Genomic DNA, 70,126 nt, shown 5'->3' with positions numbered 1-70,126 from the left:
AGAATTTTTCGGACCTTTTCGAGACTTTTTTCCTTTTTCCTAAAGCAAAAATCTAATTTTTGGATGCTCTAAAATTCTTTTTCATAGACACCAAAAACTTTATTTGGATTGATCAACTCTCAAAATATCTCCAAAAGTTTTCTTTTCATTTTTAGAATTTTAAAAATATTTTTTAGGGATTTAAAATGATTTCAGCTTTTTCTGGAATTATTTTTAAACTGAAAATGATTTTTATAAAATCTCGAAATTAAGAAATTTCGAAAAGTCTCCAAACCCTAGACCTATATATATATGCCGGCGTAGCCCTCGACGCGCTGAGTTCAGAACTATGACTGCTTTTGCGAGCCGCCACTCGTAGCGCCGTAGATCGGTCGCCGAAGTTTTAGATCTCGTTTCCGGCGAACTTTTCCGGTGAAAGTTCGGCGAGCTTTTCCGGTCAACTCCGGCGACCTCTGCGAAAACTGTCACCGCTGCGAGGTTCGTCTCGTCATCCTCTACGCCGGCACGCCATTCGTTTTGTAAATTCATGTCGGTTTGGCTAGTTCCCTTCCCCTTCTCTCTTCTCCGACGAACTTTACTATGATTTTCTCTGTTCCAGGCTATCTCCGGCCATGGCCGCGGCCCTCCTCGCCTCGGGCCTAGCGCCGCTCCCCGACCCTAACCACACCACCACGTCGAGCCCCGCGCTGTGCGTGCCTCCCTTGCGTGCTGCGCAAACAGCCGCCGGCGCCGCTCACGGCCGCATGGCCGGCTCTGTGTGGCCCGTGCAGGTCGTCGTGCGGGCCCTTGCCCCGACCCAACGCGTGGGTCATCCGGCCGCATGCCGCTGCGCCGCCGGCATGGCCAAGTCTCGGCCGAGCCCTCCCTTCCCGGTGCCCAGCAGCTACTGCTTCCGATCTTCTAATTGGCCACTGCGTTCACGAACAGGACCCAAGGTTGAAGATGATGGTATTTACAAGTTTGCCATTGTCCTTTAATTATTCATCATTTAATCATCCTAATTCCGATTCGAATCGTTCCAGTTGCGTTAGATTTGTGTCGTCGTGTTCTACGCAGCAGTGCAAATATTTATTATATGACTCGTTTATACATTTATTGATTTAAATATAATTTGTTTAATATTTATTTAATAACTTTATAATTAAAAGCCACCTAGGGTTGTAGTTCGGTTCTTGTTGCATAGCGACCGTGTCCGCGTGAAATATGTGTTCCCAACAATGTTTACCATGTCACATGTTTATCAAATTAATATTATTAATTTAATTAATAATTACACAAATTTGTTTCTAAATAAAAATAATATAGGATAATATCATTTTTTAATAACTGCTTGTCAACTTAAATATGTATTTATTAATTATAATTTTACTAGTTTAAGCATGATTTATATGAAGTCGGTCTAGATGCAATTTAGTTAATACTTATGCAATGCCTTTCTTTTTTATTAAAAGCAACTTAGGTCTATAATCTTGGCCTTCTGTAAATAATTGTTAGCTTGATTAATATTAACTTAAATGTTTCTTAATTATAATTGGTTTAGTGAAATATGAAACATGTAATTAATTTAGTTAATATCTAACTAATGCCTTTTGGATTAAAAGCAACTTAGTTATATAGTTTAGTCTTTAAATAAAGAATGTTAATATAATTAATATCAACCTAAATGATTTTTCAATTATGACTTGCTTAGATTAACTTTGAAAATAAATAGTGATTCTAATTAAGTTGCTCTCACTCGTTTTATATTCTCTAAGCTATGAATGCTAAAATAGTCTAAACAATTTCTATAACTATTTATAAATAGAATACGACTAGAACTATACTTTGTCTTTTATAATTATAGTTTGTTTAATTTCACTTTATGATTTTTCTCTTAAAAGTCTATCACCTCTTTTCATCAAATAAAATAGATCAAGCGAATAGTTGATCTTCTTCGTTGCACTTCGAACCTCGAAAGCCGTGTTCATTTAACGAATAGCTTCGTTCTCAATCGTTCTTGTGTGGTCACGATCATAGCAATAGGTCGTGTCCTTTATTGCGCTCTTCTTTTCAAAACTTTTCTTTTGATTGATGCTTGTTCTTAGTCGTGATTGTTGTTTGTCTGTTTGTGTTGCTTGGTTGCTACGAGTAGAAGAAGCGTGGTTCGTCAACGGTGAAGATCAGGAGCTAAGGACCGATAGTCGAAGCAGAAGTTGGAGATCAGAAGATAGAAGCCAAAGAATTCTGAGCAGTTATACACTGAAAATTAAGGCAAGTGCAGACACCCTTTGATCATATTTGTACCTATGAACTTTAAATACATTTACTTTCTTTGCATGTGTCTTAATACTGCAAACCCTAAGGACCTGACTAGTCTTCTACTATATTCCTTGTACTCCTGGGTTTTATACATGGTAGAATAGTGAACAGTAGTTATGCTTAGCTGCTCTACTCATCTAATCTATATGATAATAAAAGTAATAATCTTGCCTAATGAATTCTTCAATGATGATTAATGTTTAAATGATGAACAATGGTCACTTTGGTGACGGAGATGTTGCGGTGCTTGTGAGCATCGTGGTTTGTTGAGGAAAGGGGGAGCGGGTATTGTTGGTTGGCCCGGTTGCCGGGCGTACCCGTCTCTGCCCTCCGTAAGGACTTAGTCGTGGAGCGGCCCCCTGGGACATACAGTGCAGCTCCAAGCTATATGGCTCTGGCTTGACTAATTATCAGGACCTCCACTGGTAGGGTGTTACTTTCCGGGTAGGCGTAAGGAAGTAGCTTGGGTATTTATATTAAGAGGTCGGTCAGTTCGGGGTCCCATTGCTATGGGCACGGCTGCCGCGCGCCTCGGTAAAAACTTGCGAGTGGCATCCTATTAGTTGGACCCTGTGAAAGGTCTCGTAGTGACACCCTGCCTGCTCACCTTGGCAGTGTTTTGGGGAGTCATGACCCCGGACAAATAGGAATCACGACTTGGAGTGAACGTGCACACCTCTGCAGAGTGTAAAACTGATATATCAGCCGTGCTCATGGTCACGAGCGGCCCAGACCCTCACATGATGAGCAAATTGGAATCACATGGAACTTGGAGGCGAAACTTGGTTGAGGTTGCTAACTCGTGCTTTGGCGGAATGGTTATTCCGTGTTGGCAGGATTGCTATCCTGTGTTCTTAATCGGGATTGCTATCCCATGACCTTATTGGGGTTGCTACCCTGAGTTACTATCTGAGGTTGCTACCTCGGTAATAATAATAATAATAATGATGATGATTACTAAAATGGTTAATATACTTCCATCTAATTAAGGGTTGGGATATTCTACTCACCACTAGTAATAGGTTGTTTAATAAAAGAATAGTAATAAAAGTGTACCAACTTAAAAGCTCACCTGCAGTTAAACAGTGTCAACTTTTCCTTTGATTAAGCCTTGCATGTCATTATACTTTCCGTCTGTACTTGCTGAGTTTGACATGAACTCACCCTTGCTATTTTCCCCACACCCCAGTGTGTAGTAAAGTGCTGCTCAGAAGAAGGACATAGATGCTATGGAGTTTTCTAGAAGCTTATCAGAAGTGCTTGGCGTACGGAGCCCCGAGTCAACCGTCCCTGAGAAGAAAAGAGCCTACGAAGTTTAGCTACTCTTTCCGCGTACTCTGATGTTTGTAAGTGTTAATATAAATATGTTTTCTGCTATATATAACATTGTTTCTGATATTTCTATTATTTGTTGTATGTGTGGACTTCCTGGGCACACATATGACGACTCTGGTCTTATTTTAAAAGCCAGGGTGTGACAGGAATGGTATCAGAGCAATGTTGACTGTAGGACGTATGCCTAGATAGCACTGGTCGATTTCTAAAGCTTATTTTGATATAAAACTATTTTGTCATCCCTTGACTCTTTGACTCTGACTATTTTCTCATCCTTGTCATGTATCCCCTCCTTGAATAGCTACCTTTGAGCTATTTCTATTTATCTCCTTGGCTTTTGTTTAGTTGTTTCACTTAAGATTTCAAAACATGCTTTATTTCTAAATTCGATGGCCCTTCATCATATCGGACTTACCTTTTAGGATGACCACCACTGTTGAAGAAGTACGTGTAGTATCGTGATGTGATGTGTGCTTGTCTTGCTTGAATTGTGTTTTGTGTGTCGTCTCTGTTCTAGTGTTTTCAAGGAGGTTTTTTAGAAACCGTTTGAGGATTAGCTCGATCTCTGTTAAGTGGGGTGGTGTTCTCTCTTATCTGGCCTATTTTTTTATCAATCTCGGTCCTTATCATCCTTTATATTACACCATCCCTACCTACTCTAGTTTTTAATGCCTTCTTCTTTATCACAACCTAATGGAGGAATCAACACATAAAGGATGCCCCAATAGCAGCAAGCCCTAGAGAAAGTACTCACTTCAACAACAATTTCCAAGTGGAATAAAATTCCTGTTAAGTGGGGTGGATCCTCTACCACTCTTGATATCTTGAACAAAATGAGTTTGAAGTTTGAAGACTATCTCTTGCTTATCTTTCTTGTGTATCAAACTTTATCCTTTTGTCACAGAACTCCATCTTCTTGTCATCTTTGTTTGCCCTCGATTGTATCCCCATTAATATAAAGACCTAAAGATAAGTCTTCATCTATCTTGTCAATCCTTTTTGTCATCAATCTTAATCTTTTTGATCGTTGTGTGCCAACCTTTAGTCTTTGATCTTACATCTCATAGTCTTGGAATCAATGAAGCGTGAAGACTATAAATTCAATCTTTGTCTTCCTTCTTAATCTTTGACAATTCCTAATATTTTCATCATATATCTCCTAAATCTTGAATCAACGAGATTGTGAGCACTATAAGATTTATCTTTTATATTATCGATTGCTAACCTTCACTCCTTATCTTTACACCTTATAATGTGGAAACCTAGTGATCAACCTTTATCTATCTTTTCAACCTCCTTTTATCTTGCTTTTCAACCTATGCGGATCTTCAATCCTTTAACCTCATGCCATAAACTCTAAAACAATCTTGAGAATCGATCTTTGACTTCTTTGCCATTTTTTTAATCACTAATTCCTAAATCATATCTTGTCAAAAGTCTCAATACAATCTTGATGATCTGCTTTGACTATCTCTCTAGCCTCTTCAAATCTCGGGACGAGATTTATGTTAAGTGGGGTAGATCTATAACACCCCAAAATTCTTATTTTGGGTTGTTATTTAAAAACACTAAATAAAATGAATGGTTTTAATATGTGGATAAAATTTGCCAACAATAGTTTAGATTTCCATATATTTTTATCGAAGAAAAATGGTGTTTTTCAAATGTTTTGGAATTAATTAGACAGACTTTTGTTGATGTGATGCTTGTCTATTGCTTGAGTTTTTTTTGTGTGCTAAGATTTTAAAAACACGTTGACGTCATCCAATCCTTCCCGAGAATTTTTCGAGCCTTTTCGAGACTTTTTCCCTTTTTCCTAAAGCAAAAATCTAATTTTTGAATGCTCTAAAATTCTTTTTCATAGACACCAAAAACTTTATTTGGATTGATCAACTCTCAAAATACCTCCAAAAGTTTTCTTTTCATTTTTAGAATTTTAAAAATATTTTTTAGGGATTTAAAATGATTTCAACTTTTCTAGAATTATTTTTAAACTGAAAATGATTTTTATAAAATCTCGAAATTAAGAAATTTCGAAAAGTCTCCAAACCCTAGACCTATATATATGACGGCGTAGCCCTCGACGCGCTGAGTTCAGAAGTACGACCGCTTTTGCGAGCCGCCACTCGTAGCCCCGTAGATCGGTCGCCGAAGTTTTAGATCTCGTTTCCGGCGAACTTTTCCGGTGAAAGTTCGGCGAGCTTTTCCGGTCAACTCCGGCGACCTCTGCGAAAACTGTCACCGCTGCGAGGTTCGTCTCATCATCCTCTACACCGGCACGCCATTCGTTTTGTAAATCCATGTCGGTTTGGCCAGTTCCCTTCCCCTTCTCTCTTCTCCGACGAACTTTACTATGATTTTCTCTGTTCCAGGCTATCTCCGGCCATGGCCGCGGCCCTCCTCGCCTCGGGCCTAGCGCCGCTCCCCGACCCTAACCACACCACCACGTCGAGCCCCGCGCTGTGCGTGCCTCCCTTGCGTGCTGCGCAAACAGCCGCCGGCGCCGCTCACGGCCGCATGGCCGGCTCTGTGTGGCCCGTGCAGGTCGTCGTGCGGGCCCTTGCCCCGACCCAGCGCGTGGGTCATCTGGCCACATGCCGCTGCGCCGCCGGCCTGGCCAAGTCTCGGCCGAGCCCTCCCTTCCCGGTGCCCAGCAGCTGCTGCTTCCGATCTTCTAATTGGCCACTGCGTTCACGAACAGGACCCAAGGTTGAAGATGATGGTATTTACAAGTTTGCCATTGTCCTTTAATTATTCATCATTTAACCATCCTAATTCCGATTCGAATCGTTCCAGTTGCGTTAGATTTGTGTCGTCGTGTTCTACGCAGCAGTGCAAATATTTATTATATGACTCGTTTATACATTTATTGATTTAAATATAATTTGTTTAATATTTATTTAATAAATTTATAATTAAAAGCCACCTAGAGTTGTAGTTCGGTTCTTGTTGCATAGCGACCGTGTCCGCGTGAAATATGTGTTCCCAACAATGTTTACCATGTCACATGTTTATCAAATTAATATTATTAATTTAATTAATAATTACACAAATTTGTTTCTAAATAAAATTGTGGTGGTAAGTCTACCAAATTTCTAGTCCGAAGTAACCGTAGCCACTTGAGACACGAACCAAACACGATCTCACTTAAGTCGGGCTTGTCTGAACCAGTGATACAAACACGTGTTGTTGCACCATATGAGCCATGCTCGGACTGGCTAGGGTCATGCCAGGTAGCCGTGCTAGGCGGAGCCACCTTCACAAACACGCCCTACGTCTCTCACTAGGCACCCATCGTCACCATGTTGCCACCTAGCCCCACCTCACGCGACTCGCCTCACCCCTTGCCTGCATATGCGCCGCACCGCGGCTTCACAGCTCCGCCCGTGCTCGGTAGGTGTGGCCTTGGCTCGCACGCCCGCCCGCCACCTCCCGCTGCTCTATGGACCGACCGAACAGCTCCCTCCACATCCACGAGGCCCTTGGTGCCGCTCCTCCGCGCAGCCACCATAAGTGGGTTGACTCGATTTCTCCGAATTGGCTGGCTGGTCAGCCAGGGCCCGATCCAAATGGAAGAAGTGTGTGTGTGTTTGATTTCATATTTATGCAGAATCGTGTTCGGCTAAGAACGTGTTTGTTTATCTGTATAGAAGAGTATGATGACCCTGGCTTAGAACCAGTGGCGTAACCAGGCAGTGCCCCTCCCAAAGCCTAATCTTTCCTTAAATACCTATATAAATACTAATATTTATAGTATAATAAATATCAATTTCACATATTTTTTATTCAAATATGATAATTTTGGTAAAAAATAGTGTAATACTTTTTTAAAAGTTTATCAAACATATAATTATATATATTTTATCATACTAACAAAAATTGGTTCCGTCGCTGCCCTCAGAACATGGTAATGTTAACCCTTAGTCATTGTTATTGCCATTTCATCGAATATATGGAGGGTGCCGCATTCAGCAACTGCACATCACCGCCGCTCCCCTTCTCCTGCGCCACTGCGGTGGAAACTAACGTGATACACCTCGTGGCATACGCCCAGCCATCCGCGCACCACATGGATGCACTGCTCGCCGCGGCCTTCGTCGACAACTTGGGCGCCGCGCCTTCAGGTTCAGGGCCGGGCGTCGCCGCCGTGGCTCTCGTCGCGCTTAGGATCCCGATCCTCCATTCCTCCTCCCGTGGGGCACGTTCATCCTCCGTGACCTGCTCCTCGCGGTTCTAGTTCTCCGCGCCTCCTCAACCTCCTCCTCCTCCTGCTCCCAGACTCCTCTGCCGACGCCGAGTACCTCACCGCGTTCCCCAACCCGCACCTCATCAGTCACCACCGAGCTCGTCGCCTTCGTGTCCATCGCAGTCGTCGTCCGACTTATTGGGCCGTAATTTTTTTGGGTTTTTTTTATCTGAGCCATTACAATTCTTCGAAGTTGGAGAAATGTCATTACAATTCGGGTATTTCAAAACATGCCATTACAATTCTCAATCTTCCTGATGATTGCCATTTTCTATGTAGACAAGCTGTCTGGGCCTGGGATACGCATACGCAACCAGCCTATGGACACCGATGCCCCTGCCTACCCACGATAGAAGCAGTCGCGGCTCGGTCTTCTTCTCCCGTACGACTCCGTTCCTCACCGTGTTCCTCCTTCTCTGTTCCCCTTCTCCACGAACCCAATCCCTAGAATCCATCCAGCGTTGATTCCCCTCTTGAGCCGACATCACAGCCCACGATGGAGCAGCCTAGCACGGTGGCCTGAGGTCTACTGCTTCTAGTGCTCTGGAGGCTCAGTTCGATGGCGGCGTCCAACTCTGAAGCCATGGCCGGGAAGTGGAGTCGCGGCCCCATGAAGGCAACTTCCAGTGCCTCGAGCTCGACGGCTAGCGGTAGAAGGGAGTGCCCCTTTTGCCATGTTGCTTTGGTCCACATCCGGAGCAAGAAACCAGCGACCAGGGGTTTCTGTTCTAGCAGCTGTATTTGTAGGTTTTATAGGTGTGATGATTGGTGTGGTTGTTGCTGGTATCTGGAAGTGATTAGACTGTACCAAGTTATTTTAGGAAGTAATGTTTTGTGTGTCCTGAATGTTCCCAGAATTGAATTGAATGAATGTATGGTTCTGATTGGATGACTGAATGTTACCAGAATTATGCAATGCTATATAGGCAATCTGAAATATAATAGAATTGTTCCAAGAATTGTTCTTTTATGGAGCAATGTGCGTGTGTGCCTGTATGTTCCCAGAACACATGTATCATATATATAGGCAAGAAGAATGTTCCCAGAATTGTTCTAGGACACAAAAATAAGACCAAATCTGCAGCTGCATTGACACAGTTCAGAAACCGCAGGTTCAAATGCCATTTAGGCCATTACAGAGGTGCTGGTTCAAAGGCCATATAGGCCATTCACACAAGCAAGTTGCCATTTAGGCCATTACAGAAGAGTCACAAAATATATCCTAATTCACAAAATAAGCTGCAGATGGAGCTGCTACATTTTCGTTCAAGTTCACCGGCCATAAAGGCCATTTTCCATTACACACAAAAATAAGCTTGATTACTACCCATCATTTATCATATCAAACATGCTTCTAATAACCCGTGCTGGTGGAGCTGCTGCATTTTTCATCAATTTCTTCTTCACTGGTGTCTTTTTCTTCTTAGGTGTCTTTTTCTTAGTGGTTGTCTTCTTCTTTTTTACTTGGGATGGTCCAGCTTCTTCTTCTGGTGGCCTCTTCCTGCAACATTAGTTCAAGATTAATTTGTTTTGACACTTATATGTAGTTAACAGATGCAAATTGAGAAAAAAAATCATACCTTTTATTTGGTGCAGCGGCAGTCTCACCATTTGGTCCCAACTCAGGTTCCTTGCATGTCTTGGCAAAGTGTCCGAAACCTCCACACCTGTGACATTTCACTTTTTTCTTTGAACTGTTTTTCTCCATGCAACCTCTTATCCTTACCACTTTAGGCCTGCCCGGTCAGTGAACACATCACCTGAGTAGTGCTTCATGAAGGTTTGGTACAAGTGCCTCATGCACTCTCTGTTTTCAACCTGTGGGAAGACAGCCCCCACAGCCTTTTCAAGTCCTTTACAAGCATCTGAACATATCACTAATCCTGGAGGGTCCCCCACTGCTCTGTGCAAATTCTGGATGAACCACTTCCAGTTATCTTCAGTCTCTGTGTCAAAAACACCATATGCAATATGGTACAACCAATTATGTCCATCAACCCCAGTAGCTGAAGCCAACTGCCAAGGTACTTTCCATTCAGACTAGAAGCATCTAAACCAATAAATGGTCTGCAACCAGCCAAGAACCCATCAATGCATGGCTTCAAGGCAACAAATATCCTCGTGCAGTCTTTTATCAAAGAACCACACTGTGGGTAACTGGTTAGAAGGCACATTCAATTCATTTGCAATACTTGACAGCAACAGTTCAAGCGTTACAGACCCAAACTCCACATCTCACTTAATCATGGTGCCTTTAGTATATGATTTCCTACCATCTGAGTCTTTCGTAGCGAATCCGTGGACTTTAACCTCTACCGCGAACATACCATTCCTATCAACAATCAAATCGAGTCCCAAATCGAAGTGTAAATTGGTAAGCACAAGTCAACTACACTACATGCTCAAATTGATAACAGGGGATGCACACACATTACCTGCTGTTGCAGTCCTCCATCTCCATCGCAGCACTATGGCGCAGCAGGAAGACCCCGCCCATCGTCTTCATGGATCCCGCATCTCATCCAGTGGATGCGCCGGCCACAGACACGACACCACCAGCCGCTCCCCACCACCGTTCCACCTCCGCAGGTCTCGCGTCGGAGCTCCGCAGGTCTTCGACGGCGGCTACAGTCTAGGGTTAGGGTTCAGAGGGAACAGAAGAAGAGGAAGATGAGAGGAGACGGATGGGGAATGTCGTAGAAGAAGACCGAGCCGCGGCGGCTTCTAAACGCAGGAAGGCAGGGGCATCGGTGTCCATACGCTAGTTGTGTATGCGTATCTCGGCCTGACAGTGGGCCTAGTCAGCTTGTCTAGGTAGAAAATGGCAATCATCAGGGAGATTGAGAATTGTAATGGCATGTTTTGAAATACCCGAATTGTAATGGCATTTCTCCAACTTCGAAGAATTGTAATGGCTTAGATAAAAAAACCCAATTTTTTTTGGCGACTTATTGGGCCGTCGTTGTGGCACCTAGTACGTAGGTGTGCACTGGGCCCTGCGTGGCTGCGTGTGAGCAGCTAAGGAAGGCTAGCTAGCTATACGAATACGATGCGGAATTGCTCAGAGAAGTGGGCATTCGGCGGTGACCGGGCGGCGGATAGGGAGGTCCAACGACGGCACGGCGGCGTAGCACATAGCAGAGGATCCCGTTCGCATCCCGTGCTCTGACCACCCCCAAACCCCCCCTTCGTCGACGACTGGGTGAGCGGCGCTGACCTTGTTCGTCGGGTCCTTCGCCGGCGACGAACATCACCAGGTGAGACCGCCCCTTCGCTTGCCCATTCCCTCCCTTCTGTGCTGAACCGAGCATCCCCAAACTCTAACTGAAGCAGTTTATATCTAGATCTGACCTATCCATTACAAATATACTCCCTCCGTCCCAATAAAAATGTCGTCCTAGCGTTTGGGCGTTGTTCCAAAGAAAACGTCGTTTTAGAGGCTGAGGCCTACAAGAAAAGGCTGCATGCCTACGGCTTTTATTGTTTCCCTTGGTTCGAGTCGAAGCCTCTCTTCCCAAGGAGAAATTGGCTGTTTTGCCAGCGCCAAGAGTGGGTTTCGCCCAAATGCCATTAAGTTTTTGGGCTTCGCCCGTTTGCCAGCGCCAACCATCGCTCTCCCGCTGAAATGCCCTGAGGTCCGAATTCACTGTTGAGGCCATATTTCTTACCCGTTTTACCCTTCTCCCTTTCCTCTTCAACTTTCACGGTCACGGACAGAGAACGGACCAAATCCACTTGCTTGCTCCTCGCCACGCATCGAGCCGGCCCGTCCGTGCGCCGCCGCCGCCGACGACCCCGACGGCCGCCGTCCGCGCTAGCCTCCTCCGCCGCCCCCGTCCGCGCCAACCGCCGGCGCTGACGACCCCGTCCGCGCTAGCCTACGCCACCGCGCCCAGTCGGCTGCTGCAGCCCTAGCCCCGTCCGCTCGTCGCCATGGGATCTCCGATGAAGTCAACCTCTGCTGGCTCAAGCTGCAGTGGTAAGTGCCCCAAATGCCATGTTGGTTCATTGGTCCGAATCCAGAGCCATCAGCCGAATACGTATGGGAAGTGGTTTGTCAAGTGCTCTGAGAACATCTGGGTACGGATTCTCCCCATTGTTCTCACTATTTGTTGTTTGTTTTGCTACTAGTCTGATTGAAATATTTGAATTACAGGGTGATCCAACTACTTGTGGTTACATTCGCCCTGATGTGCAGAATGTTAAGTCAGAAGCACAAGAACATGGACTGGAGGCTGAGCCATCTGCCCGTGGCTGTTGCTCTGAGATGAAAGATGAAGTTAAACTGTTGAATCAAAGAATTGACAGTGTTGTAACTGAAGTGTGGAATCTGAAGGTAGCTTTTGTGGGATGTGTAGGTGTCGTGATTGGTGTTTTAGTTGCCTATATGCTTCTCAAGTGAAGCGTGTGTTGTAATGGAGACTCAATGTAATGCCACCATGACTTTGCAATGAAGAAAATCCTTGCAGGAAATCATGTGTCCCTTCTTATTTTGGCACAATTTCATGATCTCAATAATATTCCATAAATATAATAGATTTCATAAAGGTTCACGCAACACATAGGTACCATTTAAGTTACAGCAACACAAGTTCATCGAGCAGGTTGTCCAGATAACAGAAGCAAAATACATAGGTTCAGATAACATAACATGATACATAGGTTCAGATAATAAATGACATCTCAGGTTGTCTTCGGCTTCCTTGGAGTCAACTTCTTCACTAGCATCCCAATTGGTATATTTGCAGGCTTCTTCCTTGGTTTTGGTGTAGTTCTAGCTTGCTTCTTTGGCGAAAAACGATTTAGCAATGTACTTGTCCCTCCTCCAAGTATTTCTGCAAGTTTACTTGGCACATCATTTTCAGCTTGAGCGACATTGTTTGGCTGCACAGGAGCAACATCTGGAATCACTAGAGCACTTTCTTGATGCAAAGGATGATGCACAGGAGTGTTTTCTGGAATCACTAGAGCACTTTCTTGATGCACAGCAGGCTGCATAAGAGCATTTTCTTGTTCGACTGGAGCATGCACAGGAGCTTTTTGACTTGACTTCCTTTCCCCGTTCTTCCCATACTTGGTAGTATTTGTCCTAGGGTTCCTCTTCCTGTTAGTTACAACATATTAATAATGGATAGTAGCTTGTTAGAAAACGAAATAATAATAGAAAGAAACTAGAATGTACCTTTTCTTGGTCCCATTTAGCCGACATTTGTAGCTGGATGCAGTGTGTCCTAATTCTCCACACCCCTTGCACGTTCTTTGCCCTCGTATTAATTGCCTCTTAGGTTTACCAGCTTGCATAGCCTCCTCTTCGGCAGCAGCATTATCAGCCTCCTTGGCAGCCTCCTTGGCAGCCTTTTTCCCTTTGCCACCACTTCCTCCTTCAAGACAACCCTTTATCCGCAGCTTCCTGTATCTCCCAGCACCCTTTTTGTCCAATGGTCCCTCAACTCTAGATGCAAGTTGCACTTGTGGCCACTGAGTTTTATCTGGCAGTGGCTCTATTAATCTCTTGTATGCATTTCTGAAATTTTCAACTGAAAAATACTCATGGACAAATGGCTCAAGATCCACATCCACAGTTTCTTGAGCTGTAATCAAAGCCAAAGCATGCTGACATGGCTTGCCAGTGTGTTGCCACTCCATGCATGTGCACTCATGGAGATAAGTCCTCACTACATGCCTGTTATGGATGGTATTCACTTCCCATATCTCTGCAGCAATACTATCAGAGCTGATAACTGTCAAGTGACCCAAGTTTCTGGTTTTCATTTTCAACTGACGAATGATTGTTGGTAAAATCCTCCCATTAAGCTTTTGTCCAATCTGCCTTCTCTTCCTCCACAGTACCATTAACTTCTCCCTAATTTTATCAGCAAGCTCACAAACAGGAAGGTCCTTCCAGTCCTTAATCCAATTGTTAAAACATTCAGCAAGGTTGTTGGTTATGTAATCACACTTGAATATAGGGTTAAATGCACTTCTCATCCATAAAAATTTATGATGATTGTCAAGCCATGGCAACACTTCATCACTGGCATCTTTAACATGATTGAAGAAATATTGGAATACTTCAGTTCTATATGCTCTAGCTGCAGGATACATCTTAGAAAAAGAATCACCCCCAAACTTCTTAAAGAAATTCTTCATAAGATGCCTAAAACACTCTCTATGTTCAGCATGAGGAAACACTTGCTTTACAGCTGTCTCTAGGCCTTTGCATGCATCAGTGCATATTGCAAGCTGAGGAAGGTCTCCTATGGCCTTATTCAACTGAGTCATGAACCATTCCCAATTATCACTTGTCTCACCATCTATGAAGCCAAATGCAACAGGGTACATCCAATTATTTCCATCTAAAGCAGTGGCTGATGCTAAATGTCCATTCCACCTACCATTCAATGCAGTGGAGTCTATACTAAGGTAAGGTCTGCAGCCCTCTAAAAAACCCTCAATACAAGGACTCAAAGCACAAAAGAACCTGTAAAAGTATACCTTGCCATCAACCTCCAGGGTGTCGATCTCAATGACACTGTTTGGTGAGTGCTTCAGAACCTCTTCCCTCCAATTGTACAGCAATTGGAAGCTATCCTCCCAAGCGCCATGCAGTTTCTTCAGTGCAATATTCCTCCCATCTGCCACGGTGTCATATCCAATTGTGCATTTGTGTTCATCTTCCAGCACTTCCCGTAGTTTAGTTGCGCCCATACTTGGGTCCCTCCTAAGATGCTTCATCCCCCTTGTAGCAACCCAGGCAGCAGTGGGTGTAGTAGTCAATCTCCTCGCACTGGAAGTGCAGTTATGTTCGTCAGTCAAAGCTGTAATCTGCAAAAATAAAAAATTAGAAAACAAATCCAGAACTCAAAAAAAGGAATGCAAATAGAAAATTTAGCAAAAAAAAAGAAATTATACCATAACAGTTTTTGAATTAGGCAGTTTACGAGCATTAATACGCCATGGGCAAACTTCTCCCAGGCACGTCCCAATAAACCTCTCTTTGTCAGTTTTCGCAGTATGTAGTCCAAACTGTTTATTGATAGCGAACTGCCTCACAGCCAATCTAAAATCGACCATGCTGGGGAACACAGTGCCAAGATCCATGCATGGTTTGTTTGGGTCGTATACCAGCACCCTCTCCTCTGGTATGGCATCATCAACAGGGATGGCTGCACCTCTAGTATCAATATCAGGGATAGCTGCACCTCCAGTATCAACATCAGGGATACCTGCACCTCTAGCATCGACATCAGGGACTGTACCACCATTGTTTGCAGTAGCATCATCAGCATTTGAAGTAGCATCAGCAGCACTTTGCTCAGGATCGTCATCGGTTCTAAGACCCAGAAGACGATACACCTGATCCTCATCGAAAACTTCTATCCTTCCTTCCCCTTCATCATCTAGCCTTTCCTCAATCTGTAGTTCATCCCAGTTAACGAGATGGCTCTGCTGTTCTGGTATGCCAGCATCTACAGCCACTAAACTAAGCTCAGGCTCCAGATCGAGCCTAAAAAAACCGATTAGAGAGTTAGAACACTACACGAGATGGCTCTGCTGTTTCTGATATGCACAACGAGAAAATAACGATGCACCATACCCTGTCACTAGATCATTCCGATTGCAATCCATAGCAAGTAGAGTCACTGCATCTCACCCCTGTCAAACCCGAGACAAACCCTAGGTAAACACTTTACCCACGAAATCCACAAATCAATCCACACAATGCGAAGGTCCAGGCTCACCTTAGCGCGGACTGACGGGCTCTGCGGGCGGCGGCGGCGTCTGGCGGGAGATCTCCGGCGGCGGCGGGAACCAAGGACGGAAGGGCCAGCTCGAGGACGGGAGCGAGGATATTTTTGCGTCAACGCCGTTCTCTGTCCGTGACCGTGAAAGTTGAAGAGGAAAGGGAGAAGGGTAAAACGGGTAAGAAATATGGCCTCAACAGTGAATTCGGACCTCAGGGCATTTCAGCGGGAGAGCGATGGTTGGCGCTGGCAAACGGGCGAAGCCCAAAAACTTAATGGCATTTGGGCGAAACCCACTCTTGGCGCTGGCAAAACAGCCAATTTCTCCTTCCCAAGCGAATCGAAGCCCGAGTCGACGAGGCAGACCTCCGCCCAGATCCGCCGGAGCAGGCACTTCTCCGCTCGCACCCGCACCCCCTGCCAGCACCGACGCTCCATCTCCTCCTCCAGTGGCCGCCGGCGCCCCTCCACTTCTCCCCTAGCCCCTCCACTTCTCCGCCGAAAGCTAGTGCGTCTGAGATCTGGGAGCGGATTCCACTCCCTTCTCCTCCCCCGACGATCCCCTGCCTCGTCTTCTCCTTTGTCGGCGTCCTCCCTTATCTTCTAGTTCGCCGAAGGTCCAGCCCTTCCTTCGCACCCGCCAGAACTAAGTGGGGTCCACCCAGAGATCTCCGACCATGCCCTTCTCCTCTCCCCACGAGCGGTTGGTTACAATGTCCTGCGATTTTGTATTTTTAGACCTGCTTCTTATGGTCTGGTCTGATTGTCAAAATGGGTGTGTGTAGGGATTGCTGATTCCGCAGATGAGCTGATCAGAACCGCGAGAAGGTTGGATTTTTCTGCTCCTTATTGCGGTCTTTGAAGGTGGATTTGCTGTTCTGACAAATCAGAGATGGACGACGATGATGGCAGCCTAGGCATTCGGAATTGGGGCTTCTATGACACTGTCAAAGGCAACCTCGGCCTGCAGCTCATGTCGTCTGCGCCACCTGACCGGGACACAAAGTCACTGCTCCCGAACGGTGCCTTCTTGCAGCACCATGGACACCACAATGCCCCACACCAGCTCCACATGCAGCACTCGCTACATTCCCGTGGCCCCGCTGGTGGTCGAGCCTCTGGTGGCATGCCCACCGAGTCGCAACCTATTCACATGGACTTCTCACGCAATGAAGCTTGGTTGCACCAGCCACACCACCACCAACGTCCCCGTGAGCAGAGGGTCCTTCATTCTCGCCCTATTGGGCCAGATGGACATGTTGGTCATCCAGGCTATGGTGGCCATCCTGCGCATGGTGGACATATTGTGCATCACCATCCTACTGGCTATGAGATGATATCAGATGCACAGCATACTCTCCAGATGATGCAACCACAGCTTGAGACACAGCTTCAGGAGCCTCCTCCATGTAAGGAAGAGGAAGCGCCACCTCCACTGATAGAGGATCACACTGCAGTTAGTACCGGGCCACCTGTGAAAAAGAGGCAGCGGGGCCGGCAGCAGAACCGGCAGCCTAAGTCACCAAAGCCTAAAAAGCCTAAGAAGGCTGCTGTTCCAGTGGAGGATGGAGCACCCAATGGGCATGCGCCCCGAAGGAGGGGACCTAAGAAGACTGTGGGGATGGTGATTAATGGTATTGAGCTGGACCTTGCCAACATACCAACACCAGTCTGCTCGTGCACCGGATCTCCCCAGCAATGCTACCGGTGGGGTGCAGGTGGCTGGCAGTCTGCATGCTGCACAACTTCTATATCTATGTATCCACTTCCAATGAGCACAAAGCGCCGGGGTGCACGTATTTCTGGAAGGAAGATGAGCCATGGTGCATTCAAAAAGGTGCTTGAGAAGCTGGCTGGTGAAGGGTACAACCTTGCTAATCCAATTAACTTGAAGACGTTTTGGGCTAAGCATGGTACAAATAAGTTTGTAACGATCAGGTAAAGAAATAGGCATGCTATGTTTGTCGCTTTGTAGGTTGTAGCAGGTCGGATCCAGCGTAGGTGCTGGGGGAGGTTGAGCCCCCTACACCTGCTCGGAAAATGGAGTCCCCAACAATTTTATGCATGGATGAAGAAGTGAAAAAATGGAGGAAGATGAGGAGAAAGAGAAGTGCCCCCCCTCCACCCTAAATCGGTGATCCTGGATCCGCCACTGGTTGTAGAGCTGTAGTTAGGCCTGATTTATTGCTTGTATGTTTTTGTGCCAATCTGCAGAATCTGTAGGATTAGTTTGTAGCCATGTTCAGTTTCAAAAACTAATTTTCATGCTTATTTTGAGCTTCAGATGTTGACCCAATTGAAGTATGTCTGTATCCTTCACTTTGCAAAATTTAGTGTAACCATAATAGTCTCTAATTTAGGTGGCATGAAATTCATTGCATTAATTAAATCTGTGTGGAAGTAATGGCATTATGTGGAGGATTTGTGTCTTTGTCTGCTGGAAGACATTTACCAGCACCTTTTTTTGGAAATAACTGTTAACATATTAAAATAAACTTGACCACTGGGGGGTGACACTCCCTGGCATTGCAATAAGAAGTTGTACTAGGGTTTGAATGCAAAATGGCAAGGGGAGACCCCTGATCACACTGCTCTTACCGGTATAACTTGTGAGAAGCTGGTTAAGTGTTAACTTATTGTATGGCATATCTTTAAGTTGTGTTTATGAAGTACTTATATTATGTATTTGATGTCTTACAATTCATACTCAACGGATTTAAGAAACTAAATCTTTGACCACATCTTCATACCTCCAGCAGTCTGTGCAAAAGCAAATATTGTCGTTTCTGGCCTTCTTGCTCACCGTGAAATGTTTATAGAACTTTGGTTTTAGTTCATCTATTTTCTTGTCAAAGTGCTGGTTGGCATATACTTCCTCCCATCATAAACATAAGTCCATCTATGCTTGTCGTAAGTCGAACTTTTTTTTAACTTTGACCACTAATATCTAGCATTTTATTTAGATTGGCAACATAAGGTTCACACTACTAGATTCACAATAACAAATACTTTCGTAATCTATAAGTCTTTATGTTTGAGATATATTTATGTAAATATTGCTAGATAAAGTTCAACAGGTTTGACTTAGGACAAGACCAGATGGAATTATATCAGCAGTCTGAGGAAGTAGTATTTCTTCAGAAAGGTTATGTGGAGGTTGTGCTTAACTTTTTTTATGGTATTTGGTTGCTATGGTTCCATAATCCATGTTAGAATAAAGAGGCTATCCTTGAGCCTAGGAGGCTAGGACCATATCTTAGTGTTGTGGTTGTCAAAAATGGTTGAGAAGTCAAATTTAATTGCTTTGGCATTGAGATAAGTGTCTTTTCCAAAACATTTTACATCAAGTGTTCAGGTGTTGAAATATGGTTATGAAGCTTGAATGAACAATTCGACTGGTGCAGCAGATTTCCAACTGTATGACAAATGGATCTTTATAATGCAGTATTTGAAAATTTGTAATTAGTTCGGTTCTGTGCAGGTTGTTATTTGTATATGCTTAATGAAGAGGCTCTGTTTTAGTCGATATGTTTATGATTTGGTTCCTGGTTTGTTGAATTGATATCTGGATGCAACAAAACTAAGTAATCATCCGGTTAGTTGTTTTTGTAATTGTTATCCACTGCAGGGAAATGCAAAAGGAATTAAGTTGTTTGCTTAATCTGGTTGAACTACTGGGGTTCTAGTTTTCTTTCATAGGTAAGTTGGTATAATACATCATTAAGCTTTCTCTTTTAGTTCAGAGCTTATGGGATTCGTGTGTGTTTTGGATAGTTTTCTTTTTCTAACATTTCTGTGATTATGTTAATAGCTAGGATAAAGTTTAATAGTTATGCAGATGTGGTGATTGGATCATGTTCTCTCTTTTCTTCCTCAAACATGTCAGAGAGCTGTGTATCATTTCATTAAGAAGAAAAGAGAGTACTAGGGGAAGAAACCCCCAAAAGAGGATCATGTTCTTATTTGAACATATTATTTTGGTTTTTTGAAGTTTGAGGACCTTTTGGGCTAAGCATGACACAAACAAGTTTTTTAACGGTCAGGCTGCCTTAGGTTTCATGGTTGTAGCTTGCCCTGTGTTATTCTATATGTATATTATGCAGAAGTTTTTACAGTGTAGCCATTTTCAGTTTTGTGAAATTCAACTTGCATGCCTATATCACTTAGATATCAATCTCCTGGAGAGCTGTCTATTGTTCTGCTTAGAAGTTGAAGGGTAACAGAATCTCTAGCTTAGATGGCATGAAATTTAATGTGTCCAATGTTTGGTATTTCTGAATTTTAATTTGCTACATGTTACATCTTTCATTGATTTCTTTTGTTGAAATACTCTTTTTTGTGCAAGTAGTGTTTTTTATTCTTGATTGTTGAAGGAATCTTCAGGAGAACAGAACCAATATGGGATTTGTTGCTTTGTCTGAATGTTGTACCTTGAGCTCCTTTATCATTTTTTTAATCTTGATATCCAAGTGAGCATGTTATTATACCAATAACATAACATATGGTTTCTATTCTGAGGTACGGAAGCTCAAGTGCATTTTGATACGTGGGTATTGATTGATTTTGCACACTTTGCATCGTCTTTTTTAGTATTATATTCCACTGTTTCATTCTGTATTACGGACCTATGGAACAAAGGAATCAGGCCATTTTCACAGTAAAAACACAGGAGGGGGTGATACTGCATTCCAAAGACAACCTGTTTTACAATTTGCATATATTCCACCGTTGTTGTTTAGGTTATATTTTTATGGTCACCTATTTGTTTGCTGCATCTTGCATGTGTGGAGATAGATGGTGTCTTGATTTGCAGTTGATTGTGACTTCGCTAGCTTTCCTTGTTGGTCAATGCTAGTAACATCAGCCTTAGTGGTGACGGTTTTTTTTTTATCGATTTATATATTTCTACATGAAGTTCAAAGCACGAGAAATCCGAGTAGTACGGGTGCGTTCGGTTGCCTATATCCTAGCATTTGTAGTTCAATTTACCTGTGTTTGTTGCCTGCATAGGCTCTTGTATAGATTTATATGGTGCTCATAGCGCTTTTGAAGTGTTGTTTAGGCGTATTCGGTTGTCCGTAGAGCCCCTTATACAGATTTGTAGAGTGTTTAAAGCAAATCTAATGCTGCATTAGCTAGTAAACTAGATTTGATTGTATTAGGTAATGTAGATGAACAAAAACATGTAGACTTGCACAAATTGATGGGGTTCATAAAAAAAGAATTTTCGCCTCTATAGTTTAACCGAACATGTAGATGAACAAAAACAAATCTTACTTTATTTGGGAATGCTTCTTTCTGAGCGTGCAGGATTTCATTCAACATCCTGCACATGCTGATCCATCGTCCATTCACAATCGGACCGCTCCCACTTATCCACACCTGACCATGCTTGCGATGACAAAGAAGAAGACGACAACAACTAGGGTTTGGGCAGTGGTGGGTTCAGTGCTCTCTCTCTTCGACTCTCCCTCTCTTCTTCCTCAACTCCGACAGGTTTAGAAGGGGCTCGGGAAGGCAGGTCAGCTAGACGGTAGGGATGACAGGAGGAGGGGGTAATTAGGGTTTCGGTGGCATAGGAGGCAGCCGGGAAAAGTCGGGACGGAGGCGCCCATGGCCATGGTAGCAGCTGGAGGGTGGGGGAGAAGGAGTCTGCCCCAAAGCTCCAACAAGACCCTACCGCGCCACGGCGAGGCGGCGGGGCAGTGGGCACCCACTAAAGAATAAGGGAAAAATGTCAGATCTAGAGGGGGTCGAGGGCAGCAGCGGATGTGACATAGACGTCATCAGAGCCAGTAGAATGATAAGGCTGCAAGGGAGCACACGAGGAAAAAGGGAATGCACGCGGGAAAGAGAAGGTGTGCGGGTGGAGTTGTGTGCCTGCACGCAGGCCGTAGCAGTTTTCTACTTTATTTTTGCATGTACAAGATAATCAAACACAACATATTGTGCATATTTATGTTGGTTTGGATTGTGATGCGTAAGATCTAATATAGGCTAAATTAATGGCATTGTATATATAAGAATTACTACTTTAGTTACTCGCTTGCAACTGTAACTCTCGCCAACTCTTTTTATCCAATCTATCCTAGTCTCAATACCCGTCTACTGTATGTCCACCGTTCTTTTCTTTAAATCCTCTGTCGAGAAAATCAACTTTAGCATCGGACATTTCTCATCGGCAGGTATCCAAGATCACTATCCTAGCTCCCCTAAAGCTTTCTGCTCTGGGAACGGCATCTGTGAGCCAAAAAAATAGTGATCTGGGTATCAGAGACCTGCACGGCATAAACAAAAGCCTCATCCTACATGCTTCTTGGAATATTGCCACACACACAAAAAAAAACCAAGTTTCTTAATGATATCCTTAAAACCAAATATTATGCGAACAAATCTTCTAGAAGGCAAAGCATCAGGAACCAAAATCGATATTCTGGTCACCCACGCAAAGACATCCTCAGTGGCAATTGCATAACCAAATCCACAAAGGAAACACTTGCATCTGGTCCCAACCATGGTGTCATTTTTGGTCAAATATACATGACCATCTCAACCTTCCAATCCTAATCCTACAAAACCCATTGCCCAAATTGGTTGCTGACCTTTGGCACAGCAACACTCAAAACCGGAATATAGAGATCTTCTCGCAAACACTTTCAGCCACGACGCGACAAATGCTATTTTGGAGGTTCCCACTATTTGCAGCCAGGAAAATAACATTCTCAGGTGGAAACCGGCCACCAAAGGAACTTTACAACAAGAGTACTGACATATTATTTCCTAGTTCGCAACTGCAGGGACAGCCACCAATAACGGCCAACATAAAGTTCCGCCACGCCATGCATCAAAACATTCACATCAATGTGGCAGTGGCCATTGGAGATCGAGCTAGATGGTACTCAATGCATATGGTAAGCAACGCTATTTTCCTATCTCCAACGGAGCCCACTCAAACCGAGACCCATTTCTGCCTTTTGGGTCATGAACAGTGAACAAGCAAAGCACTCAAAATGACCCTCCTCCAACAGGGAACCCAAATTCCTGCTGAGCACCGCCCCTCCTTCTCTCTCTCCCCGCACGAGCGTTGCCCCTCCTCTCTCCCTACCCGGCGCCGCCCCTCCTCTGCCTCCCTACCCTGGCGCTGCTCCTCCCCGCCGAGCATGGCGCCTCTCCCTCCTGGATCCAGCGGTCGCAGGCGAGGAGCATACTGGATTCGGCGGCCACAGGCGAGGAGGAACTCACATCCGCCTGCATCCATCCCCGTCGAGCGTCGCCCGCCTACGTCCCCATCAAGCACTGCTGCTCGCCTCCCACCCCGCCTTGTGGTCATTCGGAACGCAAAATAGGTCATTTGTTGGGAGGCGTTTCTGAGTAGGTAAAGCATTGTTGAGGGCCTATTTTGGGTATAGGTTGCATTGTTGGGGACAGTCAGCGGTCAGATTGAAAATGATGCCTATATTTTGGTCTTGTTTATACCCAGAGTGCAAAGTTTTAGGTGTCACATCGACTGTCACATAGAGTGTCACATTGAGTATTTGGATAGTAATAATAAAATAAATTACAGAAGACCACAATACTCCACAAAACAAATTTATGAAGCCTAATTAATCTGTCGTTAGCACATGATTAGCATCACATTATCAAATTATGAATTAATTAGGCTTAAAAGATTTTTCTTATAAAATAGTCACAATCTATGTAATTAGTTACTCCCTCCATCCCAAATTGTAAGTCGTTCCAAAAATCTTGAAGAATCAAAGTATTTTCACGTTTGACCAAAATTATAGAGAGAAATACAAAGATTTGTAACATAAAGTGAGTATACTATGAAAATATAATTAAGGAAGAATCTAATGATACTTAGTTTGTATCATAATAATTATTATTTTATCATATAAATTTGGTCAAACTTAGGAAAGTTTGACTCTCCAAGATTCTTGGAATGACTTACAATTTGAGATGGAGGGAGTATTTTTTAGTCTATATTTAATAGACCATGCAGGCTTTTCTTCTCTAGCAACTAGGCTTGGGTTTTCTGGTTTGCAGGCTACCAACCAGCCCCCACTTCGCACTTAACTTCAACCTAACTTATTTGATGATTTATTCCAAAAAATTTTAATAATTTTGTGGTATACCTAGAAGGCAAGAAATGATAAAAGACTCAGCAACAAATCCTGGTTTCGGTTAATATGGTAAATACACAAAGCAGTGACAGCAGATATGCACAAACTGCCAATTTAATCGAAAATACAAATGACGAACAGATCGCAAGGACGATCACACTGCCACAAAGACTGGAACGCTCTAGGGATCAGTCTCCACCAAGCCCTAACGTGCACATCAGTTTAATTAAATTGGTGTGCAAGTGATAAACAGGTTACACCCAAGAGCTCACAAACACAACACACAATAAGACCCCAGCTCCAACCTAATGCTAGGATCGATGTGCCACCAGCAGGAACTCAACAGCTACCACGCCAACACATATTGCAAGGTACTGATGTTTCAAATGCAGGAACAAGGACACAAAACTAAACACAACAGTACCAACACCTCACGTAGCAGGATAGGGCTCCAGGGTCACAATCACAATACCAGCCATACTACGTGGACCAAGATGCTTCACAGATCACTGATGCATCTACACTACCATATCGATCACCATGCATGCATCCACATGCAGACCAGCAGAACTAGGAGTGCTCATCGTCAACACTCGGGTGCAGCCAAACACAATCAGTATACATACAAGGACGCATCGAAAATACAATCAGTTGTTATGGCAGAGGCAGTGTTGCCTGCCTAGCTGTGGTATCAGCAGTTGCTTCTTTGCTCAACCTACAGAACACAAATTATCTAACTGACTGACTATTCACATAGCAATTCATCCAGCAATGACTTATCCTCACCACCAGATCGTTGGATAAAAGCATGCACATAGCAATTCATCCACACAAACAGAGGCAACTGCTATATGCTCTGTGGTATTAAAATTCACACATATTAGCTTCACAAAGAAGCTTAAATACAAGGATGACCTTCAAATATCATAGGTTCTTAGGCAATGTTTGTATTCGACTTCTAGAACTTCCAAGCATATGGATGAATCTAGCACCCAGTCAGTCGGCTCGAGTCCCCACTACCATCGCCGGATATATGGAGCCCCTCCTAAGTGAAAGGATATATATAGGCCAAGTTGATGCCACAACCCTGTATTCGGCCTTAGCACTCGACCGTGACATAGTGGTCTATCACTTTGACAACTAGGACATGAGGTTTACACCGAGGAAAACACAGTAGCCTGAGTGGAGCGTCAAGAGTATGGACAGCCGGCCCAGTTAGCATCAGAGTACACTGTCAGGGAGTCAACATGCCCATTGCTGACGTGGAGACCGTCCCCTTCACATATTGTCTACACACTGTGTGCATGTGCACATGTGTATAAGTCGCCCAACCCAAAGGGTGTGAAGTGTTTCCCCAAAATTCTACACTAAACCTTATCTACAAATTTATAGTCACTATAGCTTAGGAGAGACTAAATATAAAAAATAAGGAAGAGGAATCCCTCCTAGGATATGTTTTTAGATCCGCCTACTGTCTCATTTTGAGGATTACATGTTATATATAAAAAAAAGGCTCTCATGCTACTGACAATATAAACAAGGGTAAATAAATCAAAGGACATTAGTAACATAATTAGTACAATGAACAATAGATTGATACTAGACTAGAGCATCGTGGATTTTCCTTTTACTTCAACACAGACTGCACACCTATATGGGAATTGTTATTTGTTAGGTGCCTAACTTTTTTGTTTCTTTCAGGCGATGACCACAGCCACAGCCATTGGATGAGAAACAGACATTCCAAATTGGATCGTGCAATATTCATCTTCTTCCTCTCTCTCTCTCTCTCTCTCTCTCTCTCTCTCTCTCTCTTGCTGCAGACCTCCACCGCCGCCTCGGCAAGCAGCTCGCTGACCATGGTTGACCCAGCTAGCAACCCTACTGCGGCTACGCCATCCACCAACCACCGGTCCACCACCACCAAGTTGACTCTGCCCTCCCCTAATCCCAATCCCACAAACTCACGGTTGACTCCTCACCGACACTTGCCATCTGGTTGTCCTACCCTACCCCTCAGTGACTCCCCCACTGCCTCACTCTCCATCACCGCCTATTCAATCAGTCATCCCCAGGCCCCTCCCTTTCTAAGGGCCCGTTCGGTTAAGCGTTCCCGGCCTGGAACGGCCCGGAACAATTCCAGCCTAATACAATTTATCGAATGGTTCTAGACCCAGAACAATTCTAGGCTGCAAACAAACGGGCCCTAAGGCATCTAGGGATCCCTGAAAACCCACCACCACCATGTTCACTATCACGCCAGAGAGAAGGCCCGCGTGGGGAGGAAGACGCCCACATTGTCGTTTAAGCGTCGCTAAATAATCAGGCGGCTGAAATATAGGAAGCATGCAGTTACATAGGTCAGGAAAACTGATGTAATTTACAGCAATCTTTACTAGTATGAAAGTTCCTCGTTTCAATACAACGACAAAAATAAATCAGCATATATTTCATATAACCAGGCATTGACTGAAACAGAAACGAAGTACTACGTATATCCTAGGTATAGCACGTTTACACAGTAGAATGGTAACCCTGTCACAAATATGACAATTGTCTTTCACTGTACATCAGACTATGCCGAAGGTTGATCAGGCTGGGGAGCAGTGGAGCTGCTGCCGTTCTTGCGGGACATGCTGAAAGGCCCTGTCACAGTCCTGCCCATGAACTTCCCGGCTTTACCAAGGCCACTGCCGACAGCACCAATACCAGAGCCAACAAGGCCAGCGCCAGCACCAATTCCTGAACCAACGAGGCCAATGCCAGCACCAATGCCAGTGCCCACAAATCCAACACCGGAACCAACTAGTGATGCGGCACCGCCAACAGCATCCATTGTGCTACCAATTACTCCAGCCTCCTTCAGCCGCTTCCTCTCCTCTATGGCTTGCTTTTCCATCTCTAGGGCTTCCAGCTGCTCTTCCTTTGTAAAGGGGTGATACTTTACCTGAAGGATTGAAAAATAATATATTAGCACCATCAGATTGATCATGGAATTTACTCTTAATTTTTCCAGCCAAATAATATTTCTCAAGCTGGCAGTCCACGAAACCACATTTTGTTCCAACCATGACTTAATAAAACAAGTCATTATGCCATAACATGTACTCAGTGCAACAAAGAAGCAAACTGAAGAACCAATTTTGCGAAATGAAATTAAGAGAACGAACTAGTCAATGGCATTTTTTTCAGTCTATACCCAAGTTGAAAGTTTCTTATGTGGTGGCCAAAACAATTGGCCTCTTGATTGGAAGTACTCCCTCTGTTAACTATATTTATGACATCAAGTAAGTATCATTAGATTTGTCATGAGATATATTTTCATAATATACTTATTTGATGTCATAAACATTAATATATTTACCTATATATTTGGTCAAACTTTAGACACTAACCAAGAATGCACCTAGAATTGCATTCTTTCTGGGACGGTAGTGACTTGGTACTCCAAGCTGTACTTTGACTGTAAATATGAAAGTCAACCCACCTAGAATTGCATTACTTCTGGGATGGGGGTAGTGACTTGTACTCTTAAGTTATACTTTGACTATATATATATATATATATATATATATATATATATATATATATATATATATATATATATATATAAAGTCAACCCCACCAAAAAAATTATATATATATATTGGGTTTGAGGTGTTCCCCTAATTATATTTATATGTACAGTATTAGTGTTATGTGAAGACTGAAGACAAGACATCTTAGATGGATACAAAAGGATAAGGATCCAAAGGTCTAAGCTAAGGAGGAGGCCCGCGTGAGGGATCTCCTTGTCGGCCCTTGTTCCTAGGGCTAGGTTATTCCAGGTCATTGTATTTGTAAGAAAAAGGTGCATATGTAACCAGGATTCTTTACCCATTTTTTCCCTCTTTAATATAATAATACACAGTTCTCCTGCGTGTTAAAAACGGCCTGACAGAAATAGACAGAACCCTACTGTATTAAGCACAGTAACCACATAGGACATGCTGAAGAAGGTGAGTGACAGGAGGTACGAAGTAGTCAAGAGTGAGCATGAATCTGCCTGCTGCAGTGCTGCTGTTGGCTAGCGCTGGACCGCTGGTGCAGTTGAGCCATCAAGAACAAATTGAGCTCCCTTGTCACCATTATGATTATTGCAGGGAGGAGTACAGAGGCTGTGGCGGACAGAAGGCAGATAGGAGGGGGGACAGCAGGAGCCTTGGGGCAGCCAGCCAGCCATCACCAGCATGTTGTTGGGAATTAGGGCTGGGGTCAGGAGCACATGAGGCTGAGGCCTGTGGTGTTCTGTAGGAAATCCAGGCCAAAGACAAGCAGTATGTAAAATGTGCACTCCCCATGAAGATCTGGATGGCTTGCTCACAAGTCATAACCTAGAGTATGCGTCACATGGATTTTTCTTAACCATATGTATGTGGCAGAATGTACTAATAGTCTAAGAAATACCAAGTTGAAAAAGCAATGTTATTAGGTAAACAGAAAAGGAACATGCCCACGTAGGAAATATGTATTTCTTATTCACAAGTCCTCTAGGATCTCTAGCTTCAAGGCTATATGCTACTCAGGTTAAAGATGTAACAATAAGTAGAAACCCACACTAACCTTAAGATGTAATGTGCCTCTATCCTTGGTGTCCCTATTTTTAATTGGATCCAGTGAATGTAGCAGCTTCAGAGTGAATTCTTGGGTGATCTCAGGTTCAAGAGGGTTCACTGCTAGTTTTGCCACACCCAGCCTCTTGTCTTGCTGAAGTTTGTCTTCATCGTAAACCTGTGAAATCCACCACAAATATTGACAACAAAATAAGCCAGGTTGAATTGGTATCTCATATTGGAGCAGTGTCAAACATTAAGAATTTATTCGAGAATGTCCGAATTTTGTTTTGTACAAAGGTCTAAAGCCATTTCTTGAAAGTCTCAATGTACATTTTGTTTAGCAACAAAAATTGTTTGCTCCAGTTTATCAGACACCCACAAAATTACATCAAATGGTCAATATGCTAATGTATCACGGACAGTTAATTAATGCCCTTTTTATTCATCAGTTTGAACATGCTAGTAACAATACATCAGTCTAACATAATGCTGCTGGGTGAGGATTAATTAAAAACAATTTAAGCTTAACTTAGGAATGTAAAATAGAACTGAGCCCTCAAGGTTCTCACAATTCAAGGGCAAATCCAATTATTTCTCATCATCTGTGTAGATATTATGTTATTTTGGGTATCTGTGTAGTTCAACAGAATCCAAAACACAGCTGGGTGCTCTGAATGTCCATGTCTAGTACAGAAGAAATGGGCACCCAAGGTTGAAAAAACTTTATTTTAAAACAATGAACGAGAGGGCCAGTTTCTAGCTGGTTCTAGAATTCATGGCAGGTCATTGACTCCACCCAACATAAATCACTTTCCAACCAATGAGCACTAGCCATTCTTGAGAACTGCATAACTAACATGATAGACAGCTGCTGGAGCTTACTGAAGTATGAACGTCCAAATAACAATACATTCTACGAATTTGCTGTTCAATGGATCTATGTATAGTTCACTGATATGTCCCTAAAGATTAAGCTGAGCATAATTTGTTGGTTCATAACCTCGATAGTCACTGGGGCTGGGGTCAAAGTCACATTCCACGACCATGGGATGTGGTCCCAAATTGAGGATCGGGGTCGAACAGGGTCAATGTCCTGTTTCTGCCTGGGTTGCCGTTCCTTTGTAGCAGGATGTCAAGGGCAGTATGATCTAGGGTAGCTGGCCCTCGACTACGAAGCTCGTAGTCTCCGGCAGAGTCTTCCAGGGCGGAGGTTATACCCCTCTCAGCCGGCTGGGCTTAGGAGACGTGGGGAAGGAGATAGGAGATTAATTCTTGCTTGATTCATTCTTCCCTGGTTACAGGAATATATAGCCAATGGCCCAACAAACTATGGAAGGGAAATCCCCTAATTATAGACTAACCAAAACAACCTCCAATCTAATCCCTGATTTCTAGCCACTGGAAGTTGCCCCATCGGGCTGCTGGGTCGCGCGCCCCGCGCGCTCAGCCGCGCGGCGTACGTCGCGGGCGCGCCTGCGCCTTGCGTACGTCTTTCCGCACATGACATCTCTCCCCGCCTCGAAGTCCAGCTCGTCCTCGAGCTGAAAGGTCGGGAACCGAGAGTGGAAATCCTCCAGATCCTCCCAAGTAGCAGCAGCCAGTGGCTCGCCCTGCCACTCGACGAGCAGCTGACGCACACCCCGGGCGATCCATGCCTTGACGACCTTGGCGGGAGCAGGAACAGCAGCCCCGTTCAAGAGGGGGGGCAGTGGAGGCGGTGCCGCAGGTGGTGCGCCGACGAATTTCCGGAGGACACCGATGTGGAACACATCATGCAGGCGAGCTCCAGGGGCCAGCTGGAGGCGAACAGCCACGTCGTTGATCAACTCCAGGACCTGATACGGCCCGACATAACGGGGCTTGAGCTTCCCCTTGGGCGCGTTGGGGAGGGACGCCGCAGCACGCTGCCGGAGACGCAGCCAGGCCCAGTCGCCGACCTGGAAGGACACCGGGTGATGGTGCCGGTCGTAGACGCGCTTCTGCGCCGCCTGAGCCTGCTCCAGGCGATAGCGGACGTCGTCTAGGAAGGCGGCGCGGTCCTCCATCTCCTGAGCCACAGCGGCCACTCGGGTCTCGCCAGGCTCGTACGAGCGAATGGTCGGGGGATCCCGGCCATAGACCACCCGGAACGGCGTGTCGCGGAGAGAGGACTGGTAGGCGGTGTTGTAAGTATACTCCGCCCAGGGCAGCCATCTGAGCCACTGGCGAGGACGGTCACCGGAGAAGCAACGCAGGTACATGACGATGACACGGTTGGCGGCCTCGGTCTGGCCGTCCGTCTGCGGGTGGAATGCGGACGACATGAAGAGCTTTGTCCCCGTGAGCCGCATATGCTCCTGCCAGAACGCGGACGTGAACACCGGATCGCGGTCCGAGACGATGGACTGCGGAACGCCATGTAGATGAACGACGTCGGCGAAGAACGCCTGGGCGACAGATTCCGCTGTGTAGGGGTGTGCCAGCGGAATGAAGTGGGAGTACTTGCTGAAGCGGTCGACCACGGAGAGGATGACCGTCTTACCCTGCACCTTGGGCAGCGCCTCGATGAAGTCGATGCCGATGTCGGCCCAGACGACGGACGGCACCGGAAGCGGCTGCAGCAGTCCTGCCGGCCTGAGGTGGTCGGACTTGTATTGCTGACAGGTACTGCAGGCCTGCACGAACGCCTGCACGATGCGGCGCATGTTGGGGAAGTGGAAATCGCGCCGGAGCCGATGGAGGGTGCGGTGGATGCCCTCGTGCCCATCGTTGTGGACGGCGGCCACGACCTCTTGGAGAAGCGGCGACGTGGGCGGGATGTACAGGCGGCCGTCGTAGGTCAGCATGCCGTCCACCAGTGCCCATGGGGCAGCGCGGGCGCCCGAACGGACCTCGGCGTAGAGGGCGACCAGGGCTGGGTCGGTGGCCTGGGCATGGCGCAGGCGGTCGACGAGGTCAAAGCGGGGCGCCGAGATCGCCATGGCCTCCCCCTCTTCGGTGTCGCGGCGAGAGAGAGCGTCGGCGACGACGTTAGTGGCACCGGAGCGGTACTCCACCGAGAAGTCGAAGCCCAAGAGCTTGCCGACCCAATGGTGCTAGGGAATCGTGGCGAGGCGCTGGTCGAGGAGATATTTCAGACTGTAGTGGTCTGTCTTGACGATGAAGCTCCACCCCCAGAGGTACGGCCGCCAGTGCCGCACGGCCTGGACGAGGCCGATGAGCTCGCGCTCGTAGGCGGCCAGCGCGCGGTGGCGAGGTGCCACTGGCCGGCTGAAGAAGGCGACTGGGTGGCCTTCCTGAGTTAGCACCGCCCCGAACCCGACGGTGAACAGCTTGGTGAAGTCCGGCATGGCGAGGACGGGGGCCGTCGTGATAGCGGCTTTGAGGGCCGCAAACGCCGACCCGGCTGCGTCGTCCCAGGAGAAGCCCTCCTTCTTGAGGAGCGCCGACAGTGGCGCGGCTAGGGCCCCGTAACCGTGGACAAACTTGCGGTAGTAGCCTGCAAGGCCGAGGAAGCCGCGGACTGCCCGCACCGATCGCGGCGCCGGCCAGTCGTGGATCGCCTGCACCTTGGCCAGATCCATGGCCACCCCCGCCACGGAGATGACATGGCCGAGGTAGGCGACAGAGGGCGCGCCAAAAGAACATTTGGAGCGCTTGACGAAGAGCTGGTGGCGTTGCAGTTCGTCGAGGACGGCCCGAAGGTGGCGGAGGTGATCGGCCCATGTCCTGCTATAGATGAGAATATCATCAAAAAATACCAGGACGAAGCGGCGGAGGAACGGCCGTAGCACGTCATTCATCAAGGCCTGGAACGTCGCCGGGGCGTTGCACAGGCCGAACGCATCACCAGGAACTCGTAGAGGCCGTCGTGGGTGCGGAACGCCGTCTTGTGCACATCCTCTGGCCTCATCCGCACCTGGTGATACCCGGACCGGAGGCCGAGCTTGGTGAAGAATTTGGCGCCGTGGAGCTCGTCAACCACCGGGATCGGGAAGGCGTCCTTGATGGTGAGCGCATTGAGCGCCCTGTAGTCGACGCAGAAACGCCACGACCCGTCCGGCTTCTTGACGAGGAGTACCGGCGATGAGAAGGGCGAGTCGCTGCGTCGGACGATACCCTGCTCGATCATAGCGGCGCACTGCCGCTCCAACTCGTCCTTGTGCGCTGCTGGGTATCGATATGGCCGGACAGCGACGGGCTGGGCGTCGGGCTTCAGGGTGATGCGGTGGTCGTGCGCACGTTTGGGGGGAAGACCTGTCGGGTCGGCGAAGAGCCCCCCGTACGCGTGCAGCAGGGCGTCGAGGAGCGGCCCGGCCTCGGATGTGACGCCCAGTGTCGGCACCGCAGGGCAGGCGACGCCTGTCCAGGAGACGGGGCGCCCCAGGTGCTGGAACGTCATGCGCCGTCTGCCGAGGTCCCAGACGATGGGCCCCAGCACGCCCAGCCACCGTGTTCCCAGGACGACGTCGTACCCGGCCAGTGGCATGACGAAGAGGTCGGTCGGGAACGAGACGCCGTCGATGAGCAGAGGGGCGTCGCGGATGACACCGTCGCAGGTGACGCGCTCGCCGTTTGCGACCAAGGCGGTGAGGCGAGGCCGCTGACGTAAGGGGAGGCCGGAACGCCGGGCTGCTGCCGCCGAGATGAAGTTGTGCGTGCTGCCAGAGTCAAGGAGGGCGACGAGGGTCGCGGCGCCGAGGGACACGCGGATCTGCATGGTACCCGCCACAGGGACCCTAGCCACAGCCTGGAGAGAGAAACGGGGAGCCTCGGCGTCGGGCTCGGCAGCGGCCACGTCGTCCGGGGCGTCGTCAATCTCGACGCCTTCCATGAAGAAAATGCGCCTGCAAAAACGGTTATAGCCGCGAGTATATTTCTCACTGCAGTTGAAACAGAGACCGAGACGGCGACGCTCGGCCATCTCCTCGGGCGAGAGACGCCGATTACCGTCCCCGCGGCCCGGCTGCTGGCGGAGCCGGTAATGCCAGTGGTGGCGGTGGTGGCGGCAGGGCAGCACGGGGCGCGGGCGCCGGCAGAATGCCCCGCGCAGGAGCACGTGGCGCGGGTGGCGGCGGCTGCTCAGCCTCCATCAGCTCGACCTGGCGCGCGAGACTCATCGCCGCGGCGAGCGAGTCGGGGTTGTGGAGGCGAACTGCGTGACTGAGCGGTGGAAGGAGACCGCCGGTGTAGAGCTGGACACGCTGCTCCTCATCCAGGCGACCCGCGCGAGGTAGAAGCGCCTGAAAACGGTTGGAGTACTCTTCGACGGTGCCCGTGCGCCGGCACTCGGCGAGTTCGAACAGCGGCACCGACCTGAGCGGTGGCCCGAACCGCAGGTGCAGGTACTCTTTGAAGCGCGCCCAGGTGGGCGTGCCAGAGTCTTCCTCGAGCTGGTTATACCACAGTTGTGCGACGCCCTCGAGGTTGTACGAAGCCTGCCACACGCATTCCTCCGCCATGGTGCGGTGTTGGCGGAAATATGCCTCGCATTTGTTGAGGAAGAGCATGGGGTCGGTGGTGCCGTCGAAGCGTGGGAAGTCCCACTTCTTGTGCTTGGGCGGGTAGTCAGTGTGCGGACCTTCCGCGTGCTGGTTGCCGCCACCGCCGCCGGCGGACGACTCCGACTTCTCCTTCTTCAGCGAGGCCATATCGGCCTTCATGGTCGCCATGTCCTCGGTGAGGGCCTTGATGGCCGCCAGGAGGTCGGCTGCGGAGGGCTCAGTCATGCTGGGCGCTAGGGCGACGGGCGCGGCCGAGGTGGGTGACGGTGGCGCGGCGGTGGACTAGTGGTGGGCGGCAGTGGAAGATGAACTGGAGGAGCGGGTGGGAGAGGATCGACGAGACCGTGATACCAGGTTGTCAAGGGCAGTATGATCTAGGGTAGCTGGCCCTCGACTACGAAGCTCGTAGTCTCCGGCAGAGTCTTCCAGGGCGGAGGTTATACCCCTCTCAGCCGGCTGGGCTTAGGAGACGTGGGGAAGGAGATAGGAGATTAATTCTTGCTTGATTCATTCTTCCCTGGTTACAGGAATATATAGCCAATGGCCCAACAAACTATGGAAGGGAAATCCCCTAATTATAGACTAACCAAAACAACCTCCAATCTAATCCCTGATTTCTAGCCACTGGAAGTTGCCTCATCGGGCTGCTGGGTCGCGCGCCCCGCGCGCTCAGCCGCGCGGCGTACGTCGCGGGGGCGCCTGCGCCTTGCGTAGGTCTTTCCGCACATGACATAGGAACATACCATGGATCAATGAGCAGTGTTGGAAAGCCTTAGCGAGGAAGGGAAAATGATGGATCTTCATGTTGCTGCGATGTAGGAGGGAGCTGATGTTGAAGAAGACTGCCATAAAATTGGGAAGCAGGAGCAGCCACCATAAAACTAATCTGCCTCCAACAGAACTGTGAGCAGAAAAGAGAAGAGGAGACCATGGGGGATCGATTTTACTAGTGTCTTGCGTGCGGAGTTGGCTGAAGGTGGTAGATCTGTGGCCAGCAGGCTAGGTTGTCTGACGGAGAGAGAAGGCGAGGAAGAAAGCTACGAGGGAGAAGGTGGCTGTGAGCGATTTGTGGGAGTAGACGTGTTAGGATTTAGTGGCTAGTGGGCTGACTGGGTCAAATGGGCAAGCATATGCAGTACAGTTTAATGTTTCTTGTTGTTTTTCGTTTCTATTACTTTGTATTGATGTTCTCGAACTAATTATAGTTGGCATATCAAAACTCATCGACCTAGATTAGGGCTTGTTTGGATGTAGTCGTATTCGCATCAATCCACATGTGTTAGTGTGGATTGGAGTGGAACTTGAACTAAATTCCACCCTAATCCACTCCAACACACGTGGATTGAGGTGAATCCGACAACATCCAAACAAGGCCTTAGTTGGGATCACTCGACTCTAACTGCCTCTTTAACCCATGTTTTTAGACACCCTCGAATCCTCGACCCTTGATCCCAATCCGCGACCCAATCGATCCAGATTTCTGGTGGCTATGCCTCAAACACTGGAATTTATCCACACATGTCAAATAGATGGTTGGATGATCTCCATCCAAGAAAGATTAATTCGAATTCGTGATACAGACTCAACTCTGAACATAACCATAAATTTGACTCCCTGGTATCCAACATCCAAGTTTAGTTTTGGACCCCTTGTACATGGACATCCACATCGAAAGCAAATCCAAACCAACATGATCCAAGAACAAAAAGTCCAATGGGACTTTGGATTTGCAAGATCCATTTCCACGTCTAAGTAAAATGATCCAAAAAGGGGAACAAGGTGGCCTACGATGAAGTATAATCAGCCCACCACCAGAAAATTCAATTACAAAATCATTTCTTTCTCAAAAGTCTCACAGGCACCTCAAACCAGGACTTCTGGCTCTGATACCGTGCTAATTTTAACACACCAACAGCCTAAAGCAGAAGCTTAAGTCACTGGAGGAAAGTTTGAAAATCTATTTATACTTGAGCTGTTACTAATGGCTAACACACCCTCAACTTTCATTTGTGGGCCCAAGGTTTTTTCTGTAAGACCCAGCAAGGATAGGCTGCACTTGGTAAATCAGAAAGTGGATCCCGCATAGTTCAGCTTGGGACAGCCTACCTTGTTTTCCATTTAGCCGCCCAATCCTGGATTCCTGGCCCACTAATCCTAACTCATTGGAATATTAAGCAGAATACCTTGACCCCCAGAGCCAGTGGTGAACATTTGCATCCATTGAGTTTTTTTTTTCTCTGCAGGTATATCTTTGTGAGCACAGAAGATTTTCCTTGGTCAATTACAAAGTTTGGGACAGAAGAAACTCAATTTCAGTCAAGGGCTCGTGGTCCTAAGCAACTCCACAAGGATCAGACTAAGACGCCTAGGATGTCATTGGGCCTTCAGCTAGTGGGCCAGGAGCTGATAGGATTAATTAGAGGGATTGGATCAATTTGACAGGATTAGATTTAGGCCAATTGGATATAGGCTTGGATATGATTTGTTAAGATTTGATTGGGCCTTACTTAGGTAGTCAGGAATCCTCTCTATATAAAGGGAGGTGATGTGTTGAGGAAGAGGGCAATGAAGAACTAATCCCATGTACCCCTCCAAGCTGATTTTGCCCAGCTATCTTCCTCGCAATGGTCATCATGCATAACATCTGGTATCATGAGTCAGGGATCTTTTCCCATGGGTTCTGTTGGAGTATAAGGTTTAGGCCCATGAGGCCCATGTATGTGACCATATTGCTACCCTTCTAGGGTGAGCCCAATTAAGAAAATGACAGTTTACAGCATGGTATCAAGCTAGGGTTTCTCTTCTCCCTCCCTCCCTTCCCAGCCCAGCCGCCAGGCAGCAGCCACCGCCGGCCGGCGCGCCGCCGCAGCCGCGGCCATGGCCGCCCCTCCTCCACCACCAGCCGGCGCGGGCGCGCCGCCCCTGGGCGCGGCCCCCCGAGGCGCGGGCGCGCCGCCCCTGCGCGCGGCCTCCCTGGGCGCGGGCCCCCTGGGCGCGAGCGCGCCGGCCCTGAGCGCAGCTGCGGGCGCGCCGCCCCTGGGCGCGGGTGCTGCCCTTCCTCCACCACACTCCGCCCTCGCCACTGCCCTCACCGCTGCCCGCGCTGCTGCTGCGGACGGCCATGTGCGCATGCATGTCGGGGTGACCTCCTCCGGCTCCGGGGACGCGGCCGTCGCCGCCATGCCTGCTGCAGTGGCTGCCGGACTGGGCATGCCCTGGGCTGACGCTGCCGGACTGGGCTTGCCGCGTGCTGACGCAGCCGCGGCGGTCACCACCCTCGCCGCTGACCGGGCCGCTGCGGCGGCGGACATGACCTCGTCTCTTCTTGCTCCTCCTCCCTCCGAGCCAAGCGAGGGTTGGGGGGGCCGTGGCAGCCACCGTCGCCACCGCGGTGGAGGCGGGTGGAGTCTCTCAGCGCCTCTGTGGCCTCCACCTCCGAGTGCCTTGCCAGTGCCTGTCGGATGGGACCCGGCGGCCTGGGCATCTTTCCGCCACCCGTGGTCGACCATGTGGGGCGACGGCAGGTCGGCGCCTCTGTTGTCGGACACAACAGCTCTACGTGCGCGGGCCATGGCCGCTGTGCCTAGAGGAGCTGCGTCTCCTTCCACACCGGCTTCCTCATTCCTCTCCACCGCCAAACCTTCGCCCGCGGCTCCTCCTGCCGCAGGGCTGCGACCAGTCAGTCCTGACTGGATCGCTGACTCGGGCGCCACCTTCCATATCACGCCCGATGCGAGTCTCCTCTCTTCTATCAGTCCTCCCCACCCTTCTTGTCCTTCTTCCATCATGGTCGCTAATGGCACCTGCATTCCTGTCTCCTCCGTAGGCACTGCCAATTCCCATGGCTCTTTTCATATCCCCGATGTTCTTGTGGCTCCCGGTATGGTTCACAACCTCCTCTCTATTCGCCGCTTCACGACTGACAACTCTTGTTCGGTTGAGTTCGACCCCTCTGGCCTCACCGTGCGGGAGTTGGCTTCCCGGCGTCCTCTTCTCCGTTGTGACAGCACTAGGCCTCTCTACACCCTTCGTTTCCCGGTTTCCGCTGCACCTCCTTTGCCTTCTTATTCACCCCCTTCGGCTTCTGCCTTCACTACCACCTCCTCCACTACGTGGCACCGTCGCCTTGGCCATCCTGGCAGCACTGCTTTGTCCCAGCTCAGTCGCAGTTCCGCTGTGCCTTGCCCCCGCACTCCTGATGAGCATTTGTGTCATGCATGCCAGTTGGGCCGTCATGTTAGACTTCCTTTCCCTACCTCCTCCTCCCATGCGGCTCACATCTTTGATCTTATCCATTGCGACCTGTGGACATCTCCTGTTCTTAGTATGTCTGGCTACAAGTACTACTTGGTGGTGGTTGATGACTTCTCCCATTACTCTTGGACTTTTCCCTTGCGTGCCAAGTCCGATACATTCACCACTCTTCGCCACTTTTTTGCATGGGTGTCCACCCAGTTCGGCCTCACCATCAAGGCCGTGCAGTGTGACAACGGGCGTGAGTTTGATAACACCACCGCTCGCTCCTTCTTCCTCTCCTGTGGTGTCCAGTTGCGCATGTCTTGCCCTTACACCTCCCCTCAGAACGGCAAGGCTGAGCGCATGATTCGCACCACAAACGATGTCATGCGCACCCTTCTGTTACAGGCCTCGCTTCCCGCTCACTTCTGGGCTGAGAGCCTCCACACCGCCACCTATCTCCTTAACCGCTTGCCCTCCACGGCTTCCCCTGCGCCCACTCCACACCACGCTCTTTTCGGTACCCCTCCCCGCTACGATCACCTTCGTGTGTTTGGGTGCGCTTGCTACCCCAACACAGCTGCCACTTCTCCTCATAAGCTTGCCCCCCGTTCTACTCTCTGTATCTTCCTGGGTTACTCCCCTGAGCATAAGGGGTACCGTTGCTTGGACCTCTCTTCTCGCCGTGTCCTCATCTCTCGCCACGTCGTGTTTGATGAGTCGGCATTCCCTTTCTCCACCACCCCCACCTCCACACCTCCTGCTGACCCTGCGGAGGCTTCTTTTTTTCCCACTGACCCGGTGGTTCCACCACCGTTTCCACTATACCCTGCAGGTCTTGCTCCGGCACGCTCTCCTGGTGGTCCTTCGAGCCAGGACCCTCCTGTACCTGGCACGACAGAGGCAGCCCCAGAGCTTCCTCCACCGCTACCAGTGGTTGCGCTGCCTCCCGTTGTGCCCGAAGTCGTCGCCCCGATCGCGGGACCGCGCGCCCCGTCCTCACCTCCCCGGCGCTTCGGCCTCGTCTACCAGCGGCGGCGAGAGCCGGCTCCGCCTCTGCAGCCGGTGTCGCTTGCTCCGTCGCCGCCCTCGCCGGTACGGGCTCCGCCGTCGACCCCGCCACCTCCGGCGGAGCACCCGTCCATGCTGCCTCCGGCCCCGAGGCGCTCTCGCGCCGAGCCGCCGGTGTACCACCCGCCTCTACTTCACCGGGATCCTCGTCACACTCACCCAATGGTGACGAGGCAGGCATCCCGGCCGCGGGCCCTCACCGCTGCTACCTGCGAGACGGGGATCTCTCCGGTACCCTCTTCCGTCCGCGAGGCCTTGTCAGATCCTCACTGGCGCCGTGCGATGGAAGAGGAGTACGCGGCCCTCCTCGCTAACCAGACGTGGGATCTGGTGCCCCGTCCGTCGGCCTCCAACGTTGTCACCGGCAAGTGGATCTGGACGCACAAGCGGCGTGCTGATGGTTCCTTGGAGCGCTACAAGGCTCGCTGGGTCCTCCGGGGTTTCAGTCAGCGGCCCGGCATTGACTATGATGAGACCTTCAGTCCAGTGGTGAAGCCAGCTACCGTCCGCACCGTACTATCTGTGGCTCTCGAGCGCTCCTGGCCTGTGCATCAGCTGGATGTCAAGAATGCCTTCCTCCATGGCACTCTGACCGAGACAGTCTACTGCAGTCAGCCGGCCGGTTTCGTGGATTCTTCTCGCCCTGACTTGGTCTGCCGGCTCAACAAGTCTCTCTACGGTCTCAAGCAGGCACCTCGGGCGTGGTATTCTCGGTTCTCTACCTTCCTGCAGACTCTTGGGTTCACGGAGGCCAAGTCCGACACCTCACTGTTCATATACCACCATGGGGGTGAGACTGCTTACCTGCTCCTCTATGTGGATGACATTGTTCTCACCGCCTGCAGCGAGTCACTGCTCCAGCGCATCATTACCACTCTCCAGAAGGAATTTGCTATGAAGGATCTTGGTCTGCTCCATCACTTCCTCGGTGTCACTGTTGAGCCCCGACCTTCAGGCTTGTTCCTCCACCAGCGGCAGTTCACTTGTGACATTCTCGAGCGAGCAGGGATGACTGACTGCAAGTCTTGTTCTACTCCGGTCGATACCCAGGGCAAGCTGTCAGAGGCAGAGGGTCCGATGCTTGGGCCAGAGGACTCTACCGCCTACCGGAGTCTTGCTGGCGCGCTCCAGTACCTCACCTTCACACGGCCTGACATCACCTACGCCGTGCAGCAGCTCTGCCTCTACATGCATGCTCCGCGGGAGCTCCACCTTGCTGCTATGAAGCGGCTCCTCCGGTACCTCCGTGGCACTCTAGGCTATGGGCTGCTCCTCAGCCGGTCCTCCTCTGCCGAGCTGGTTGTCTACACCGACGCTGATTGGGCGGGCTGCCCCGACACCCGCAGGTCCACCTCCGGCTACGCTGTCTTCCTGGGCGGCAACCTTGTCTCGTGGTCGTCCAAGCGACAGCCGGTGGTCTCACGCTCCAGTGCCGAGGCGGAGTACCGCGCCGTTGCCAATGGTGTGGCCGAGGCTGCTTGGCTCCGCCAGCTACTGGCTGAGCTTCACCGCCCCCTCGCCAGGAGCTCACTTGTCTACTGCGACAACGTCAGCGCCGTCTATCTCTCCACCAACCCTGTGCAGCACCAGCGGACCAAGCATGTGGAGATCGACCTGCACTTCGTCCGCGACCATGTGGCCATCGGCGACGTCCGGGTCCTCCACGTCCCGACCACCTCACAGTTTGCGGACATCTTCACCAAGGGCCTCCCTTCCTCGACTTTCGCCGAGTTTCGCTCCAGCCTCAACGTCACCGGTGGCTAGTTGTGGCTGCGGGGGGGTATTGTGTGTTATGTGTTTTCTTTCTTGTCCAGTCTTGAACTCCGCTGTGCCGGTAGTCCAGACTGCGGGGGGGTGTTGGAGTATAAGGTTTAGGCCCATGAGGCCCATGTATGTGACCATATTGCTACCCTTCTAGGGTGAGCCCAATTAAGAAAATGACAGTTTACAGCAGGTTCTGCTGCTGATGGTCCATCACCATCATTTGACGACCCAATTGCCACCTTCGTTGAAGGTTCCCACCCTCTCGCTGAGGAGCTGGATCGCTTGACAGTGATGTTCATTCACCTCTATGCTCAAATGGAGAAGACGGAGCATGAACACCAGGCGGCGGTGCGGCTACAGGCGGCGGCATGAGAATTCTTGGTGAGGCACACCATAAGAGCGATGCAAGCAGCAACCAACCCAGTGCCTTCAATGATCCCAGCCACCACGCAAGTCAGCAACATCACTGCCCAGACAGCCCTCACAATTCACGAAGGACATCACAGCAGGTTCCTTTACCTGATCAAAGAGCCATCCCTGCTTCCATCGGAGTTCCTTGTACAGCGCCCGGAGTTGCACACTTCCCCCTCACAGGGTCGGGGCAACCACACAATACTGGGATGTACTAGGATGGACGTCCTGCACATGCTATGCATGGACCTGGGCCATATATGTCCACACAAATGCATGAACAAATTTGCATCTCCATGGGATCCATGAGAGAGGGATACCGTGTACATGCATCCAGACTGCTCAATAGTATTTTACCATTTATGACTTGCAAATGACATGAAGCGGAGATGTAAAGGCTTCGTCCAGCGTTAGGTTGGCACCTGCATGTGCATGTCGGGTTAGGTGCCAAGGGTGAGTTTTGTTCAGGCTCTCGCCTAGAAAGCTCCACCAGGCAGCTGCATTCGATCGTAGGCGTTAGAAATTGAAAGCCTAGCGCAGGTGTATTTTCCAGGCTGGGAACCAAACACACCCCAAGTGCAGACTGCCACCATGATCTCTAGAGGGATTGGATCAATTATAGGGATGAATTAGATTTGACGAATGACATATAGGGTTGGATATGATTTTGTTATGTTTTGATTGGGCCTTCCATAGGTAGTCAGGAATCCTCTCTATATAAAGGGAGGTGATGTGCCAAGGAAGAAGGCGATGAAGAAGAACTAATCCCAAGTACCCCAATACTCTAGTCTCCCTCCAAACTGACTTTGCCCAGATATCTTCCTGGCTATGGTTATCCCCTAATGAACTACATTTCATAACATAGGATGACACATTCATGAGTTCATGTAACATAATATCTTGGCGAGTCTAGTGGATTGAAAAAGCTATTGTTTCAAAGACATATCGATCTTATTCTTGCATATTTTTAAGCTTCTGATGCACTAATACTTTTTTATGAAGATATTTTTTCCTTGATGCAAGTGATGTTTCCAACAGATGAACAAGACAAAAATATATATATGGAATTACCTCAAAAATGACAGATTGGGTTTCTTTGTCTTCGACAATCAGATCAAATGTTTCATTCCATTCTGGATTCAGCTCGTCATCTATGACTTTTGTTTTGACCTTAAACATTGGCCGCACGTACAGTTTCACATAAGGGTCTGATTTACCAATCATCTCCTTATTTCTCAAAGAAGTTGCTTTTACCACAGTAACAGAAAGTCTTCCCTGAGGTTTAAGCTCCAAGTCACTAGGGAGAAAGAAAAGGTAAGCTCAGTCATCAGTGCCAAATGGGAACTGATATCAGAATGTATAAAAACATACAGAAACAAAAATTATCATTAGCCCTTCTAAGCTAGCAAGCGATACCTCGAGATACTTAAAGTCATTCATAAATTGCTAAAATAATTTGTATGTTGCAATTGCAGTATTAAGTGTCCAGTTAAGGATTGACTGCGTGGATCTCTTTCATAACATGATGTATGCATCCAGCACATCTCTCAAATATTAAGCAAAAAATGGTGTAAAAAATAGACATTGGACAATGACAACAATAAAGAAAACCTACAACTTACAAATAAAAGGACTAATCAGCAAAAGTAAGTTGAGGCTTTGTTGAGCTATCTATTTTAAACAGCTGAAGTGCACATTCTAAGATGGTAAGATAAAGAGAAAATAATATGTTAAGGAAAACCTACCTTGTATCAACATTGACACCAAGTTTAACAACATGCCTGTGTGGCCACAAGAGCATATCAGAAACAATTGAATTGACAGTGTCCTAATCAAAGGAAAAGAAACATGGTTACATGTATATATAGTTGCTGGTTGACTAGAATGTTCAAAATACTGTCTAGTCATCATACATCAATCATGTCAGAAAGTCCAGGAACTGCAGTTAGGCTTCCTCCAATGGCCTTCAGGGTGTAGTCAATTTTTGGCTCTGGCTGGAGCACAAAGAACCCAATTAAAAGAAACAAATGGGAGACGCTCTCTTGATAGTTGAAATTGCTCAACTATGGAGATGTACTTCATAGAACATTTCTAAAAAGTTAACATTATCAAACCCATCAACAGACAATTCAAAACATTTCAAAGAAAGCGTTCTTTTTATCTGATTCTATATGGTTTCTGAGAGATACATGATTCAATTTTCCTAAATTGGCCCCCATCCTAAGGCTACATTTTACGAGACTTAATATAGTTTTCCATTGGTCACTCAGGTTAACTATTGGTAGTTCAGGAGACAAATAAACATAATGATGTGATATTGAATTTCATGCACCAATGAGTATATGAAATAGCTAAAGCTATTCAGGAAAGGTTGACAACAATTAACTTCAACGCAAACATAGACTCAAAGTAAACCACAATTTTTTCCATCAAAATTTGTATGCCATGTCTCAAATTCAGGACCTTTGGCTCTCAAAGCATATTGAGTTTCATTCACCAATCAGTTTTCTCAAATCTTGACTGATGAGGAAGGTGGGAAATATAGTTCATTTGATGGCAAGGGATGTAAATTTTAAAAAGGCAACATGGTAAGCGTACTTAGAATCTAAAACGTCAGATAAGAAAAGGAGGTAGTACTGGGTACTAGATACTTGCATCAGCAAGGAGAGCCACAACAACAGCAGAAATGCAAGGGATGTCTTCAGACAGTTGAAATATAACACGTATGACAGTATAGACCTGAAGATCCTTGAGCTGCAAGATGGTTGGGGAAAAATATAAGGACTTATAATCAAGAACAATTGTCTTCACGAATTATCGTGTGGCAAAGCAAACCTGAATAGGCAGTGATGCAACTACAGCATCAACAGCTAGGATTATGCTTGGATTACCACCCCAACGGAAATCTATATCCATGATGATTTGGCCTGGTTGAAGATTTTGAATACGAATACCTTCACAAATCACAACAAACAAACAAAACCCATATTTTTAAGTCATCCTTATGTAGTCCTGCATCAAGATTCAAGACGATATAAATTCAATTATAAACACAATTTATATCTGTTTGTCATAAATAATATGTAAATCATAAACTCGCTTAAACATGGAAGTTCTATACTATCCCACAAGTTGACTTCAGGAAAAAGGACAAGTTGACATGTTTTATTAATTTAAGAAATTTCAACCAATCATTAATCACAAGAAAGTAATGGCAGTTACGACAAAAAAACCATGTGTTGATTTTCAAATATTTACATGTGCAAAGTCAATCTTGTGTATAATATTCAGCACTCACTGTAGAGTACGAGTAACAAACCATGTTATTTAAGTATATTATCTCCACAGTAACTAAATGCATGTTTGAATCTTCAATTCTAAGAGATAGTACGCACCAAAGAAGAATAAATACAAATTAATAGAACTGAACATGCAACATATAGACAGGAAACCTTCTATCTTTGGTGACACATTTCCAAGAGAAAATTTGCTGAACTTCAGAGATTTAATTCCTGGAGGCCGGTAATCATCTAGCAGTGGTTCAACGGATTCTTTAACCACTACTGTTGCAGCCTAAAATTAAATGAAAAGTAAGCTCAGCACATATGGCTTATGAACAGTAGTGCTAGACAATAAGTAGGGCACAAGATTGCAGCAAAACAGACAGCTAGGCATGTCTTAACAAAGATGGAAATGCAAACAGTTGACACGCATGCCTGATGGAAACTGTAGTTATAATGTACAATTCAAAATTTTATAAATGTGGGACAGCTTAACCTATCTAGAAAAGTTAGAAAGTCATATTGTACTATTAAAAAAGACTTCATTTTTCAGTGAATCTAGAAAACTAGGAATGTTACGCCTTCTAGCCTTGCTTCTCAGGAGATAGGGAGGGGAGGAGTCCGGTCCCGGCGTGTTGGTGCCGTGATCGGAGCTGGGCGTGGCAAGCAGATGAGTTTGGGGCTGGGCGCCCAAGGGTGATTATAGAAATCACAATCCCAGGCTAAGCTTTATTGATATCATACGGTGGCCTTATAAAGGCTGTTACAAACCGACTCTTACTAAAAATACAAAATAGGAAACAGACTCTAGATTCTCCAAGATTTCCCAAAACTAATCTAGACTCAATCTAGGACTCTATATGGGCGCAGGGGTTATGCCCGTGTCCTTCTAGGACTCTGCAGGGGCTATGCCCGTGGCCTTCTCTGGTAGGTATTCCCTACCATAACATCTCTCCCTCCCTCAGGAAACAGGTCGTCCTCGAGCTGGAAAGAGGGATGAGCAAGGCGAAATGCTGTCACAGGCTCCCAAGTTGCATCAGCTGTAGGAAGATCAGCCCACTGGACCAAAATGTACCACTCGCCCCTGCGTAATTCAGAACGCAGAACACGCTCCGGATGAAGGAGAGGACGCCCGTGTTGAAGTGGCGGAAGGGACGGCATAGCAGCAGGAGGTTCACCACGGAATGGCTTCAAGACTCCAACATGAAAAACATCATGAATGCGTGCATCTTCTGGAAGATTGAGTCTGTAGGCCACCGACCCAACGCGTTCGATCACCTGATAAGGTCCAGCATAGCGAGGACTGAGCTTGTGACGCCGACCAGGAACGAGAGACTGGGTGGGACGATGCAGCAGCCGAAGCAACACCCAATCTCCCACAGAGAACTCCAGTGGCCGATGCTTGGCATCATAATGGCGTCGAGCGTATTCTTGTGCCTGAAGCAATCTGGCTCGCACCTCCTGTAAGAACTCATCCCGGCTAGTGAAGAGGGAATCAACCACATCAGTATGCGCCGTACCCGGTTCATATGGCAGGAGTGCGGGTGGCTGCCGACCATAGACTACCGAAAACGGAGTTGTGCGAAGTGCTGAGTGGTAAGAAGTATTGTAGCAGTACTCAGCCCATGGAAGCCAATCGAGCCAGTCCCTCGGTCGATCCCCAGTAATGCAGCGAAGATACATGGCAATGGTTTTGTTGACCGCCTCCGACTGACCATCAGTTTGGGGATGAAACGCAGTGCTGAGGCGTAGCTGCACACCTGCTCGGCGAAACAGATCACGCCAAACATTGCCAGTGAAAACTGGGTCGCGATCGCTGACAATGGGAAGCCATGAAGACGGACAATGTCATTGAAGAATGCGCGAGCCACTGAAGAGGCAGTGTACGGGTGGCCCAGAGGAATGAAATGTGCATACTTTGAGAACCTGTCCACCACTGTGAGGATGACGCTCTTGCCATGTACCTTGGGAAGAGCCTCGATGAAATCCATCGCGATGTCAGCCCAGACCCTGGAAGGAACGGGCAGCGGTTGGAGAAGCCCGGCAGGGTGCAAGGCCTCTGTCTTGTTACGTTGACAGACAGCGCAAGACTTGACAAAATCGGTCACAACCCGCCGATCGTGCTCCACATAGAAATCAGCACGCAGGCGCAACAGCGTCTTTTGGATTCCTTCATGACCCGCTGTGTGAGCTAACTGCAGAACATCATCGAGGAATGCCGAAGACGCGGGCACGAACACTCGCCCGGCGTGCAGGATGAGGCCATCACGCACAGACCAGTCCGCACCATGCGTTCCTGCAGCAACCTCATCCCTGCGGCTGCGAAGATCCTCATCAGCCTCATATTCTTGGCGAAGCTGAGCATAGACGTCGAAAGCCGGCACAGACAATGCAGTCACATGAACCGCGGTGCTGGACAGAGCCGCCAACAGAGGCACCTCGCCATCCCGGCGAGAAAGCGCATCAGCAGCGGTGTTGAAACGGCCCGGATTGAACTCCACCCTGAAGTCAAAACCAAATAATTTGGAAATCCACTGGGTCTGGGGAATTGTTGACAGGCGCTGATCGAGCATATATTTCAGCGCGTAATGATCTGTGCGCACCACAAAGGCTCTCCCCCACAGATAAGGGCGCCAGTGACGAACAGCATGAACCAGCCCGACGAGTTCCCGTTCATAGGCTGCCACTTTGAGATGCCGGGCAGCGAAAGGCCTGCTGAAGAACGCCAATGGCCCCGCTCCTTGGTGTAATACGGCGCCGAAACCAGACCCAGACGCGTCACAATCCACCACAAAGTCTTTGCTGAAATCAGGAAGATGGAGTACAGGTGCAGTGGACAGGGCGTGCTTGAGGGCGTCAAAAGCGGTCGTTGCTGCGTCTGTCCAGTTGAAGGCATCCTTACGGAGAAGCTGGGTGAGAGGGGCTGCAATTGTACCAAAATCTTGAATGAATCGTCGATAATATCCTGCCAAGCCCAGGAACCCCCCGCAGACCGCGTGCAGAGCGGGGTTGCGGCCAGGATTTCACTGCCTCCACCTTGGAGGCATCCATAGCGACGCCCGAGGCTGAGATGACATGCCCCAGGTACTGCACTGAAGAGGTGGCGAAAGAGCATTTGGAGCGCTTGAGATGCAACTGATGGGCACGTAGCACATTTAGAACAGCCCGCAGGTGATGGAGATGCTCCGTCCATGACTTGCTGTATATTAGGATATCATCGAAAAACACCAGGACCCAGCGGCGTAGAAAAGGCTTGAGCACCAAATTCATGAGCGCCTGGAACGTCGAAGGCGCATTGGACAATCCAAAGGGCATGACCAAAAACTCGGGCCCATGATGAGTCCGGAACGCTGTCTTGGCCACGTCATCGGGATGGACGCGTACTTGATGATACCCGGAGCGCAAATCCAATTTGGAGAAAAAACGAGCACCATTGAGTTCATCCAGCAGCTCCTCCACCACAGGGATGGGAAACTTATCTTTAACTGTAGCAGCATTGAGGGCCCTGTAGTCCACACAAAAGCGCCAGGAGGAATCCTGCTTCTTGACCAGCAGCACGGGCGCCGAAAAGGGAGATGTACTGGGCCGGATAATGCCTTGCTGGAGCATTGCGTCACACTGCGTCTCTAGTTCGTCCTTCTGTAGCTGGGGGTATCTATATGGACGAACCGCCACCAGTTCTGTTGCAGTCTTGAGGTGGATGCGGTGGTCACAGGCCCGTGCCGGGGGCAATCCCGTCGGTGCTGCAAACACGTCGTCGTAAGTAGCCAGAAAACGTTCCAAGAGGTCCTGCTCAGAGCCCAAGTCAGTGAAGAGGTTGTTGGCGAGCAGCGGGTCGGACGACGGTCTTGGCGATGTCCCCGACGCCGCCACGCCTGCCCAGACGACCCGACGTCCCTTGAGATGGAACGCCATGCGACGTTGCTCGAAGTCGCAGAGGATGGGTCCCAGGGTTCGCAGCCATGCGATGCCCAGAACGATGTCGCAGCCGTGGACAGGGATGGAGTACATGTCCACCCGGAAGGACTCTGCACCGATCTGAAGAGGAACGCCGCGGGCAAGGCCCCGGCACTCGACGCGGTCGCTATTGGCGACCACTACGTGGGCGCCGCGGCTGTCTTGGAGGGGAACGCCCACACGACCAGCAGCCTCCGTACTGATGAAATTGTGCGTGGATCCAGAGTCCAGGAGCGCCGTAAGGTGGTGTGCGCCGATGCGAACCTGCAGCTGCATAGTGCTTGGTGCGCGGATCCCTGTAATAGCAGACAAGGAGATCATAGGAGCATCGGGATCAAACGGTGGAAGGCTGGTACCGGAAGCTGCAGGCCCATCCTCATCGGAGTCGTCTGGCTCTTCCACGATGTAGTCGGCGGCCTCAAGGAAGAAGAGACGAGCGCACTTGTGACCACGGATGTACGGCTCATCGCAGTTGTAGCAGAGGCCCTGTTTGCGACGGTCTGCCATCTCCTCGGGTGAAAGGCGCTTGAACGGGCGCTGCACAGCTGCAGCGGCCGCTGGTGTTGGCGAGGACGAGCTGGCTGACGCAGGGAACGTCGCAGGCACCCCAGTGGATCGGCGTCGTTGCGGTGCTGGCAACGCGAGCGGGGCAGGGGCGTTGCGGCGTTCGTAGGCGCGCGCGAGGTGCATGGCGCGCTGCAGGTCTTGGGGATCATGAAGCTCGACGTCGACGCGGATGTGATCAGGCAGTCCACCAGTGAAGAGCTTCGCCTTTTGTCCCGGGGATAACCGGCCTGCATGTGCAGCGCGTGCCTAGAACGCCTCCATATAGGCGTCCACCGTCGACGTAAAGGGAAGGCGCGCCAAATCTGAGAGGTGATTGGTGCTTAGGGGCGGCCCGAAACGCTGCTGGCAGAGGGTGCGAAACTCCTCCCATTGCGGGCGGCCCGCATCTGATTCCAGCACCAGGAACCATTGTTGAGCGACACCGGTGAGATGGTACGAAGCGAGCCACACCCGATCAGCGTGACGTGTCTGATGGCCGTTGAAGAACTGCTCGCACTTGTTTAACCAGCCGAGGGGGTCTTCCTTGCCGTCGAACAGCGGGAACACAAGCTTGTGATACTTGGGTACCACGTGCCCCGTGTGGGAGTCATCCGGAGACGCCGGGACATGCACCCGAGGAGGTGCTGATGTCATGGGCGCCGAGGCCACTGGTACGTTCCCGAGGATGGCCTCGAGGGTAGGGATCGGAGACGGCGACGCGGGGAAACGGATGTGCTGAATAGGAACGCCAAACAGGGGAGCAGCTGTTGATCCCTGCGTCGCTGCGGCCGGCCCGGTCGTCGAAGGTGCAGACGGCGTCAGTGCCGGGGAAGAGGCGGATGTTGCAGAACCAGCGTCCTGGAGCAGCGGTAAGGGCGGTGCCTGCAGCGAGGGAAGATGACCCACGCTTGACATCGGCAGTTGTGGGAACTGCGCGGCTGTAGGAAGAGCCCGACCGTCCAGGGCCGACACACGTGTGGCCAGATCGCCCATCTGGAAGCTCATGAGGGCCATCTGGTTCTGGAGGCCTTGGATGGCGCTGGTGAAGGCCGTCAGCGCGTCTGAAGGGATGGCCAGCATTGGGGCTGGCGGTGTGGAGGACGCAGCCGGCGGCGACGTGGTGGCCGTGATCAGGGCGCCGGAGGAGGTTGTCACGACCGCGCCAGCGCCGGGTGGGACGCTTGTGGAGGGTGGAACACCAGGGGCTGCGGTCCCAGAAGAAGCCATGATCTCTGATACCAGATTGTTACGCCTTCTAGCCTTGCTTCTCAGGAGATAGGGAGGGGAGAACGCAGCAAGGGGGCGAGTCCGGTCCCGGCGTGTTGGTGCCGTGATCGGAGCTGGGCGTGGCAAGCAGATGAGTTTGGGGCTGGGCGCCCAAGGGTGATTATAGAAATCACAATCCCAGGCTAAGCTTTATTGATATCATAGGGTGGCCTTATAAAGGCTGTTACAAACCGACTCTTACTAAAAATACAAAATAGGAAACAGACTCTAGATTCTCCAAGATTTCCCAAAACTAATCTAGACTCAATCTAGGACTCTATATGGGCGCAGGGGTTATGCCCGTGTCCTTCTAGGACTCTGCAGGGGCTATGCCCGTGGCCTTCTCTGGTAGGTATTCCCTACCATAACAAGGAATCAGATAGGTTTAGTATGAATCAATTTCTAACCCAATCGCCATTGTGGCCTTTACAAATGATCGGTTAACAGTATAGATTAAAGCAAATGTCATGTACATGATCATTCAGATGTCCTGATGCTTTTCAAGTCCAACGAAGGTTTCACTAATCTAAGATGTGAACATTCAATTCAATACCAATAAAATGGAGACTCCGAGTGCTAAAAACTTATTTATTTTTCATGCTCAGAATTTGTGGTCTCAACACATTGACAAAATTAATTCAAGAGGTCAGCTATGTAGAAAAATAACATCAACAACAAAATAAATAATAATAATAATAATAATAATAAGGAATATGATGAGACATACCAATTAGGAAATCAACAATACAAAACATCATACAAGGAATGAAGAACACTACAATGGTATATCATATGGATGATTATTACTAGAAATTAGAAAATATTGACAATAAGCAAAGTACTTTGCAGAACTGTAGCTAAGATTAAGACTCGAGTACTTTAAACTTACGTCTACAACAAATGGCCAAAGTTTGCTTAGATGCTTGTTCAGCCATTTAACCTGCAGCAAACAATTAAACATTAATTCGGCAGGTCCAATGAGGTACAGAATATGTTCAGAGGCAGGGTCATAATCTCTCAATTTTATGTACAGAATGTTTTGTAGAAAAGAAAAAGAACTAATACAAACTCTTTGCACCACCAAGATATCCTATAAATAGATAAAGTCAAACCAATCATCATAGTTATTTAGAGTGTGAGCAAAGATAATAGACTAATAATATCTAAATATACAAATTCAATATTTGTTACTTTTGTAGTTCTGTGATGATTTAAGAGGTGATGCATAAAAAATTTCACCCTTCAACTTCCCCCACTTAGTGGAAAATGCTTATCTGTGTCATGTTGGTTCACTAAAGAAATGTTCTAGTTCTTAGTAATTGACGACCAAACCTGTGTTCAGTGTCAAAGAGAATAAATCATGGAATAACATAAACTAATAATCCCTCCACTCCAAATTATAAGGCATTCCAACAATCTTGGAGAGTCAAAGCATTTCTAGTTTGACCAAAATTATAGAGAGAATTAAAAAGTTTTGTGACATCAAATAGATATACTATGAAAATATAGTTAATAAAGAATCTAATGATATTTATTTGAAATCATAAATCTTATTATCTTATCATATATGTTTTGTCAAACTTGAGATGGTTTGACTCTCCAAGATTCTTGGAATGACTTATAATTTGGGATGGAGGGAGTAATTAGCTTGTATCGCTCTTCCAACTTCCATGGTTACTCTCCTAAGAGTTAAGGAAAAAACCTCCCTATGAAGACAGGAAACTAGCGACAGCTGATATGTTTACCGTTTTTATGTCTTTTATGAATTATAAGCAATCACTTTATGAAAGGAAACATGAAGCAGATATGTTTGCTGAATGATCAAGACCACGTAATGTCATGTATACAGTAAGCTGCGAAGGTGTCAAGGTTAAAACTAGGGAAGGAAAATCAAACAAAGTATACCCCTACATACTACCCCAAAACAAAACTTGATGGGCCAGCTTAGGCTAGCCACAAGCTTTATCCTTGCCCACTACTCCATCCATCCCACTGACAGACTACATCCAGTAGCTGAGCGCTAAACATCCTAACCCCAAACGTTGGATGCATATGGAGCGCCTGCATCAACTCTTCTCATCATTCTGACTGCTGGGGCTCTTAATCATGGCCAACCAGGTAGCCACTAATGTGCGGATCACACAAGTACACGGCTTGTCAATGCATGCCTACCAAATGCCTGCAGTTTCATCGCCATGTTTCAGTGCTTACAGTATCACTAAATAAATTGTTTACAAAAGTTACATGGTCAAGTACAAACTGGCCAGGCCATTAATATATATGCAAAGAGCTTCTATCAGCCAAGTTCACATATCTAAAGATGCGCAATAGTATTGGGAGAGGATGTTTTGGGAAGATATAAAAAGTGCTGATGGTGCAGTTATTTTCTTCCAATATAAATAAAGTTTGTAGCAGATGTAGAACATTTGAAAAAAAAAATAATGAACATACCATGTTTTTCCTAATATTTCTGTATCATTATGGATGATGCACTACGCATTTTCGTTATACCTTTTCGTATACCTTGGTGGATAGATTTTGGCAGTTACTAGTACTATGCAATTAAATTTAACCCAGAGTACTTTGACACTGTGTTTCACCATTAGCTGCTGACAGTGTCCAATCCCCATCACAGAATCACAGCACCAGTAGCTGCTGAACTTACAATGGATGTGCATCAAATTGACAGCAGCCACAAATAGCCCTAAGGTTTGCTGGGACATATTGCTACCCTAAAGCATCAATTGCACTCACCTAGTCACCTCAAGCCCTCCTGAACTCAATATCACCTGTGATTGGGTCAACTACAAACTAAGAGCCTTAGATATCCCCTCATCCACACAACCAATTTGTTGTATATTTTTTAGCATTATCGATGAGTTAGCCAAGTAAATTAAGCAAAGGTTAGACTGTCAACAGACTCGTTTTTTGAGACCCCAACTTCTGTTAAGCTATTCATTCGAACAACTACAATTAACTTTCTACAATTTACCACTTGTGAATCCAGGAGTGATGAGGTCAAAAAAACACGAGACGACAGACAGGAAGCACCACACCAGAATGGCTCAACTGAATGCAAGGGGTGTGGACATTGTAGTAGTGGAAGTACTGCCAACCTGCTCAAACTGCGGGAAGGATACCCACTCCGGGAAGTTATCACCGCACAGCTTCCTGAGGTCGTCCCTGGTGAGAGACCCGAGCACCTTGATATCCGCAGCCTGCAGCAAGGAAGAGAGATAAACACACACAAACACAGCGAAACTCAAATCCCGCAAAAACCAAAGCCTCACGGCTACTCCTGAACTGAAAACGATCCAACTCCCCGGCGTAGCGAGAACGGGGACGAGGCACATTCCCGTCCCTCGTCGGCGGCGGCACAACACAACCCTAACCAAACCAACTCACCTTGGCGACGCGCTTCGTGCTGCGTCGGCGCATGACGCGGCTCCAGCCGGCCATGATGGCGACGCCGACCACCATCCCCATCACCATCCCGGATATCAGCCCCATCCTGGCCGCCGCCGCCGCCGGCCAACTTCGCTTCGCCTAGAGGACACCTCGATCGGATTCCCTAGCTCATAGAGCGAGCGAACAGCGACTGGGATCTGGACTACGAGACGAAGGGGGAAAGGGGGCAGGCAGGCTGCGCTCTCGTCTCGCGTGCGTTTGCGTTTCCGATCGGTTTTGTGGCTGGGAAGGAGGGAATTGATTGCTTGGTTAGTGGGGTGATTAACGAGCAGGGTGGTGGTGGTGGTGAGAGGAATGAGCTGTTGGCTTTGCTGGAGTAATCGCAAGGAGGTCGCTGAGAGGGAAGGGGGGGGTCAACTTGAGGGACGAGGGAAAATGAGTTGATTAGGACAAATAAGCATAGTCGGCAGCGGCGAAGGGGCACGGGCACGGCGTGTCGTGTCCGCGGATGGGATCCGGATCCCGAAGGGGCCACGTGAGCTGGATCTTTTGCTTTTTGTTTTACTTACCGAGTGCTCTATCCTCGTAAATCAATTTTAAAAGCTATCTAAATTCAAATAGTATTATGTTTATAACCATGTTTGTAGGAAAAGCATAAATATTATTGATGTACTTATTAATGATACTAATTCAGTTTCATAAATTTTTAACGCTCTATTCTACGAAATTTGGTCAAACTTAAAAATTTTTTTAAGAAAACTCTACGAATTGAGAAATGGAGAGAGTATATTTGTGTGCACGTCATAATGAGATAAAAATGCTACTGAGTATTCTTGGTAAACGAGAACATGAATGTTACATCTTATATATCTATTTATGTTTTATTCTTAAGTTAAAAGCTACTCCCTCCGTTTCAAATTGTAAGTCGTTACAAGAATTTTAAAAGTCAAAACATCTCAAGTTTGACTAAAATTATAGAAAAAATTATAAAGTTTTGTGGCATCAAATAGATATATATATATATGAAAATATAATTAATGAAGAACCTAACGATACTTTAGTTGATATCATAAATGTTATTATTCTACTATATAAATTTGGTCAAACTTAAGATGTTTTGACTCTCCAAGATTTTTGAAATAACTTATAATTTGGGATGGAGGGAGTATTAATTATGATAATCATGACATCTGTAATATAAGTTCATTCATACTGACAATAATATGACAATGTCATATTAAACATTTATCTGATAGATTTTTTTTCTCCCATGTAAAACATAAAAATATTTACTCGTAAATGTGTCATAACTTTAATTTTCATACTATTCATACATTGTTACAATTAAGTATCGATTTATATTACTTCCTTTGAGAATCTATAAAAATATGTAATTTTAATTTTGATTCTAGTTGACAAGAAGTTAGTTGTCGATATGCCAAGTATTGGTCTCTTCGCTGATGATTGTGATAGGAGATCTCTATTTCACATGTAGTCCCTCATCAGGGGATTGTATCGGGATTCGGTGCATGTATACAACCTTGAGCATGTTTATTTAGCTTCTACTACACAACAAACTGCTTAAAATTGTAGTTTAGAGTTTGATTAGTTGTACCATGAACCATGTTCTCATAAGATAAGATTTGTTTTTACTTTTTTTTTTGAGATTACACAGTACAACGCAGACACTCAACACGCACGCACACTCACCCCTATGAACACACGTACGCAAACCCTACCCCTATGAGCACCTTCGAAGGACTGAGCCGGCAAATCTTGAAGTTCACGAAGTCACCACAGGCGCCTCGCTGTCGACGGGCACGTCGCCTACCACTTAATGCATAGCGCCGGAAAATTCTGGAATAAATCCAGAATAAAGTGCCATATCCAGGATTTGAACCCTGGGTGGAAGCCTCCCAACCAATGGCCTTTGCCATTGCGCCGATTTGTTTTTACTCCTAGTCAAATGCATCAACAACTTTGAAGTAGATATCTTTAACTTTCTTTAAAAAAAGGTCAGGCTGATAGACACATGATTTTTTTTTCTGTTACTCTTTTATTTTTATATTTATGAGAAACAAACATAAAAAATAAGAATGAATGGTGTGGGCGGACTAGAAGGAAGAAACAATGAGGAAAAAATACCTTCTGAGAAAAAAAGAAATGAAGATATCCCAAGTATACAGGCGGTTGGAAAACAAACACAAAAAACAGACAAGAAACAAAAATGGATATGAAGAAACTTGTTCTGCTTTAATATGAGGACAAAAAAACGTATTTTCTAATCATCTGTTGTCTGTTTTTGAAATAAGGCCCTGTTTAGTTCCCCACCAAATTTTTTTCCATCCATCCCATCGAATCTTTGGACACATGCATAGAACATTAAATATAGATAAAAAAATAAACTAATTACACAGTTTGGTTGAAAATTGCGAGACGAATCTTTTAAGTCTAGTTACACCATGATTAGCCTTAAGTGCTACAGTAACCCACATGTGCTAATGACGGATTAATTATGCTTAATAGATTTGTCTTGTAGTTTCCTGATGAGCTATGTAATTTGTTTTTTTATTAGTTTCTAAAAACCCCTCCTGACATTCTTCCGACACATCCGATGTGCAAAAAATTTTCATTTCCGATCGGCGAAATGAAATTGCCCAAAGCGAATGGACGAGTGGAAAACAGACACAAAAACCAACTGAGGTGAAATTGGGCTCCTGCCTTCCTTGGCCCGATAGAAATTTGCATGGCCCAGTGATTACCAAGGGCTAGAAATGTCAGAACCAGCCAAGAAGCAGGCTACCACCAGTGTTCCAGTAGCCAAGCCAGCAGGCCCACACTCATCACTTGTTGGTTCGCAGCTTACTGCACCATTGTGCAGAGCTCATCAGCGCCTCCGTCCCTTGCTACAGGTTTGTTTTTTACATAAAATAGAAAATCTCTCCTTACAATTTCATTCACACTCCATCACTGGTTAGCCCCCATGTCCATGTGTCTCTACTGGTATCTAAAAAAGTTGAAAAGGTGTTTGGATCCCTGTCACACTTTGCTAATCTAAACTGCCGAGGGCCATAGAGAAAAGGTTATTGCTTGGCTTAGCTTTTGGTTTTCTAGTTTTTTGTACTGCCAATTTGTAAGACCACATCTTAGACCACTCACTGCGCGCTAACCTTGAGCAAATTACTCGATACCTATTACCCATATCCGAATTATCCAGGTTCAAACCCGAATTACCCGAACCTGAGGTACTCAATCCTAAATTCGGATAGCTATTTTGATTACCCGAAATTAGTTTGGGTAATCCTAAATTCGGATAGCGATTTTGATTACCCGAAATTAGTTTGGGTAATTCGGTTAATATCTTCCGGTACCCGAATTACCCAAACATTTGTCTATGTCTTTGTATTTATCATGTGTTGTTAGTTAAACATTAGAGCTTATCAATTTATTAGAATATAATTCTCTTTGTTTCAACAAGTGACCGTAATATATTATTCTCTACAAAATGCTATTGAAATTCTATATAAATTGTTGCTAAAATTGTATATAAATTGCTGTTGAAAATTTGTGTAGTGTGTTATTTTCTAAAAACTTGGGTAAATCGGGAATACCCGAACCCGAATTATCGGATACACGAAATTGCGGGTAGTGTTTTTTCAAGATTAATATCGGGTAACAATTTTTATTACCCGAATTTTGAATTACTCGGATTACCCGATCCGAAAAAATCGGGTAACCCAAATACTCAGGCTTACTGTGCGCTGCAATGGCTGGCAGCCAAATGCAATGTAAGTCTTAAAATTTTGATATTGAAGCCTTTTAAAATCTACTGAGTATGAACAAAAATACACTCAATTAATAGTTTTCTTTCATTAGTTCCTAAAAATACACGCATCATCTTCTGTCTGTACATATCGAGCCTCTGACTATGAACAAATTAAGTTACAAGTCATCGTCCATCCTCGACATCTAAGTTCATATCCAAAACATTTAAAACTTGGCATTAATCGTCTGCTCTATCTTCGTATTCTCAGGTCTTAGGGTCTGTTTGGTTCACTTGCTAAATTTTAGCTAGCTAAAATTATTTTAGCTACTATTAAGTGACTAAGAGCATCTCCAGCAGGCTACCTAAATGGACTACCTATCCTCAATCTGAGTAGCGAAGGGCTAAAAATCTGTCACACCCGAATGTAAGAGAGCATTCGGGTGGCAAATCACATGTGCGCGAGGATCTCAAATTCACAGACATGAGTCGACATCATCAATGGTACAAAACACAGTGTTCAAACAAATTACATAAATGAGAATCAATGTACCATTATTACAAGCCTTGAATCAAAGTACGAACGGAAAGCTTAAACTAAATTGTTCCATGAATTAAAAGTGAAACTAAATCCGCCGACGTAGCAGAACCACCTTGCCACAGGAAGGTCGATGGTAGGAACACACGAGCCTAACAACCGGGAGACTCAGTGTAATCCTCGAGGAAGTCACATTTGTTATCTTGTTCGTTCGAGCAACCTTTAATGATTATAGCAAGGATGAATTCATGTTAAACTCAGCAAGCACAGACGAAAAGTAATGACATGCTAGGCTTAAAACAAGGTAAAAGCTAACATGGTTTGACTGCAGGTGAGCTTTTAGTTGGTAAACTTTTATTATAATTCTATTATTAGAACAACCTATTACTAATTGTGAGTAGCAAAGCTCAACCCTTATTTAGTGTAAGTAATTACTAACATCTTTTAAAAGACTATCATAACAAATATTGTAGTCTGCGGATCAAACCCTAATTAAGATCACAGGATAGCAATCCTGCTAACACGGAATAGCCATTCAGCCAAAGCACGAGGTAGCAACCTCAAACAAGTTTCATCTCCAAGTGTTTATGTGATTTCAATTTGCTCATCATGTGAGAGTCTGGGCCGCTCGTGACCATGAGCACGGTTGATATATCAGTTTTACACTCTACAGAGGTGTACACTTTCACTCCAAGTCGTGATTCCCATTTGCCCGGGGTCGCAACTCCCCAAAACACTACCAATGTGAGCAGGCAGGGTCTCACTACGAGACCTTTCACAGGGTCCAACTATTAGGATGCCACTCATAAGTTTTGGCCGGGGTGCTCGTCATTTGTGCCCATAGCCATGGCGCACCGATCAAACGACAACTTAATATTCATTACCCAAGTTACTTCCTCACGCCTACCCAAAAAGTAACACCCTACTAGTGGAGGTCCTGCTAATTAGTCAAGCCAAAGCCATGTAGCTTGGAGCTGCACTATATGTCCCAGGGGGCGCTCCATGACTAAGTCCTTACGGAGAGCAGAGACGGGTACGCCCGGCAACCGGGCCAACCAACAGTACCTGTCACTACCATCATCTCGATGCTCGCTAGCATCCAACATCTCCATCACCGTAGTGACCAATAATTCAACACATCTTAAGCATCAAGTTAAGTAGAGAATATTCCTTGTTTATGTAGGTGTATAAGGTGAGTAGACCAGCTAAGCATCACTACTAAAACCCTAGTATACCCATATACATAACCCTAGGTGCACAAGGAATAGTAAGTAAAGCTAGTTAGGTCCTTAGGGTTTGTATTTATTGAACACATGCATGAAAAGTAATGACATTAATGTGTAGATTCAAGATGATCAAATGGTGTCTGCACTTGCCTTGGTCATATTTAGGTTGCTCGAACTCAGCGGAATCCTGATCCTCTTCCTTCACGAACATCTCGTTGGCTATACGCGACAATCATCACACAAAGGAGCAATACATGCAAGCAAACAAGCTTTAATTAAGAACAGTACACCAGAGAAATCAAACTTAGAAAACAACTGCGTAACTGAATTCTACACGCTGATACGAAACTATAGGAACCAGAATCACCTAATTCGGAGTTAAAAGGCAAAAGTTATGGCTAAAACGAGTTGAGTGGCAAATCTGTAGTTTAACTAAACTATTTTTCACAATTTAAATAATTAAAACTGAATTAAAAATGCATTTTGGATTAAATTTATGAATACCAGCGGCGCCAGGAGTTAATCTGCTAAAATCAGAACCTATTTCTAATTAGATTTGAATAGCAGCGGACCGTGGGTTAAATACTACAAAGGCCGAGGGCCATTTTGCAAAAGAGCCAGAGCGACGCGGGTGCAGCTAGTTTGACCGGCCACGTGGCGGCTCGAGATTGGCGGTTCCATGGGGGTAGTGTGGACCGAGGTGGGGCGCTGCCGGTCCACCGGTCCATGGTGGACCGAGGCCGGGTGGGCCTGCGCGCGGTGCTGGGGCCTTGGCCGCGGCGGCACGGTGAGCAAGGGCGGCGGCTGTAACACCCTAGGTGTTTGCCACTAGTTAACCTTAGGTTTTAGGCTCAAACATGTCATGATACATGTTAAGGTCAATGCATAAAAGTGAGCCTCGAGTTAAACTTAGAAAATGCACCTTTGCTTACATATAGGCCCTTTTCAAAGTGCATGCTTGGCTGACATTAATGGAACCTCTTTTCATGTGTTCTAGATCCATCACTACCTATAGTGATCACTCAAAAAGTTTCATGAAGTTTGGAATCAAAAGGTCACATAAAATGGTGAGTTACATGCGTGTTGGAATGACCTCATTAAGTGAATAGAATCATGGGTCACTAACCAATCCTTGTAACCTTGCCCAAATGACTCTAGATGAACTCTACAATAAAAGTCATGAAGGATTCATGTTGAGCTTGTGCCCAGAAAATGCTTCATTTGGCCTAAAACCTTAGTTTGAGCTTTATCAAGTTGCTACTTTGACCAAAGTGGAAGTTTGACTTATGTACGAGTTCTAGGGTTTGACCTTAAATAAAAGTTGTAGTTTAGCTTCTGTAGAACAAAGTTTATTCAAGTGTCAAGAGCTAGTTTGGAACCTATCCTTGTCAATTTGAGCTCACAATATTCAATGCAGTGCTGTTTTGGATCTCAGAAATTTTGGCTAAGTCATCTAGGTGCTCAGTTTTGGGTACCCTAGTTGGTAGCTATGTATGTTCCTAACGAAGCTGAACTAGTCATTGGGCCTTTAAGACAAGTTGTAGCTTAGTTCATCTTCTACAAACTCTGTTTAAAGCCTCATGCTTGAATATTTCTCTAACCATGTCAAATAATGGTCACAAGATTGAATCTGCTATAGTTTCCACTACTTTGATTTTCAAGTCCGGGAATTGCAGTTCATCACGTTGGTATGCCGTGTTCCCGAGTTTTTGTTGAGCAACTCAAGTTGGTACTAACATAAAAGTTGAAGTAAACTTTGTGGAGAACAACATGCAAAAAGTTGCATCGAGTTTGACTTCATCTTAATCTCTAATTATGGGCTTTGCTAAACATCAATTTATGTTGATACTCAAAAGTTGGCAGCTAATTATCCCCTAATCCATGGCTCTAATGACTATAGCGCCTTAATCAAAGTTGTAGAGCAGCACGGGGACAACAAACTTAGTTTTTAGTCCATCTCCTAATTCGGCCCATAAGAGGCCCAGAAACACGTCCCACACTTGCCACTCTGTCATCCGCCAGCTGTTCGTCGAAATGCCTCAATGGCCGCCACGTGCTCTGGGCGTGTCTGGCATGCAGGGCAGCCGCGTGTCCTCTCGCCTCCACGCGCCCCTGTACCCTGCGGCCGAAGAGGAGAGCATCGGAGCGCCGTCCCCATCCCCTATCACTCTCCTTGCTCTCTCACTCTCTGTGTTCCTCCGTGGCCACCATGGGTGAGCTCGGAGCTCGTCGGAGCTGCTGCCGTTCCCGTTGTTCCTAGCCCCCACACTTCCCACGAGCACCACCATGAGCCCCACCTCCATCTCCGGTACGTCGTGCTCGTGCTCGTCGTCTCTGTCCGCCGCCGAGGTCGCCGGAGCACCGCCACCGCCGTCATCGTCAATGCACGCACGTGGCCAGGCCGCCACGGGCCACCTCTGGCCAAGCCATGGCCTCGTGTGAGTTCGCGCGACGCCTCTGGTGCTTCCCTACCACTCCACGGCCACCGGTGAAGGGTCGAGATGGCGGACTAGAGGGGGGGTGAATAGTCCTTTCTAAAAACTTATTACGCCGGCTAACCGAAACAAATGCGGAATTAATACTATTGGTCTAGCCAAGACTACACCCCTCTATCTAAGTTCTCTAGCACCTTGAAAAGATCCTAAACAAGCAAGCAAGGTGCTACCTTAGCAAGAGCTCACCTAAACAATTCTAGGAGCAAGGTCACACAAACCTATGCAACTAGTACTTTGCAAAACGTGGGAGCTCCTACACAAACTAGTGAGGCAAAGTGCACAAAGCCTAAGCTCACTAGCAAGCTCAATAACAAGACAATTAATGCCAAATTAGAGAGCGCAACTTACTTAGCTACACAAACTAAGCAATGTGACTAACAAGGTTACACAAACCAAATTAGTCACGCAAGGGAACTACTTCTAGCTACACAAGCAAGAAGGTAACTAGCAAGCTACACAAGCTAACTAATTACAAGTGCAACCACACAAGCACAAGTATATGAATGTAAGAACAAGCTTGTGTTAGGGACTTGCAAACCAACGGGAAGAACAATGTTGACACGATGATTTTCTCCCGAGGTTCACTTGGTTGCCACCAAGCTACGTCCCCGTTGTGTCGACCAACACTTGGTGGTTCGGCGGCTAAGAGGTGTTACACGAACCTCGTCCACACTAGGACGCCGCAAGAACCTACCCACAGGTGAGGTAGCTCAATGACACGCACGATCCAATAGAGTTGCTCTTCGCGATCCTCGTGGGGTGAGCACCGTATCCCTCACAATCTCTTCTCCGGAGCACCGCACAATCTCCTTGCGTGCTTCGACGGAGTCACAAGCCACCAAGTCGTCTAGGAGGTGGCAACCTCCAAGAGTAACAAGCACCACCGGCTTGCAACACGAACACCTAGTGCCACTTGATGCAATCTCTCAATGCAACGCACTAGAATCGCTCACTCACACAATAAGATGATCACTATCAAGCATATGTGAGTTAGAGGCTTCACTAGCACTCCCTAAGCATGGACACCAAGTCCTAAGGGTGCTCAGCACCAGTCAAGGCCGGCCACCACTTCTATTTATAGCCCCAAGGGCTAAACTAGCCGTTGCCCCTTCACTGGGCAAAACTCGTGGGCACCGGACGCACTGCTAGGACCACCAGACGCTCAACTCCCAGCATCTGGTGCTCAGGCGTCAGCCACGTGTCACTAGCCGTTTGAACTCGACCATTGCCGACAACAGCTACTGCGCACGCACGCCTGCACAGCACCACCGGACGCTCTACTGCGTCACACCGGACGCGTCCGGTGCACACCGGACCCGTGCGCAGAGAGCTCCGCAAACTCGCACGGTCACCGAACGCTAAGCACCGGTAGCGTCTGGTGCTTACCGGACTCATGCGTAGGGAGGGTTGCAAAACCTCCTCACACCGGACGCACACCACCGGACGCACTCAGAGATCGTTCGGTGCTCAACCCTAGCAGGGTCAAGCAAATCGGACTCTGAGGCCAGCGTCCGGTGCCTCTGCACTCAGCGTCCGGTGAGTGTTTCTCAGTGAGAAAACACTCCCGCGACTTCTCCAAATTTCCCACCGGCGCAATAGAAAATATGCACTTAATTTTTTCAAAAGCGCCGAATCCCGAGAGGAACCCAAACCCCTCTCAACCCTAGGAACTCCACCTCCTTTGCAAATGTGCCAACACCACCAAGTGTACACCACCATGTGCAAGTGTGTTAGCATTTCACAAACGTCTTCCCAAAGGAGTTAGCCTCTCAAACTTGCCGTGCCACTCGATCCTAACACGTATGCAAAGTTAGATCGCTCAAGTGGCACTAGATGACCGATATGCAAACAAGTTTGCCCCTCTTGATAGTACGACCATCTATCCTAAATCCGGTCATAAACTTCTCTACACACCTATGACCGGTGAAATGGAAATGCCCTAGGTTATACCTTTGCCTTGCGCTTTCCATTCCATCTCCTCCAATGTTGATGCAACACATGCACCAACCAATCACCAAATGATATGATCCACTTCATATCATCACGTGACCGTATTGGTTCATCGATCTTGACCTCACTTGCTCTTCACCGTTGCCTCGGTCCACCGGCGCCAAGTCTTGCTCAAGCTTCACCGTCACACGCGATCCCTCGCTTCAAAGCCTCCGACTTGCCCTTCACTCTTGCAACCGGTCCATCAAGCCAAGCCTCATCTTGATCTTCTCCACCTTGGTCACATGACTTCATGTCATGTCTCATATGCAATGAGCTCCTTCATCATCACATCATCACCTGTGGACTAATCTCCTGTGTATCTCACATAAACACTATTAGTCCACCTAAGTTGTCATTCAATTACCAAAACCAAACAAGGACCTTTCAACCGGCACAGCCCTACCGGCCTCCACGGCGAGCTCTCCATCGACCTGCTCTCTTTTCCTCGCGACCAGAGACTTCGTATTAAATTCGACTTCATCGAGGGGGTTTTCTGCAGAGCCTATGACTCATATGAATAGTGCTCCAGGGACCTATTTGTTTTAAGAAATGCCGAAACTTTGAAAATCTATATAAAATGGTACAAAAATCGTAAAATAGCAAATGTAGACTTTTTGGAATTCTTGTGCAATTCTCTATGCAGTAGATCTATAATATTACATGTTTTAGTTTAAAGTTTTAGCTGTAGAAATGGATTTATGCAGCTAGGTTCTTAATGCTAGTTAAATTTGTCTTTTTTATAACTGCTTCTGTAGAGCTCCAAATGAAGTGCAATTTTTGTGTAATAATACTCATATGATGCTTGATGCATGGTAAAAGTTTCATGATTTTTAATTGCAGTATAAATGAGTTATTGATTTAACTTGCATAGGGCTTGTTAAATGGTTTATAATTATAAATAAAAATGTAAAAATGGAAAATTTTGTTTCAGTACAATTCTATGATATTGGTGTATCATTTTGATATATAATATGATCATGTGTTTGAAGAAAATATGATTTGTGCATTTATCTTGCTCTCACATGGTTAATTGCAATAACAATTTGTCTTTTTCATAGATGTTGCTATGTTTATTCAAATGCCATGAAATTTTTACAGTATTCTATTGGTCGTATCCAGAGGCTACTGTAATTCTTTGATATTGTGCATTTTCCCATAAATTTATAGAGTTTATTGTGCATTTTGGTATATGTTCTTTGATATATAATACGTTATATGTGCAAACTGTTAGTAACAATGGTTTGGCCCAAATACATGTTTGAAACATAAGTTAATAATTAATTATTTGTAATTGTTGTTTCTAAACAGTTTCTGGAACTGTTTAGATTACAATATGTAAATGATGTTTTCTGGGAATCTTGTTTATAGCAAAGTTGTAGATAATTCATCCATCTAGCTCCTGTTAAAATTTGGTGGAATTTGGCCTTGTGGTTTGTGAGTAATGTCTATTCAAAGTTTGATTCTAGAAATGGCTGCTCTCTGTTTGTCAGGGACAGATTCTGAAACTTTATAATTTCAACCAACTTAAGTTGAGAATCATGCTTTGATGTCTAAATATAAAATATATCTAATTTCTTAAGGTTTCCAAAATGTATTAATTCATATACTTTGGAGTTGTGTAACTTCAGTTATGATTTATTTACTCAGCTGTTGTTAGCAGTCCTAAAAATGGCAGATTCCTTGTATTGCTGTTGCTTGGTATTTTGCTAAGTATATGACTCATACCTTTGACAATGGCCAAGTTAATACACCTGAATTTTTGTAAAACATGTGTGCCATGCCTGATATGCTTGGTTGTATTCTTTTCTATCTTAGTATGTAGGTTTGTGTGATGTTTAGATTAAGCAATGTCCTCCTTAAGTATATTTAGTGTAATCATGCTCGTGCCTTGCTTCCTGTGTGTGATGTTTTGTCTATTGCACTTCTATGTGTTCATTGAAAGCCGAAGTTTGGTTTTGGTAATTAATGACACCAAGTTGCTAATGCTTTGTGTTTAAGTGAATTGAGATAGGCATAACAACACATGTGATGAAGGAGCAAGGTGGCATGGAAAGGTGGCCACATGATTACAAAGAAATAAAGCATGAAGTGGAGATCATGGTGATAGACAAGGAGTAGAGTGATCAAGGCAAAGGTATAAACATAGGGTTTTGCTTTTTGGCGGTCTAAGTTGAGTATAGAAGTGATTGACCGGGTTTAGGATAGATAACCGACTATCAAGAGGGGAAATCATGGTCATCTCTCGAATCAAGTGCTACTAGGTCCATATCTTGAGCATATGCATTAGGATCTAGTAAAAGTGCTAACCTAACTCCTTTAGGAAAATATTTATGAAAAGCTAACACACATGCACTTTGGTGATGGACACTTGTTGGTGTTAGCACATTTACAAAGGAGGTGGAGTTCCTAGGGTTCAGAGGGGATTCAGCGCTTTTGAGAAAATTAAGTGTATATTTTCAATTGCACCGGTGGAAAATTTGGAGAAGTCGCACGAGTATTTCTCACTTAGAAACACTCACCAGACGTAGTGCGCGGAGGTGAAAGCCCTAGTTTGGTTTTGATAATTGATGAAACCTATGTGTACTAACCTTTGTCTTGAGTAAAATATAAAGATAGATTGGTACACAGCAAGTGATGGAGGTGATCAAAAGATGATATTCAAGTGCTCCAACTTGGAAAAGAAGAAAGGGAAAAACAAAATGGGCTCAAGGCAAAGGTATTTTTAATAGGGCCATTTTGTTTTGCCACTCATGACACCTTGTGGGTGTGAGTGGATTTAGGATAGATAACCATACTATAAAGAGAGGAAATCTTTAATTACAATGGTTATCTAGTGTCACTAAATATGTTTCTCATTTGCATATACCTAGCGCTTAGTGACGTGGAGAGATGCATGAGAAAGCCATAGAAAAATATTTATGAAAAGCTAATTTATTTGTCCAATTTATTTTGGAATATTTTGGTGAAATTAGCTACTTGAAAAGATGCTGAAAATTCAAAGAAGATGAACTGTTGTCTAGACGTAAAGGAACTGCAAGCTGCTGAAAAGTTTTTGTAAGTAGCTGAAACAAGTTGGAAGCAGTTCCAACCAGTTAAAACTAGTGGACAGTTCAAACAGCAAGCGGGTGAATATTTTTGCAAGAAGCTGGAAGCAGTTGCGACCAGTTGCAACCAGTTAAAATCAGTGCATAGCTCAACAGCAAGCAAATGAGTGTGGTTGCAAGTAACTGGAGGCAGTCGCAACCAGTCAAATCCAGTGTGCAGCCCAACGGCAAGCAGGAGAAAGAAAGTTGGAAGCAGTTGCAGCCAGTTGGAACCAGTTGAAAGATTTTACAAGAGTTGGCTGCTGTTTGTCTCATACGTAAGAAGAAAATGGCAGAGACCATACTTGCATGCATTGCATGTTGTGGAGCTCTTGCCACATTAAATGAGAGAGAGAATGAGAAAGGTGATTTGCATGGCTGCATGCAAATGTGAACACGCTTTGAGAAAAGGAGGCAGCCTTTGACCTATGCTAATTATAGCGTGGGGTCCACTCAAGTACAAGTAGGTACTTAATTATTTTGAGGTGCTGCTTGTCCATTCAGAGTGGAGAGTAGCAGAAGTGCGTGCGCTCTCTTTGCTGCCCACTCATTTATTTGATGGGACCCGTTGCTGAGAGAATACAGAGGGTCACTCAGTGCTGCTGCCCGTTGTAGCAAATGACACTTTTGTTTTGCCCGTTGGAGAGCTGGCTGGCCAAGGAAATATAGTCCGAGCGCTCCCCTTCCTTGATTTGGCTCTGTCTCACGAATACAGAACGCTTCACTTCTTTCTTTCCAGAGAATAGAGAACTCGAGCTCTCCTCTCCCATCTCTCCATGCTCTAATCCTACGAGAGATTTTTGAGAGGCCTGCGTGATTAATCCAGTGAGCTTGTGAGCTTCTCCTCCCTCTCCTCTCCCTCTCATAGCTTGGTGCTCATCTAAGAGAGGATTGAGGAAAACCCTAGGTGCATTTGAAACTGCATATTCTTGTGGCACTAGGTGATTGTTGCAATTGTGGATTTCTTTTTACTCTTGGTGATTGCCATCACCTAGACGGTTGTGGATTTGTTGATTGGTGAGGGGATTTGGTGATTGTGTCCGCCCCCAATCAAGGTGATATTTGTGAGGGGTTCTTGGGCTTATTCTCCGGCGGAGTGCCAAAAGCCACTTTAGTGAATTGCTCGTGTCATTCAGCTACCTCACTTGTGGGTAGGTTCTTGCGGTCCCCATTTGTTGGGCTAGGTTTGTGAAACACCTATTCGCCGCCGAACCACCAAGTATTGGTCGACACAACGGGGACTAGCGTGCCGGTAAGCACGTGAACCTCGGGAGAAAAATATTGGTGTCAATATTGTGATTGATATTCTCCCGATGAATATATTGATATATATTGTGATTGGTTCATCCTCTACACGTCGGTATAATTATCCCTCATCTCTTTACTTTCTTGCAAACTAGTTGTATCTAGTAGTACCTAGTTTTAACTAGTTGTAACTAGTTGTAGAGAGTAGTGACTTAGCCGTTGCTTGTGATTAGTGATCATATTAACTAGAATTATTGAGTAGGTGGCTTGCAACCCTTGTAGAGCTAGAGCAAAATTGCTTTACGCCTTTTGTTATATTAATCCTTTGCTCTAGTGCTTTGTAGATTTTTTAAATACGCTACTCACCCCCCCTCTAGCCATATTAGGACCTTTCAGGAGGCACCGGACGCTGTCCTGAGCGTCCGGTGTGCTATCAGTGCCTGGCCCGGTTAGGTTAAGCACCGGACGCACTGCACCGGACGCAGGGTATTCCCTGTTTGCGCGTCCGGTGTGGCCTGTCTTCAGCGGAGATTTTCTAACAAGGCACCGGATACACCGGAGTGAGTCTGGTGCTCAGCTTTTGGTGTTAGTGCGTTTTGCAGACCTCTCTGCGCATGAGTCCGGTGAGCACCCCGGTGAGCACCGGACGCGTCCGGTGCTCCGAGTCCAGTGGGGTTGTGTGTTTGCAGAACTCTCTGTGCACGTGACCGGTGAGTACCAGACGCATCCGGTGCTCACTTGGTCGCGTCCGGTGGTTCGCAGGTGACGGTTAGAGATTGACGCACGAGATTCAAAGGAGGACACGTGGCCAACCCCAGAGCACCGGACACAGAGGGTTGAGTGTCCGGTGGTACCCTGCTGAGCGTTCGGTGCCCCCGAAATTTGCCTAGTGACAGAGCCAACGGCTCTATCTCTTTGAGGGGCTTATAAATAGAAGGTGGTCGGCTTTGGGAGCTTCTCTCTTGCACATTTGATTACTTGAGGCATACATTGAGATAGAGAACACTCCCTCCACTCATCTCCTTGCTTGATTGCTAATCTTAGTGAGATTGAGTGAGTTTCAAGTACATTGCATTGAGAGTTACATCTAGTGACACTTGATCCTTGAGTTTGCTGCGGATTTCTTGTTACTCTTGGGTGTTTCCCGACGCCCTAGACGGCTTGGAGCAGCGGTGGTGTTGAGCTCGTGATTGGAGATTGTTTCGAGCCTCACCAAGTGATTTGTTAGGGGTTCTTGAGCCTTTCTCGTGGGAGATCACAATTGGCTACTCTAGTGGATTGCTCGTGGCTTGGAGGATCCCCATCTTGTGAGTGGATGTGCGGCACCCGCTGAGGGTTTAGCTTTGGATTACCAATTAGCTCGTAATCCATCAAGTGGGTGTATCGCCACAACGAGGAGTAGCTTGCTAAGAAGCAAGTGAACCTCGATAAAAATCTTGTGTCATCCCTTGCCGAGGTCTCTCTTGTGATTGCGTTTGTGATTGATTGGATATATCTCATCTCTATAACATCGGTATAACAATCACTCTCTTCTCTTTACATACTTGCCTATCTTATTATTTGTTTAGCTTGTGTAGTTCAGTTCTTGTTTAGAGTAGAGTTGTTGTGTAGCCTTCTCTAGTTGTTGTGGTTTAGTGTTTAGCTTTCTTACTAGACTTGTGTAGGTGGCTTGCATAGCTTAGTTGTGCTAGTGCTAGAATAGCTTCGCCACTTATTTTACTAACTCACTTGTTTAGTAAAGTTTATAGAAAATTTAAATAGGCTATTCACGCCCCTCTAGCCATTTAGACCTTTCATTCATATAGTTGCATCTTGCATCTCATTTAGGTACGCTAGATGAACCATGTGAAGTACATAATGGTGGACCTATCTAGATGATGAAAGGACTACACAAGTGTTGTAACCTCAGATATCGTCAAGATGGAGCAAGCTAACTTAACTGACTTGTGTCAGATTCCAGGCAAGCTCTAGAGCATTCTAAGTCTCCTACCCTCTCTTTTTATAAAATCACAAGAGTAT

The 70,126-nt window shown here is 46.7% G+C and overlaps 5 protein-coding genes across 5 annotated transcripts; 2 read left to right on the top strand and 3 right to left on the bottom strand.

Moving 5' to 3' along the window:
* Window positions 11,405-12,559, top strand: LOC110432871. The gene is made up of 2 exons (XM_021453904.1): window positions 11,405-11,959; window positions 12,036-12,559. Exons 1-2 carry the CDS (start codon window positions 11,813-11,815, stop codon window positions 12,279-12,281), a joined length of 393 nt encoding a protein of 130 aa, XP_021309579.1. The 5' UTR covers window positions 11,405-11,812; the 3' UTR covers window positions 12,282-12,559.
* On the bottom strand, window positions 12,451-15,756 carry LOC8057916. The gene is made up of 5 exons (XM_021453901.1): window positions 15,622-15,756; window positions 15,477-15,535; window positions 14,792-15,386; window positions 13,062-14,704; window positions 12,451-12,983 (listed from the first exon to the last, which is right to left on the bottom strand). The coding sequence occupies exons 2-5, from the start codon at window positions 15,506-15,508 to the stop codon at window positions 12,563-12,565; spliced, it is 2,691 nt and encodes an 896-aa protein (XP_021309576.1). The 5' UTR covers window positions 15,509-15,535; window positions 15,622-15,756; the 3' UTR covers window positions 12,451-12,562.
* LOC8057324 (protein Barley B recombinant) lies at window positions 15,955-17,969 on the top strand. The gene is made up of 2 exons (XM_021453903.1): window positions 15,955-16,327; window positions 16,410-17,969. The coding sequence occupies exon 2, from the start codon at window positions 16,517-16,519 to the stop codon at window positions 17,564-17,566; it is 1,050 nt and encodes a 349-aa protein (XP_021309578.1). The 5' UTR covers window positions 15,955-16,327; window positions 16,410-16,516; the 3' UTR covers window positions 17,567-17,969.
* On the bottom strand, window positions 26,105-54,189 carry LOC8057915 (synaptotagmin-4). The gene is made up of 11 exons (XM_002459697.2): window positions 53,763-54,189; window positions 53,474-53,575; window positions 51,247-51,297; window positions 44,760-44,880; window positions 44,143-44,261; window positions 43,963-44,061; window positions 43,221-43,301; window positions 43,053-43,135; window positions 42,379-42,604; window positions 28,350-28,517; window positions 26,105-26,694 (listed from the first exon to the last, which is right to left on the bottom strand). The coding sequence occupies exons 1-11, from the start codon at window positions 53,865-53,867 to the stop codon at window positions 26,323-26,325; spliced, it is 1,527 nt and encodes a 508-aa protein (XP_002459742.1). The 5' UTR covers window positions 53,868-54,189; the 3' UTR covers window positions 26,105-26,322.
* On the bottom strand, window positions 45,216-49,269 carry LOC110432212. The gene has a single exon (XM_021452196.1). It carries the CDS (start codon window positions 49,233-49,235, stop codon window positions 47,487-47,489), a length of 1,749 nt encoding a protein of 582 aa, XP_021307871.1. The 5' UTR covers window positions 49,236-49,269; the 3' UTR covers window positions 45,216-47,486.

This window comes from Sorghum bicolor, chromosome 2, assembly GCF_000003195.3.
Source record: "Sorghum bicolor cultivar BTx623 chromosome 2, Sorghum_bicolor_NCBIv3, whole genome shotgun sequence".
In the NCBI taxonomy this organism is placed as follows: Eukaryota; Viridiplantae; Streptophyta; class Magnoliopsida; order Poales; family Poaceae; genus Sorghum; species Sorghum bicolor.
This window is presented reverse-complemented; position numbering and strand designations above follow the sequence as displayed.

What these genes read in the sequence shown, in the direction of transcription:
- LOC110432871 (XM_021453904.1), top strand. Translation starts at nt 11,813, where the DNA reads ATGGGATCTCCGATGAAGTCAACCTCTGCTGGCTCAAGCTGCAGTGGT. An exon ending in AGTGCTCTGAGAACATCTGG is followed by an intron (nt 11,960 to 12,035) that starts GTACGGATTCTC and finishes TTTGAATTACAG; the next exon opens with GGTGATCCAACTACTTGTGG.
- LOC8057916 (XM_021453901.1), bottom strand. Translation starts at nt 15,508, where the DNA reads ATGGATTGCAATCGGAATGATCTAGTGACAGG. An exon ending in CGGAATGATCTAGTGACAGG is followed by an intron (nt 15,387 to 15,476) that starts GTATGGTGCATC and finishes CGGTTTTTTTAG; the next exon opens with GCTCGATCTGGAGCCTGAGC. An exon ending in CTAAATGGGACCAAGAAAAG is followed by an intron (nt 12,984 to 13,061) that starts GTACATTCTAGT and finishes TGTAACTAACAG; the next exon opens with GAAGAGGAACCCTAGGACAA.
- LOC8057324 (XM_021453903.1), top strand. Translation starts at nt 16,517, where the DNA reads ATGGACGACGATGATGGCAGCCTAGGCATTCGGAATTGGGGCTTCTAT.
- LOC110432212 (XM_021452196.1), bottom strand. Translation starts at nt 49,235, where the DNA reads ATGCACCTCGCGCGCGCCTACGAACGCCGCAACGCCCCTGCCCCGCTC.
- LOC8057915 (XM_002459697.2), bottom strand. Translation starts at nt 53,867, where the DNA reads ATGGGGCTGATATCCGGGATGGTGATGGGGATGGTGGTCGGCGTCGCC. An exon ending in CCCAATCTGTCATTTTTGAG is followed by an intron (nt 28,518 to 42,378) that starts GTAATTCCATAT and finishes TGGATTTCACAG; the next exon opens with GTTTACGATGAAGACAAACT. An exon ending in GAGGCACATTACATCTTAAG is followed by an intron (nt 26,695 to 28,349) that starts GTTAGTGTGGGT and finishes TCAATCCTTCAG; the next exon opens with GTAAAGTATCACCCCTTTAC.